Source organism: Triticum aestivum, chromosome 3B, assembly GCF_018294505.1.
Source record: "Triticum aestivum cultivar Chinese Spring chromosome 3B, IWGSC CS RefSeq v2.1, whole genome shotgun sequence".
Classification (NCBI taxonomy): Eukaryota; Viridiplantae; Streptophyta; class Magnoliopsida; order Poales; family Poaceae; genus Triticum; species Triticum aestivum.
The window spans coordinates 622,502,576-622,574,664 of NC_057801.1; the positions used below are offsets into that span (position 1 = coordinate 622,502,576).

General features: G+C 43.5%; 2 protein-coding genes across 2 annotated transcripts; both read right to left on the minus strand.

The window, feature by feature from the left end:
* Positions 1-14,549: 14,549 nt before the first annotated feature.
* Positions 14,550-35,251, minus strand: LOC123065885 (uncharacterized). Its single transcript, XM_044489087.1, has 3 exons — positions 34,902-35,251; positions 34,729-34,801; positions 14,550-15,070 (listed from the first exon to the last, which is right to left on the minus strand). Exons 1-3 carry the CDS (start codon positions 35,211-35,213, stop codon positions 14,553-14,555), a joined length of 903 nt encoding a protein of 300 aa, XP_044345022.1. The 5' UTR covers positions 35,214-35,251; the 3' UTR covers positions 14,550-14,552.
* An 800-nt stretch (positions 35,252-36,051) lies between these two features.
* Positions 36,052-36,618, minus strand: LOC123067636 (uncharacterized). The gene has a single exon (XM_044490355.1). The coding sequence runs from the start codon at positions 36,616-36,618 to the stop codon at positions 36,052-36,054; it is 567 nt and encodes a 188-aa protein (XP_044346290.1).
* Between the last annotated feature and the right edge of the window lie 35,471 nt (positions 36,619-72,089).

Consider the following 72,089-nt stretch of genomic DNA (forward strand, 5'->3'; position numbering starts at 1 on the left):
CGTCCACATTAAGTTTGATGAACTTTGGGTCTGGCTTCAACCATCTTTCCTCTTTTGTCACAACTATCTTCGCCATGGCTCGTTGGTAGTTGCTTGTAATTGCCAAGACCGACAAAGGCCATCTTACCATCGGCGGGCAACTCTCATTATGTGTTATAAGGCGGCGTGTCCACCAGAGGTACCAACATCCCACCACTACGACCTGCTTAATCTCCAATGTCGGCATTAGAGGTAGTGGCGTTTGATCAATAGACAAGATATACTCCATAATAACCGACCCAGATCTATCAACATGTGTTGCGGTGTTGATGAAATCTGTCAATCCAAGTCGGCTCCACATACCTCTTGAATGAATACACGTGAAGAATAGATGACGAATATCTTCAGAGCTCTTGTGGCAAATTGGGCACCCTCCAATTGCCCCAACGTGGCTATTAGCGAGTATACCTTTTAGGGGCAGAATTCCGTGTAGTAGACGCCAACAAAATATTGAAACTTTACGTGGAATTTGTAGCTTCCATAATGTACTCCATACCGCTGGAGTAGCAGAACCTCCCGGTCGACTGATTTCATTTGTATGCGCCCCAAATTTATGTAACCATTGGATTCTATAAGCTGTTCGAACGGAGAACATCCCTTTTTTATCGGGGTGCCATGCGATGAAATCGTCAAATGCATGAAGACTTAAGGAGATTTGTAGAATCCTTCGAGCATCGACGGGATTAAAAATCATATTAATGAGTTGCTCGTCCCAAATTCCTGTGTGAGGATCAATCAAGTCACTCACCACCGATATGACTGTTTGACCTCTGGGCGTGATGATCATTCTGTTGGGACTAGAAGGAATCCATGGATCTGACCATATGTTGATTTCATTCCCATTGCCCACTCTCCAAATATAGCCTTTTTTGAACACTTCAAGACCTTTCATAATGCTTTGCCAAGTGAACGAAGCTCCATTTTTTAGAGATGCTTGTAAGAGGCCTCCATTTGGAAAGTATTTTGCCTTAAGAACTCGTGCACAAAGTGACTCAGGTGAAGTAATAAGTCTCCAACATTGCTTAGCTAGCAATTTCAAATTAAACGAGTATAGATCTCTGAAGCCCATACCACCTTCACTCTTTGGATAACATAATTTCCACCAAGAATACCAATGCATTTTCTTATTTTCCTCATCATCTCCCCACCAGAAACTAGCAATAATATCTGTGATTTCCTTGCAAATACCTTTTGGTAGACAAAAGACAGACATAGCAAAAACAGGAATAGCTTGTGCCACAGCTTTAAGAAGAATTTCTTTACCTCCAACTGATAATTGTTTTTCCATCCATCCTTGGATTCTTTGTTTAATCCTTTCAATGAAGTGCTTGAAACAGTCACTACGATCAGCTCCTACCATAGCCGGAAGACCTAGGTACTTATCAGATAATGCCTCAGTATCAATATGTAATTGTTGGCAAACTTCAGATCTTGATACGATAGAAGAATTGGCTTCGTACAGAAAAGTCAAACATCAGATAGAATCATGGGAAAAGGGTAGCTGCACACATGCACACATGCCAGACTGCACACGCGCTCGACGATTGCCTGCACTTGCCTTGGGCTTTCCATGCTCGCCGGCCACACGGGCCACCGCGCCCGCCGCCTACGCTCGACGGTGACACGTGCCACCGCGCTCGTCTCGGCTGCCTCTGCTCGCCATGGCTTCAGCTCCAGTACAGGCAGGTTCCAGGCTTGTGTGATCACCCTACTTGCAACATCCCCGGCGTCCCCGTCTCCAGCTTGCCGCCAACTACTTGCACCGCCATGTCCAACAAAAAAATATAAAGAAACTAAAACCTCCGGTACTTATTCGCCAGAAAAAACCTCCGGTACTTGGTTGAAGCAAAAAGATTTGATGGTTCCAGCAAAACTTAATGGTGGTTCTAGCAAAAATCTAAAGCAACAAGAACTTGAGTACTTGGTTGAAGCAAAATGGCAGTTCCAGCAAATCTTAGTGGTGGTTCCAGCAAAAATCTAAAAGCAACAAAAACCTTTGGTAAAAAGGTTGAAGAAAAAACATTTACCGGTTCTAGCAAAAATGAACGATGGTTTCGGCATAAAATCTAAAGCAACAAAACTTTTGGTAATAGGTTGAAGCAAAAAGATTGTCGGTTCCAGCAAAAAAATCTAAAGGAACAAAAACTTTCGGTAATCGGTTGAAGCAAAAGGATTGCTGGTTCCAGCAAAACTTAATAATGGTTCTAGCAAAAATCTCAGTAAAAGCAGCAAAAATCTTAGTAGCAGCAACAACACACTACATCTTGTATTCCCCAAGACGCAACCGATAGTACCACGGGGGTCTTCGGTTCTAGCACGCGACGCAGCCGGTACCAGCATCGGATCTTGGTGGTTCCAGCATGCTGACGCAGCCTCGCCGCAGCTTTGGTCGACCTTGCGGCTGATACGACTCCAACATATCTACTTTTCCAAACACTTTTGCCCTTGTTTTGGACTCTAACTTGCATGATTTGAATGAAACTAACCTGGACTGACGCTGTTTTTAGCAGAACTACCATGATGTTGTTTTATGTGTAGAAAAGAAAAGTTCTCAGAATGACCTGCAAATCCATGGAGGGACTTTTCAGAATTAATAAGAATTTTTGGCGAAAGAATCAGGGCCAGGGGGCCCAGGGCCTCTCCACGAGACAGGGGGCGCGCCCCTCCCCCCTAGGGTGCGCCCCCTATCTCGTGGGCCCCCCGGACCTCCTCCGACCTCAACTCCAACTTCATATATACCGTCTCGCGGAGAAAAAAAATCAGAGAGAAAGTTTCATCGTGTTTTATGATACGGAGCCGCCGCCAAGCCGTAATCTCTCTCAGGAGGGCTGATATGGAGTCCATTCGGGGCTCCGGAGAGGGGGATTCGTCGCCGTCGTCATTATCAACCATCCTCCATCACCAATTCCATGATGCTCACCGCCGTGCGTGAGTAATTCCATCGTAGGCTTGCTGGACGGTGATGGGTTGGATGAGATTTACCATGTAATCAAGTTAGTTTTGTTAGGGTTTGATCCCTAGTATCCACTATGTTCTGAGATTGATGTTGCTATGACTTTGCTATGCTTAATGCTTGTCACTAGGGCCCGAATGCCATGATTTTCAGATCTGAACCTATTATGTTTTCATGAATATATGTGTGTTCTTGATCCTATCTTGCAAGTCTATAGTCACCTATTATGTGTTATGATCCGACAACCCCGAAGTGACAATAATCGGGATACTTCTCGGTGATGACCGTAGTTTGAGGAGTTCATGTATTCACCATGTGTTAATGCTTTGGTCCGGTTCTCTATTAAAAGGAGGCCTTAATATCCCTTAGTTTCCGCTAGGACCCCGCTGCCACGGGAGGGTAGGACAAAAGATGTCATGCAAGTTGTTTTCCATAAGCACGTATGACTATTTACGGAATACATGCCTATATTACATTGATGAACTGGAGCTAGTTCTATATCACCCTATGTTATAACTATTGCATGAGGAATCGCATCCAGCATAATTATCCATCACTAATCCATTGCCTATGAGCTTTTCATATATTGTTCTTCGCTTATTTACTTTTCCTTTGCTACTGTTACAACTATTACAAAAACCCAAAAACATTTATCTTTACTGTTGCTACTGTTACCAGTATTATCATACCACTTTTGCTACTAAATACTTTGCTACAGATACTAAGTTATCCAGGTGTGGTTGAATTGACAACTCAACTGCTAATACTCAAGAATATTCTTTGGCTCCCCTTCTGTCGAATCAATAAATTTGGGTTGAATACTCTACCCTCGAAAGCTGTTGCGATCCCCTATACTTGTGGGTTATCAAGACTAATTTCTTGCGCCGTTGCCGGGGAGCATAGCCGTATTCTCTGAGTCACTTGGGATTTATATCTGATGATCACTATGAAGAACTTGAAAGACGCTAAGACCAAGATTTTGCCCTCAACTATGAGGGGAGGTAAGGAACTGCCATCTAGCTCTGCACTAGATTCTCCTTCCGTTATTAGTAGGCTTGCGACACCTAAACCTGCTACTGCTATGAATTCTGATATGTCGCATGTTATTGATGATGCCACTTCTGCTATGCATGATGAAACTACTTCTGTGCATGATACTACTTTGCCATTAGGTGATTTTCTTGATGAACAACTTGCTAGAGTTAGGGGGAATGAACGTTCTCCCAATGATTATGTATTACCTGTTGTTCCTAAGGGTTATGTTATGAACAAAGAAGCTGCTGAAGCTATTCTTTCTTGCAATGATAGAAATGATCTTAAGAAATTATTAGCTAAATGGAAGCAGCAGTCTCTTAATACTAGAATGAAACCCGATCCTACTTTTGCTACTTCACCTATCTATGTTACTGATAAGGATTATGAATTCTCTGTTGATCCTGATATTATTACTTTAGTTGAATCTGATCTTTTTTATGGCCTTGAATCTGAAACTGTTGTGGCACATCTTACCAAGTTGAATGATATAGCCACCCTGTTTACTCATGATGAGAAGTCTCGCTATTTATACATCCTTAAGATATTTCCGTTCTCATTAAAGGGTGATGCTAATACTTGGTATAATTCTCTTGCTCCTGGTTGTGTGCGTAGTCCCCAGGATATGATTTATTACTTCTCTGCTAAATATTTCCCTGCCCATAAGAAACAAGTTGCCTTGCGGGAAATATATAATTTTGTGCAAATCAAAGAAGAGAGTCTCCCACAAGCTTGGGGGAGGCTTCTCCGGTTGCTTTATGCTTTGCCTGATCATCATCTTAAGAAAAATGAAATACTTGATATCTTTTATAATGGACTAACCGATGCTTCCAAGGACCACTTGGATAGTTGTGCTGGTTGTGTTTTCAGGGAAAGAATAGTCGATGAAGCTGAAATACTATTGAATAATATGTTGACTAATGAAAATAATTGGACTCTTCCCGAGCTAGTTCCCGAAGTAATTCCTGAACCAATTGAGCCAACTCCTGAACCTATTCCTAAACCCACTCCGAAGAAGAGAGGTGTTTTATTTCTCAGTCCTGAAGATATGCAAGAGGCAAAGAAATCAATGAAAGAAAAAGGTATTAAAGCTAAAGATGTTAAGAATTTACCACCTATTGAAGAAATACATGGTCTGAATATACCGCCTGAAGAACCACATTGTCTTGATAACCCAACACAGGTAGTAAAGTTAAATTCTCTCTATAGATATGATAAAGTTGAAATACCCTCTACTAAATTTCATAGCCCATGCTTGGATGAATTTGATGACTTTATAGCTAGATAAGAAAGTTTTAATGCTTATGTTGGTAGAGAGTTAAAGAATAATGCTTTCGAGATAGGACGCGTAGGTGATAATCTGTCTAGAGTTAAAGATGAACTTCACCGCATTAGCAAATATGCTTCTATGGTTGCTACTCAAGCTGAGCAAGTACTCAAAGCTCAAAATGATTTGCTTGATGAATTGAATAATAAAAATGACTTTGCCGTTAGAGTGGCTACTAGAACTGGTAGAATGACTCAAGAACCTTTGTATCCTGAAGGCCACCCTAAAAGAATTGAACAAGATTCTCAGAATAATAATCTAGATGTTCCAAGTTCTTCTAAGAAGAAGAAAAAGAAGAATGATAGGACTCTGCAAACTTCTAGTGAACCTAATGTTGAAACAATTGAGAATCCCAATGATACTTCTATCTCTGATGCTGAAACACAATCCAGAGATGAACATGAACCTGATGATAATGCTAATAATGATGTTCATGTAGATGCTCAACCTAGTAATAACAATGATGTAGAGATTGAACCTGCTGTTGATCTTGATAACCCACAATCAAAGAATCAACGTTATGATAAGAGAGATTTTGTTGCTAGGAAGCACGGTAAAGAAAGAGAACCATGGGTTCAGAAACCCATGCCCTTTCCCCCTAAACCATCCAAGTCAAAGGATGATGAGGATTTTGAGCGCTTTGCTGAAATGATTAGACCCATTTTCTTACGTATGCGCTTAACTGATATGCTTAAAGTAAATCCTTATGCTAAGTATATGAAGGATATCATTACAAATAAAAGAAAGATACCGGAAGCTGAAATTTCCACGATGCTTTCTAATTACACTTTTAAGGGTGGAATACCAAAGAAACTTGGAGATCCGGGTGTACCAACTATATCATGCTCCATTAAAAGAAATTATGTTAGAACTGCTTTATGTGATCTTGGAGCCGGTGTTAGTGTTATGCCTCTCTCTTTATATCGTAGACTTGAATTGAATAAGTTGACACCTACTGAAATATCTTTGCAAATGGCTGATAAATCAATTGCTATACCTGTCGGTATTTGTGAGGATGTGCCTGTTGTGGTTGCAAATGTCACTATCTTAACGGACTTTGTTATTCTTGATATTCCTGAGGATGATAGTATGTCTATTATCCTTGGTAGACCTTTTCTTAATACTACAGGGGCTGTTATTGATTGCAACAAAGGCAATGTCACTTTTCATGTTAATGGCAATGAGCATACGGTACACTTTCCGAGGAAACAATCTCAAGTTCATAACATCAATTCTATTGAAAAAGTTCCAACTATTATTTTTGGAGGTTTTGAATTTCCCCTACCTACTGTCAAGAAAAAGTATGATATTCTTATTGTTGGGGATTTTCATATCCCCGTTGAGGTAACTTAGTGTTATTCGAAATTTCTCCGGTTCCGTATTATTCGGAATGAGTTTGTTAACAAGACTTGATCAACCTTGTTAGTGGGTTCATTTTGATGATCATGAGATGGATGAAACTAGAAGGCACAACCTTCTGTACCCTCTTTTTACTTTATGTTTTTAGAATAAATAAAGAAAAAAATAGTATTATCCGTCCGTTTTCTGAATTATCTATGCATTAAAAAATAGTCCGAAAATAAAAGTGCTCCAAATGCCATGCAAATTTAGTATGATTTTTTCTGGAATATTAGAGGATTTTAGGCACTGAAAACACTCCAGGAGGACCAAGCACCAGGCCACGAGAGAGGAGGGCGCGCCCCCCTGTAGGGCGCCCCCCTGTCTCGTGGGCCCCTGGTAGCTCCCCTCCACTTATGCCAGCATCCACACACTTCATCTTCTACCCAAAAAATCCCCATCCAGCTGAAGCACGAGTTCTAGCTCGTTTTGCTGCGATTTTTGATCTCTTAGCTCAAAGCTCCATTCACAAAACTGCTTTGGGAGATTGTTGCTTGGTATGTGACTCCTACATTGGCCCAATTAGTTTTTGTTCTAGTGCTTTATTCTTTGCAAATCCTTGCTGTCTTGGTGACCCTGTTCTTGAGCTTGCATGTTAAATTTTTGAGGTCCCAAGCATTTCCAATGCATGATATGGGCTCTAGGCACTTGTAGGAGTAGTTGCTATTAATCTTGTTTAGTTTTATGCACTTTTATCTTGAAGTTACTAAAATTTCAGAAAATTTCAGAAAATGTTGAGGAAACTTTTGAGAGGCTCTTCAAGCCAAAGCTCCCAAGAAACCAAGCTAAAGAGAAGGAAAAGGCCAAGTATAATCTTCCTCGCTTAGCAAAAGTACGACCTTGTGAATGGCCATGTGATGATTTCTTGAGAGAGGCTGGAATTCATGAAGACTTTTATGCTTTAATCGAGACTGCAGGTCTCACCAGTTTCATCAGCGACCAAATCGGTCAGTATCTCTTACTCACCAATGCTTTCGTGCAAAACTTTTATTTTTATCCTAAGAAGTCACCGCCTGAAGTATCATTTTATTTATATGACGAGTTCAAGGAAATGTCTTTACGTCATTTTTGCGCGGTATGTAGGATACCTTATGAGGGAGAACTAGAGGAACCCCATCATGAAGACGTGGCTGGCTTTGTTAATATTATTGCTGTAGAAGAGCCAAAGAAGGGTTTCGAGGCAAAAGTCTCTAGCATACACTTTCCCGTTTTACGCTACTTTGCCATATTTGCTAGTAGATGCTTAATTGGTCGTGGGAATAGTGGAAACTTGAGTGTTCCTGATATTATCATTCTTCAACATGCTTTGCTTGGAGACAATAGTTTTAATATGGGTGACATCGTTGCTAAACGGCTAGCCCTTAATCGTACAAAAGGCCCCATATTTGGAGGTATCTATGCTGCACGTCTTGCTAGACATTTTCAGATACCCATTAGGCACCATGAGGAAAAGGAGTCAATATTGCCTCCTCACATTTTAGATTACAAGAGCATGGTAGCACATAAGTTTATTGTTGATAACGAAGATAGGATGCTCTTGTATAAACTTAGATTCAATAAGAAACACTTTGAGATTAGTATCTTGCCTGCGCCTCTGTTGTTTGATTTGCTTGCAGAAAAATTTCTTGTCACACCGGAGGCTGTGAACAATCATCGAGCTCAAGCTTTTACTCCTGAACCTGAACCTGAACCAGAACCTGAGATGGACCATTATTGTGCATCATCTGTCCAGTGGGATCCGGAGATGACCAACCAGTGGTATCCTGATTACACCTCCCAGTACACCGGGGAGAGTAGCGGCGGTCCTTGGTAATAAGCTAACTTAGGCCAAAAGCCTAAGCTTGGGGGAGTACGTATTTCTCACCGACTTTACATTCATATTCACACACTAGTCATTGGTGCTTATACTCTTTCATTGTATTATGCATGCTAGTTTAAATTCCTTTTTCTAGTTTTCTTCTTGTGTGATTGATAAACCTTGAGAAAAACCAAAAAAAAATAGTTAGTTTAATTTCCTTGCCTGTAGTAGGAATTAAAATGAAAACCCAAAAAGATTTCTCGTTCTTCTTTTACTTGTTGGGAGCTTTCCCGTGTAAATAGTTTTATTTTTCTTTCCTTCCTTTGGGGGTCGAGAAGACTATACTGAAAATGCTTAGTGGCTCTCATATGCATGATTGTTTATTAAATTTAGAGCCAATATTACTTGTTTTCTCTCTTGAGTTGAATGCTTGCATATTCCAGCTTAGTCCAATGCACGTACACTCTTATTATTATACACATCATTCGGTCGTGCGAGTGAAATGCAATACTGACGATATATGATTGACTTATTGGGATGAGAAAAGCTGGTATGAAGTCGACCTCTCTTGTTTTTGTAAATATGATGAGTTCATCGTTCCCGAGTCAGCTGTTATGAAGTAAACATATTTGCAATGACATTTAGAGATTATAGTTACTTGTGCCATGCTTGATTAGCTATGAGTTATAATGGTTTACCTTGAGTGCCAACATGCTATTAGAATGATTATGATGTGATATGATGGGATGGTATCCTCCTTTGAATGAATTGAGTGACTCGAGTTGGCACATGTTCACGCATGTAGTTGAATCAAATCAACATAGCCTTCACGATATTTATGTTCATGGTGGATTATATCCTACTCATGCTTGTACTCGGTGTGAATTAATTTTAATGCATGCTTACGACTGTTGTCGCTCTCTTAGTTGGTCGCTTACCAGTCTTTTGCTAGCCTTCACCTGTACTAAGGGAATACTGCTTGTGCATCCAAACTCCTTAAACCCCAAAGTGATTCCATATGAGTCCACTACACCTACCTATATGCGGTATTTACCTGCCGTTCCAAGTAAATTTGTATGTGCCAAACTCCAAACCTTCAAATAAAATTCTATTTTGTATGCTCGAGCAGCTCATGTAACAACTAGGGATTCCTATATCTTCCATGCTAGGTGGGTTATTGTTAGAGGAGTGGACTCCGCTCCTCATTCACGAGAAAGGGCCGGTAACCGGGATGCCCAGTCCCATGATCCAAAAAGATCAAAGAAAATCAAAATAATTAAACAAAACTCCCCCAGGGCTGTTGTATGTTGGAGGCACTCGTTGTTTCGAGCAAGCCATGGATTGATGCTTGTTGGTGGTTGGGGGAGTATAAACCTTTACCATTCTGTTTGGGAACTGCCTATAATGCATTTAGTGTGGAAGATACAACCATCTCATAAGTGTTGCATTGACAGAAAAAGTATGTCGCTCAAAATGTTATTCAATCTATATTTTAAAATCGAGCTCTGGCACCTCTACAAATCCCTGCTTCCCTCTGCGAAGGGCATATCTATTTACTTTTATGTTGAGTCATCACCCTTCTTATTAAAAGTACCCGCTGGAGAGCACACTGTCATTTTCATTCATTATTATTGATTTATATTGTGTATGACTTGACTGGATGTCTTTTATCATGAATTACAATGTTTAGTCAGTCCTTGATCTTTAAAGGTGCTCTGCATTTATGTTTTGCGGTCTTAGAAAGGGCTAGCGGGATACCATTTTGTTATATCATGTTATAATTATTTTGAGAAAGTGTTTTCATCCGAGTTTTATTATTATGGCTCGCTAGCTGATTATGCTATTGATGTGAGTAGCTGTGAGACCTATGTGTTATTGTGAGTATGGTTAGTTCGTAATATTTGCTGAAACTTGAATGCTGGCTTTTCATGTTTACAACAACAAGAGCAAACCGAGTTTGTAAAAGTTTTTCTTTATCACTTTCAGTTTATCAACTAAATTGCTTGAGGACAAGCAAAGGTTTAATCTTGGGGGAGTTGATACGTCTCCAACGTATCTACTTTTCCAAACACTTTTGCCCTTGTTTTGGACTCTAACTTGGATGATTTGAATGAAACTAACCCGGACTGATGCTGTTTTCAGCAAAACTACCATGATGTTGTTTTATGTGTAGAAAAGAAAAGTTCTCGGAATGACCTGCAAATCCACGGAGGGACTTTTCAGAATTAATAAGAATTTTTGGCAAAAGAATCAGGGCCAGGGGGCCCAGGGCCTGTCCACGAGACAGGGGGGCGCGCCCCCTATCTTGTGGCCCCCCCGGACCTCCTCCGACCTCAACTCCAACTTCATATATACCGTCTCGCAGAGAAAAAAATCAGAGAGAAAGTTTCATCGCGTTTTACGACACGGAGCCGCCGCCAAGCCCTAATCTCTCTCGGGAGGGCTGATCTGGAGTCCGTTCGGGGCTCCGGAGAGGGGGATTCATCGCCATCGTCATTATCAACCATCCTCCATCACCAATTCCATGATTCTCACCGCCGTGCGTGAGTAATTCCATCGTAGGCTTGCTGGACGGTGATGGGTTGGATGAGATTTACCATGTATCAAGTTAGTTTTGTTAGGGTTTGATCCATAGTATCCACTATGTTCTGAGATTGATGTTGCTATGACTTTGCTATGCTTAATGCTTGTCACTAGGGCCCGAGTGCCATGATTTCAGATCTGAACCTATTATGTTTTCATGAATATATGTGTGTTCTTGATCCTATCTTGCAAGTCTATAGTCACCTATTATGTGTTATGATCCGACAACCCCGAAGTGACAATAATCGGGATACTTCTCGGTGATGACCGTAGTTTGAGGAGTTCATGTATTCACCATGTGTTAATGCTTTGGTCCGGTTCTCTATCAAAAGGAGGCCTTAATATCCCTTAGTTTCCGCTAGGACCCCGCTGCCACGGGAGGGTAGGACAAAAGATGTCATGCAAGTTGTTTTCCATAAGCACGTATGACTATTTACGAAATACATGCCTATATTACATTGATGAACTGGAGCTAGTTCTATATCACCCTATGTTATAACTATTGCATGAGGAATCGCATCCAGCATAATTATCCATCACTGATCCATTGCCTACGAGCTTTTCATATATTGTTCTTCGCTTATTTACTTTTCCGTTGCTACTGTTACAACTATTACAAAAACCCAAAACATTTATCTTTACTGTTGCTACTGTTACCATTATTATCATACCACTTTTGCTACTAAATACTTTGCTGCAGATACTAAGTTATCCAGGTGTGGTTGAATGGACAACTCAACTACTAATACTCAAGAATATTCTTTGGCTCCCCTTGTGTCGAATCAATAAATTTGGGTTGAATACTCTACCCTCGAAAGCTGTTGCGATCCCCTATACTTGTGGGTTATCAGCGGCTCGTCGCAACACGACCGTTGAAGGTCCAGCAACTCCTGATGCACGTCACAGCACGGGCGCCCCAGCGCTCCCAACACCTCCAGCCGCCTTGAGGGGTCCGCGACACAATGGGAGAGGTCCGCAACGGTGCATCGCGCTCGCTAGGCGTCGCGGGGATGGCCGGAGTTGGAATAGGAGGCGTCTCCCTAACAACAACGGGGGAGGAGGTTGGCCTAGTGCAGCAAAAAAATCGATGGCGGCCATGGAGAATCAATGGCCTAGCTCGTGGGGAATTGACGAGAGAGAGAGAGAGAGAGAGAGAGAGAGAGAGAGAGAGAGAGAGAGAGAGAGAGAGAGAGAGAGAGGTGATTCTAGACGAGACGAAGAGATAAGGTGGGGAGAGAACCCGTGTGGGGGCCACATCGTGCGTGTGTGTTTTTTGGCTTCTGTCTGTAGGACGCGAGCATGTGCGCAGGTGGCGTCCGATGCAACGTTCCGCCGGCGCACTGGACATAAATTTTTACCTTACAAATTGCGATCAATTTCTCAAAAAACCACTGTTTGACTAACAATCTGCAAAAGATTACCAATTTTTGGTAAGTTAGTTCCAATAATGTTGCCACATGACCCACCAGCACACTCTCTCATGCACATTATGTCGAACACCTTATGTGTAGCTTCTCCAGCACACACATGTCGGTGTGGCTCGTCTCCGGCAGCTTGCCACTGGTCACCCCGCCTCGCCAGTGCCCTCCGCCTCGCACTCCTCATGCTCGCTTCCTCGCACCCGTGCACAACCCTCCCTCGAGGGGATGCAGCACATCCTACCATGTACCCCAAGCCGTCCATGCTCCCTCCGAGCTTGAGTCACTGGTTAGCTGAGGTGGGGACGAAGTCGCCAGTGCGGAGCTCAGCAACAAGTCGTACATGTCAGTGAATACGTGCTTGCATACTAGACCTGTTTCATTTTTGTGGTTTTTATGAATTTTGCTTTGGGTTTTCTGGTCTCCCAGCCAAGGCCACGCTTCAGAAATTGCAGATGTTCAATGGCTACTTGGAGGAGATTCGGGTGGCACCGTCCGAGTGGGTGATCACAGATGGTCAGCTGTGCGTGGAAAAAAATTATATGAGACCAGGTCTCATATAAAGCAGGTGAGACCCGTCCTAATTGATGACACGTGGCATTCACAAATCACAAAGCATCTAATCTCCCCCCTCCCTAAGGCCTTGTTTGGATGCCAGGTGAATACAACCCTGGGCACCAATCCCCCGGCATGGATTTTCCCCGTGCATCCCCGATCCCTCTCAGCATGGGAAAGATGTCCCCACTATCCCTGTCGCCCAAATCATAATGGCAGGGAAGGAAAACCCCCACACATGCTAATGCAAATATAACAAAGAATTTACATGAAATAGACACAGATCATAGGTAATTCCACAGAAAATTCCAAAAAAATTCTATGAAACACATCTAAACTAGAAGTTTGAAAAATATTACAACTGAAATTCATCACTTCAAAAAGGTTTAAATATTGATCGGTTCGCATTTCACGGTGACCACGTATTGACCAAAATCATTTCGGGTGCCGACACAAAAGCAATTATTACAGCCAGCACTGATGCATCATTGCTCAAGTTTGGTCGCTACAAACTATTCTAAATTATCAAGTTGTGGTGTACGAAGCAAAGACACTTTTGAATAACATGAGCTGCAAGGCGATAAAGCAAGGCGACAATCACTAGTTCTTATCAGGTCTTCTTCCCACTCGGCTTCGACATCAGGTAACACAGCTTCATGTTGGCTGAACTGTGAAAAAAGAAAGGAAGTTAGCATCATGTATCCAATTGACAAGTGTATGACTAGAGCTTTGATTTCTAGTAATGAACAACACGAATTGTTGATAAAAAGGATAAAAACACAAAACAAACTACTACTTACGATTACCGTGGCATAAATTTTAGTAATAATTATTTGGAAGAAAATTGCATAATTTTAAAACTAAGGACAAAACAAACATGGATTTATGAAAGTGAAGTCTTCTTATCTAAAAAAGAGGCAAGGAAGCCTAAGAACCAGTTCACAAACCAATACATTATGGCACTTTGTTTAGATGTCTAGGTGAAAACCAATACTAGGACTGTAGCTTGTATGACCAAAAAAAGAACAAGAAAAAAATTGTATAGAAGATGGCACCTCTAGTCATGTTTCTGACAACTAACCATTCCAATGTAATCATGCAGTGATAGTCGCTGCACTCAGGCACACCATTTTACAAAAAAAACTTCCCATTTCAAGAATTTCTTCTCTGAAGATGAAGATTTTAGAGAACATAATGAAGAGGCCTAGCTTGACACATGAAAATTACACGCTGATGCCTTGCCTAGCTCAACACAAGGGGAAAGTTCATAAGATCTGGTATATAATCCAGAACAGAAGATAAGAAACTATATGACAAAGATTGATATACTACAGAACAGAGGGAAACAAGCTTATAAAAAGCTCAAGTCAATAATGCCACAAAGTAAATAAATATAAAATGGATGTAGTGCAAAACAAGAAGGTGAACTACATACACACCTTATGCTATCTACATCTCAGAAATCTCCTCCTTCAACCAATAAAGCCGAAGATTTGAGTCCTTGGGATTGATGAATATTTCTCGATTCATTGGGCATTTGAAAAGCCGCAGTGCCTTTGCTTTTTCTGCAACTGATAAATCTTCCATTGGTTCTAGCGCAGCCACACAGTTTCCAATCGAGAAAATGTCATCTTGCTTTGATTCCTTCAACTCGTCAACCAGTTTTGCATATTGTTTCTTCCGAAAATCCATGTAATCCTCAAGTACAACAGCGATCTGACTTTGCTTCCTCTTTTTCACAGGCAGTGCTCCCTTTTGTTCAGAGTTGGTAGATGTTGTAGCTTCAGGTTCATCTGTTCTTGATGCCCCTTGCCTTTGTAGATCAGATGAGGACATACCATCATCAACATTGGTAGAGGAGATATGGTTCAAACCATTGGTAGAGGAATCCATAGGAGAAATGGCATCGCTTGTGAGATCCACTTGCGGAATTGATACAAAGTTCAAGTCTCCTGAAGCAATACTTCCCGCTCCAAAGAAAAAGAAACATATCAGCATGTTTGAGGGACTCCCGGATTAGGGGTCTCCGGATAGCCGGACTATAACCTTTGGCCGGACTCCTGGACTATGAAGATACAAGATTGAAGACTTCAACCCGTGTCCGGATGGGACTTTCCTTGGCGTGGAAGGCAAGCTTGGCGATACTGATATGTAGATCTCCTCCCATTGTAACTGACTCTGTGTAACCCTAGCCCTCTCCGGTGTCTATATAAACCGGAGGGTTTTAGTCCGTAGGACGAACAACAATCATACCATAGGTGTGACACCCCAAAAATTTTAACCTTGTTTATTAATTAAAATTTTGCCAGGAACTTAAACTTTTATTTTCTGGATTCCCTTTTGATTTCAGAACCATTCTTTTCTTGATTATTATGGAGTTTTTACCCCAAGTGAAAACTTTTCAATCATTATTGGACTTATTTGCCCTCTCAAATAAAAAAATTCTTTTACCAGTGGGATTATTTATATGATTATTTTCCCCTGAGCTTTGTTTCTCTAAAATGGGTTTTATAAGCTTTGGAGCCTCTTTTGCACTGCAACCCTTTGATAAATTTATTTAAAAATTCCACCAAATTTTGGGGATGACATGTCATGTCCCTAAATCATTTTTGTGCAAAAATATTCCTTAGTCATTTGGAGATTTTGAGTTCTACCACAAGTTTTTAAATCTGGTCCAGATTGTGGATTGCACTACAACTTATTTAAATATTTCTTTAAAACTTCCACCAAAATTATGGGATGTTAATAGGAGTATATTACTCAACTTTATGCAAAAATCCATTGATGTTCTTTGAAAAATTTGAGCAAAACATCCTCTTTTGCTCTCTGGTCCAGTCTGGCTTTTTCAACAGCAACTCATATTTTTGTTGCTCTAATGCCCATGACCTTTCTCCTGCTTATCAACCACCCTGCAAAACCCTTAAGTCCAAGAGAGTGGACCCATGGGAGGATTTTAAGTGCATGCAATCATGCCTTTTTCTTTCTGTCCAAATTGAAGATTTGCAAAACTTGCACTAGCAAGTTTCTGGTTTTGCCCACATGATCTTGCCACCCTCACCTACACCTAATGAGACATTGATCTGGATATTTTGGCCACTCCAAGAACTGCCTAGATGCCTCTAGCATTTTGTCAAACACCTTGTGTGCATGGCCAGTTTTGGCATGGTTTTTAGTTAGCATTGTACACTTGATCCTCTAACCTAACTAACTTGTCCACTAAGCCTCTAGACTACCCTAACCTAATCCTGTTAAGCCCCAGCCCCACCCAAGCCTCCTGGCACGCACTGGCATTTTGCCGAGAACCTAGTGGGCGTGCTCTGGGTGCGGCCAGAGTGCGTGTTTTGCACGTGCGTGCACCCGAGCCGATGCGTCCCGCTGCCGCCTACCAGCGCCCGTTTTGGCCCCTCCCGCTTCTAGCCGACGCACCTTCCCCCTCCCTCGCCGTAGAGCCGCCCTGGGGCCGCACAGCGCCGCCGTCAGGTCGGCCACGGCGGCTAGCGGCAGGCCATAGTGAGCTCCTGCCCCGGACGGCGCCACCCGAGCCACACCAGCGCGCCAGCTCACTCATGGAACAGCCCGAGCTCATCCACAAGCTTGTCCGCAAGCGCCTGTCGCCGCCACGATGCCCTGCAAGCTACAGAATGGAAGTCGCCGATGATCCTATCCACGGCCGCCACCGGACCGACCTAACCGCGCTATAAAAGGAGCCCCGAGCCTCTCCGAACCCTCAGGCAACCTCAAGCAAACCCTCTGGAGCTCCCCTAGCCCGCAATCGACCAAGGAAGGTCTTCTTCCCCATCTCCGACCAGTGCAGCCGCCTCCGCTCTCCGGTCCATTCAGTCGCAACCCGAGCCCCTCCCGTCCATCTGGCACCACCATCCCCTTCCCCTCGATCTCATGGAGCCATCCAATCCCTTAAAGTCGCCCGGGAATCGTCGTAGCACGAACCCCCCAAACTCACCCGAAGCTGCCGCCCGCCGCAAAGCTCACCGTCGGCGACTCCCTTCACCCCGCCACCCTAGCAACCACCGGGAGGACCGCCCCAGGCTGGCGGATCCATCCCTGCCCTCAGATGCCCACGAGGAGCCGTCGTTCACCGGCTAAGATCGCCGGAGCTCCGCCTCCGTTCGGCCAAGGGAGAGGGAAGGCGGGGGAGACCGGTCAAACCTGACCAATGGCCCCCCTGGACCCACTGTCAGTGACCACGGGCCGGTCCACGCTGGATAAGTGAAGACGTAAACCCAGAGAACGCCTTCGACGTGTACGTATTCGAAACGTTTTTCTTTTTTTCTGTATTATTTTTAAAAACAGGATTTGACCAAAACTTTGACTGACCATATCTTTTAAAATACAACTCCAAATGAGTTGATTCTTTTTCCTACCTCTCTCAAATATTGTCTAGTTTATTTTCAGATTTATTTGAAAAATTTTCAGACAACTTTTTTGTACTGTTTTGGAAACTATGTTTTAATTCAGTATTTTTAAAAATAGGGTTTTTGGAGAAGAGAAAAATTTCAAAAGTTTTGGATTACACCCTGCCTCTCCACAACTTGAAGGCAAGCATTCTGAACCCTGGCATAATATTGTGTGTGTTATTTGACACGTTTACAACACCACCTCGACACAGAGTATCCGTTATTTTATGTGATGATATGTCCCTACTCATGGGTGCATATTGATGATTTCATGCTATTGGAGCTTGATATGTTTGTGATAGTAGTCACTATCATATGCCTTTCATGCATGCCGGAAGGAATCCGGGAAAGCCTCTGTCTTGGGTAGACACGGGCTTGTCCCTAATCCTCCGTAGAGACGGTTGTGTCCGGTACGGCATGATGGGGTATGTTGAGTAGTGGCTCTGTCTGTTGGTTGAAGTATAATTTGTCATGCTAATCATGCAGGAAATACTTAAACCTCCTGAGTCGATCGTAGATCGAGTCTTGTTCCGGTAACCCCCATACTTGTTTCGTACTACCACTTGTCCCTGCTATAAGTAGGGTACGGTTCAGTAGGTTGTCAACGCCTTTCTAGCACGCACCAAACAGAGGGGCCGAAATGAGGGTTGCATGGCCCTGGATTAAAGCCAGTCATCCGGTCAGGGGGCATGGGTGTTTTGGTTGTAGCCGAGGGGGTAGCTCCCCCAGTTTGCGCGCGGTATAAATTTTGTGATCCCATGCTAATCGAGGTTGTAGCCTCCCCACTTAGAGTTTTGCTTAACTAGTGTCGTGGGTGATTCCAGACACCGGTAAGTCAGGCTGGTGTGTGCAGTCAGGTGTGTTTTCAATTAAAAGACCGTAGACGGAATTAGTCCCGATGGACTAAAGAAATCCGTTACTCGTGGGTAAAGAGTACACCCTCTACAGAGATTAAATCTATTCGAATAGCCGTGTCCATGGTTTAGGACTACAGTCTGGGTTGGGTCAAGTGTCGGTCTTCGGAGGAGAAACTACTAAACCAGAACATGGATCATGACGTGTGACTTATGATGATTATGATTATTATTATTATGGACTAACCTCTTTATATTATTTGAAGTATTGAGTATCCCTGGGATGGTTCTACCTCCTGGACATTTACTGTAATTATTTTTCTTATAAGCCCTTTATGTGGTGTCGCTGAGACGCCAGACCGTGGCCTTCTTGTTAATCATTTACTTTATAAGCCCTTTATGTGGTGTCGCTCAGACGCCCGACTGAGGCATGCTCGTTATTTACTATCCTTTCAAGGCGTCGCTTCAGACACCCGATCGGTGCATTTTATTACTACTCTGTTATTGCATATCCATGTTATATATAAATAACCTGCTTGCATGCATCAGGGATTTTATTTTATGACTGACGTTGTGATCATAGAATATTTCAGAGCATGATTATCGTTTGTTATATTATACCCGTGTTCATAATGTTTGCGAGTACATTCAAAGTACTCACTGGCGTGTCCCTGGCTATTGTCTTGGCCAGATTTCTTGCATGGAGAGGAGCGTTGCGATGACAGCCCCGGAACCTAAGCAACGGTGATAGCAGCCTCGCAAAGATAGGAGTTAACCTGGTCAGCTGTTCCTGTGGGAAATGGAGTCCCATAACACCGATGATCCACAAACCGCTTCCGCCACCAACCACTAGCAACCTTATGTTGTACTCATAGGCCAGAATGGTCTTGTACTACATATTATGTATTTTTGCTTGGAGTTTCTGTATCAAGTTGGTGCCTCATCAGCTAACAGTAATCCTGGGGCTGGTGAGCACAAAGGCCATTTTTTGGGAAATTAATACCCGGAAAACCGGTCGTGAGAAACTTGGTATCAGAGCCAGGCTGACCATTGGCTAATCCTATCTTAGCCAGGTCGAAAAACCTAGATTAACCAACCCACCAGACCTTAACCTAGCCCTGGCCAAGCTTCTCATGTAAGATAGCCACACAGTGACCCGACACTTTCTGGCAGTCGGTGCCCAACCTATCAGCCTAGCCTGTCGATCATGCGCCAGTGACCGACACCTAAATTGTCTCATTCACAAGCGTGCGAAGGAAGACTCCATCCCCTTTTTCTGTAAAAAGGGCACGCTAGCCTCAACCCAACACAGCCCAGCCTTTTCCCCCAAATCGAGCTAAAATGCCTGGCCCCGTCGTGCACAATGAGACCATAGCAACCAACCTTGGAAGTTTTGTGACCGTGCTCGCAAACCTCACCTGCCGTGCCTTTGCATTAGAAGAGCCCCCAGAATATGTAGTGTACCAAGGACCCATGGGCGGCGAAAGCCGTCAATTCTGGGCCACTGTGCACATTTATGGTAGGGGTCTATCGCCCGAACGCCCCTACAGGTTCACCGGAAGGACACCTTCCTTTGAGCCACAAGCCATCCAACTAGCGGCTCGAGAGGCTATAGTTCAACTCCGGCACTTGTCGCCCAGAGTTAACTGTCGCTCGTTCTACTACTACCCCAGCCGTGACGGGTATGGTAGGCCACCCCAGGTTGCCAACGGAGATCACGAGACGAATCCTGCATTGTTGCATCTGGTGCGCTATGTAAGTACACTAGAGGATCTATTCGATCAAATCACTCTTGATCTGATCGCAGCTCGTGGAGAACTGATACGCCGAGCCTTGGCAAGAGGAGAACATGAGCCCAACGTCGACAACCCAGTCGTGCTGTTCGGACAACCAATCGAGTCCCTAAGGTCTGCTCCAGTCATTGACCAAAACACCTTGATGACCCCAGAAGTGCTTCGTCGCCTTTTGGGAACACGCTCCAACGGGATTGTGGCCAACAATCCCCGGGATGGTCATCATCGCTACCCCGACCCAGCAGCTCGTCAACCCCCTCCAGCTAATCCCGACAGTGAAAACCGTGGAGAAGCCTCGACGCCCGCAAGGCACGCCCGCTTAGATATTAACGAGGTAGACTAAGTCAATCGAGTAGTACCGAGTCTTAGTATGTCCACGCCCTGTAACCCTGCGATCCTGTGTCGCCGTAATTAAATGAGGTTTGCTTGTATGCCCTATTTTAAATAGTGGCCATGCATGAGTATGTTGATGTGCGATTGCAATTTGTTTTATCCCGGGCATAGCTGCCAACTCCCGACGACACAAAATTTGTGCTATGAGTAAACTTTTTAGTTTCAACTAACATGAATGATATTTTTGAAAACAACACTTAACAAATCTCGAGGACGAGATTTTTTCTTAAGGGGGGTAGTGTTGTGACACCCCCAAAATTTTAACATTGTTTATTAATTAAAATTTTGCCAGGAAACTTAAACTTTTATTTTCTGGATTCCCTTTTGATTTCAGAACCATTCTTTTCTTGATCATTATGGAGTTTTTACCCCAAGTGAAAACTTTTCAATCATTATTGGACTTATTTGCCCTCTCAAATAAAACAATTCTTTTATTAGTGGGATTATTTATATGATTATTTTTCCCAGAGCTTTGTTTCTCTAAAATGGTTTTTATAAGCTTTAGAGCCTCTTTTGCACTGCAACCCTTTGATAAATTTATTTAAAAATTCCACCAAATTTTGGGGACGACATGTGATGTCGCTAAATCATTTTTGTGCAAAAATATTCCTTAGTGATTTGGAGATTTTGAGTTCTACCACAAGTTTTTAAATCTGGTCCAGATTGTGGATTGCACTACAACTTATTTAAATATTTCTTTAAAACTTCCACCAAAATTATGGGATGTTAATAGGAGTATATTACTCAACTTTATGCAAAAATCCACAGATGTTCTTTGAAAAATTTGAGCAAAACATCCTCTTTTGCTCTCTGGTCCAGTCTGGCTTTTTCTACAACAACTCATATTTTTATTGCTCTAATGCCCATGACCTTTCTCCTGCTTATCAGCCACCCTGCAAAACCCTTAAGTCCAAGAGAGTGGACCCATGGGAGGATTTTAAGTGCATGCAATCATGCCTTTTTCTTTCTGTCCAAATTGAAGATTTGCAAAACTTGCACTAGCAAGTTTCTGGTTTTGCCCACATGACCTTGCCACCCTCACCTACACCTAATGAGACACTGATCTGGATATTTTGGACACTCCAAGAACTGCCTAGATGCCTCTAGCATTTTGTCAAACACCTTGTGTGCATGGCCAGTTTTGGCATGGTTTTTAGTTAGCATTGTACACTTGATCCTCTAACCTAACTAACTTGTCCACTAAGACTCTAGACTACCCTAACCTAATCCTGTCAAGCCCCAGCCCCACCCAAGCCTCCTGGCACGCACTGGAATTTCGCCGAGCACCTGGTGGGCGTGCTCTGGTCGCGGCCAGGGCGCGCGTTTTGCACGTGCGTGCACCCGAGCCGCCGCGTCCCGCTGCCGCCTACCCGCGCCTGTTTTGGCCCCTCCCGCTTCCAGCCGACGCACCTGCCCCCTCCCTCGCCGCAGAGCCGCCCCTGGGGCCGCACAACGCCGCCGTCAGGTCGGCCACGGCGGCTAGCGGCAGGCCACAGTGAGCTCCTGCCCCGGACGGCGCCACCCAAGCCACACCAGCGCACCAGCTCGCTCATGGAACAGCCCGAGCTCATCCACAAGCTTGTCCGCAAGCGCCTGTCGCCGCCACGATGCCCTGCAAGCTACAGAACGGAAGACGCCGACGATCCTATCCACGGCCGCCGCCGGACCAACCTAACCAAGCTATAAAAGGAGCCCCGAGCCTCTCCGAACCCTCAGGAACCTCAAGCAAACCCTCTGGAGGTCCCCTAGCCCGCAATCGACCAGGGAAGGTCTTCTTCCCCATCTCCGGCCAGTGCAGCCGCCGCCACTCTCCGATCCATTCATTCGCAACCCGAGCCCCTCCCGTCCATCTAGCACCACCATCCCCTTCCCCTCGATCTCGCGGAGCCATCCAATCCCTCAAAGTCGCTCAGGAACCATTGTAGCATGAACCCCCCACACTCACCCGAAGCTGCCGCCCACCGCAAAGCTCACCGCCGGCAACTCCCTTCACCCCCACCACCCTAGCAACCACCGGGAGGACCGCCCCAGGCTGGTGGATCCATCCCTGCCCTCGGATGCCCTCGAGGTGCCGTCGTTCACCGGCGAAGATCGCCGGAGCTCCGCCTCCGTTCGGCCAAGGGAGAGGGAAGGCGGGGGAGACCGGTCAAACCTGACCAGTGGCCCCCCTAGACCCACTGTCAGTGACCACGGGCCGGTCCACGCTGGATAAGTGAAGACGTAAACCCAGAGTACGCCTTCGACGTGTACGTATTCGAAACGTTTTTCTTTTTTTCTATATTATTTTTAAAAACAGGATTTGACCAAAACTTTGACTGACCATATCTTTTAAAATACAACTCCAAATGAGTTGATTCTTTTTCCTACCTCTCTCAAATATTGTCTAGTTTATTTTCAGATTTATTTGAAAAATTTTCAGACAACCTTTTTGTACTGTTTTGGAAACTATGTTTTAATTCAATATTTTTAAAAATAGTGTTTTTGGAGAAGAGAAAAACTTTCAAAAGTTTTGGATTACACCCTGCCTCTCCACTACTTGAAGGCAAGCATTCTGATCCCCGGCATAATATTGTGTGTGTTATTTGACACGTTTACAACACCACCTCGACACGGAGTATCCATTATTTTATGTGATGATATGTCCCTACTCATGAGTGCATATTGATGATTTCATGCTATTGGAGCTTGATATGTTTGTGATAGTAGTCACCATCATATGCCTTTCATGCATGCCGGTAGGAATCCGGGAAAGCCTCTGTCTTGGGTAGACACGGGCTTGTCCCTAATCCTCCGTCGAGACTGTTGTGTCCGGTACGGCATGATGGGGTACATTGAGTAGTGGCTCTGTCCGTTGGTTGAAGTAGAATTTGTCATGCTAATCATGCAGGAAATACTTAAACCTCCTGAGTCGACCGTAGATCGAGTCTTGTTCCGGTAACCCCCATACTTGTTTCGTACTACCACTTGTCCCTGCTATAAGAAGGGTATGGTTCAGTAGGTTGTCAACCCCTTTCTAGCACACACCAAACAGAGGGGCCGGAATGAGGGTTCCATGGCCCTAGATTAAAGCCAGTCATCCGGTCAGGGGGCATGGGTGTTTCGGTTGTAGCCGAGGCGGTAGCTCCCCCAGTTTGCACGCGGTATAAATTTTGTGATCCCATGCTAATCGAGGTTGTAGCCTCCCCACTTAGAGTTTTGCTTAACTAGTGTCGTGGGTGATTCCAGACACGTGTAAGTCAGGCTGGTGTGTGTGCAGTCAGGTGTGTTTTCAATTAAAAGACCGTAGACGGAATTAGTCCCGATGGACTAAAGGAATCCGTTACTCGTGGGTAAAGAGTACACCCTCTTCAGAGATTAAATCTATTCGAATAACTGTGTCCAAGGTTAAGGACTACAGTCTGGGTTGGGTCAAGTGACGGTCTTCGGAGGAGAAACTACTAAACCAGAACATGGATCATGACGTGTGACTTATGATGATTATGATTATTATTATTATGGACTAACCTCTTTATATTATTTGAAGTATTGAGTATCCCTGGGACGGTTCTACCTCCTGGACATTTACTGTAATTGTTTTTCTTATAAGCCCTTTATGTGGTGTCGCTGAGACGCCCGACTGTGGCATGCGTGTTAATCATTTACTTTATAAGCCCTTTATGTGGCGTCGCTCAGACGCCCGACTGAGGCATGGTCGTTATTTACTATCCTTTCGAGGCGTCGCTTCAGACACCCGATCGGTGCATTTTATTACTACTCTGTTATTGCATATCCATGTTATATATAAATAACCTGCTTGCATGCATCAGGGATTCTATTTTATGACTGACGTTGTGATCATAGAATATTTCAGAGCATGATTATCGTTTGTTATATTATACCCGTGTTCATAATGTTTGCAAGTACATTCAAAGTACTCACTGGCTTGTCCCTGACTATCGTCTTGGCCAGATTTCTTGCATGGAGAGGAGCGTTGCGATGACAGCCCCGGAACCTAAGCAGCGGTGATAGCAGCCTCGCGAAGATAGGAGTTAACCTGGTCAGCTGTTCCTGTGGGAAATGGAGTCCCATAATGCCGATGATCCACAAACCGCTTCCACCACCAACCACTAGCAACCTTATGTTGTACTCATAGGCCAGAATGGTCTTGTACTACATATTATGTATTTTTACTTGGAGTTTTTGTATCAAGTTGGTGCCTCATCAGTTAACAGTAATCCTGCGGCTAGTGAGCACAAAGGCCATTTTCTGGGAAATTAATACCCGGAAAACCGGTCGTGACAATAGGCTAGCTTCTAGGGTTTAGCCTCTCTGATCTCGTGGTAGATCTACTCTTGTACTACCCATATCATCAATATTAATCAAGCAGGAGTAGGGTTTTACCTCCATCAAGAGGGCCTGAACCTGGGTAAAAACATCGTGTCCCTTGTCTCCTGTTACCATCCGCCTAGACGCACAGTTCGGGACCCCCTACCCAAGATCCGCCGGTTTTGACACCGACATTGGTGCTTTCATTGAGAGTTCCGATGTGCCGTCACCATCAGGAAGGATGCCTCATTCCGTCTTTATAGATGACACTGTTGCTAAAGGAGCTTTGTCTGTCGGCCAAACTCTCCGGCTAGGCGGTTTTCTTATGACCGCCTGTTCGGCTGCCGCACCGATGATGACTTCTTGGGTCATCGAAAGCAATCTCCACGTCAACTCGGAACTCGCCGAGCAGTTAGATCCGATGGAGCTCTCTTCTTTCAACGAGCTCTTGGATCGCATCGCCACCCTGGGAGTCGCTACAGACTACGATCAGATTGGGCTTAATCCCGATCCGAGAGAGATTAACTCTCCCCAGGTCATCCACCACGTCGCAGCGGTGGAGGAACAATGCGGCAAGCCTTCATCTATCTTAAGGACTAGTTATGTCCGGATTCCCGATCCCTCCAAGACGGATACCCGCGGAGGGGAGGACGTCACTCAATCCCTGAACCTAAAGTCAGGCAGTAGGCTAGATTCTTTGGACAACATCCAAGAGCCCAAGCTTCCGAGTTTGAAAACTCCTTGGCCCCTGAGTCTCAGATTGGGCGAGGTTCCGGATTTAATTCCACCCGCCCACCCAAATATAAGGGATCTATCCCAAATTCGGCAAGAGCCCGCAGAAACAGTACACCATTACTGGGCCAGATTCCTCCTGGTTATGAACAGGATAGAGGACTGCCGCGAGGAGGATGCAATCTCATTCTTCTGCAATAATTACACGGACAACGGAATCCTCAACGCCATAAGTCACCGTGAAATTACATGCTTCGCCGACTTGGCATCCATAGTACGAAAGTACTGTGCAATGGAAAGCGCCTGGAAAACTGAAATAAAATTTTGGGACAATCCGGCCCTGAATACAACCCCAATCCGAAATAAAAGGGTGCATTATCGCCAAGCACCAGGGTTAAACACCAAAAAGCAAAAACCCTCTATAGGGCATGGAACCGTACTGGAGGGATACCAGTACGGAGGGCCCTGTAAAATTCATAGTACAGAGGGCGCCACACCAACTCATAGCCTTAGAGCATGTTGGATACTCCGGCAGGTGGCCAGAAGTGGCGAGGAGCTTTTAACTCCAGAATTCATAGAGCACCAGCCCAGGGATACCAGTACGGTATTAACAGTCTTCGAGACTTTCGCATCAAATAATATGCGGAAACGAACACTCCGCAGCCTTACCGAAGTCTACCAAGTAGCAATAATAAACCCATGGAGTGACACGGCTATTACCTTTAATGCCAGTGATGAACCTAAATTCCGAACAGCCCGAGCACCAGCCACATTGGTCCTTAGTCCAATAGTGGATGGCTTTCGCCTTACCAAGGTACTCATGGATGGTGGCAGCGAATTGAACCTCATTTATGAGGAAACCCTTCAAAAAATGGAAATAGACTGGAGCCGCATTGAGCGAAGCAACACAACCTTTAGAGGAATAATCCCCAGTCGGGAAGCGTACTGTACAGGAAAAATCACACTAGATGTGGTGTTCGGCATGCCTGATAATTACAGGTCCGAGGAGGTCACGTTTCAAGTGGCCCCGTTCAGCAGCGGATACCACGCTCTATTAGGGCGAGAGGCATTCACAATTTTTCAAGCCATACCCCATTACGGGTACATGAAGCTCAAAATGCCCGGACCCAACATAATCATCACTCTTGCTAGTGACCCGGACATAGCACTCCGCGCCGAAAATAAGACAGCCACACTGGCTCTTGAGGAACTATCCGAAGCCCTAGCGGCCGAGGAACTGACTGCGCTGTGCTCTACGGTGAACAGGGACAACGTGATACTCGATAAAAGATCCAAGTCCACCTCCTTTAAACCGGCGGACGAAATAGTCAAATTCCAAGTCCATCCAACGGACCCTACAAAAACGGCCTCCATCGGGGTGCAATTAAACCCTGATGTAGACGCCGCACTGCAAGAATTCCTACGCGAAAATTGGGACATTTTTGCCTAGCACCCTTCAGACATGCCAGGAATCCCACGCAGGCTGGCCGAGCACAGCCTAAATATCCTAAAAGGATTCAAGCCTGTCAAGCAGGCTCTTCGGTGTTTCTCCGAACCTAAGAGACAAGCCATGGGAGAGGAGCTAGCCAAACTACTGGAAGCCGGATTCATTAGAGATATAAAACATCCGGACTGGCTAGCAAACCTGGTGATGGTACCAAAGAAGGACAAATCCTGGCGCCTATGCGTCGATTTCAAGGACCTCAACAAGGCTTGCCCAAAGGATCCCTTCCCCCTCCCCCGCATCGATCAAATTGTCGATGCTACCGCAGGACACGATACATTGTGTTTCCTCGACGCATACTCCGGCTACCATCAAATTAAGATGGCAGAGACAGACCAAGCCGCAACAGCATTCATCACCCCATACGGCCCATTCTGCTTCAACACAATGCCCTTCGGGCTCAAAAACGCCGACACAACATATCAGCGCATGATTCAGACATGTCTGGCAAACCAGATCGGCAAAACAGTGGAAGCATACATAGATGACGTGGTCGTCAAAACAAAGCATGTTGAAACTCTAGTAGACGACTTGAGGCTCACATTCGATAACCTCCGAGCATATGACATCAAGCTTAATCCGGAAAAATGCATTTTCGGCGTACCAGCCGGAAAGCTCTTGGGCTTCATTGTATCCGGTAGAGGAAATGAAGCAAACCCAGCCAAGATCCGAGCTCTGTCACAATTGGATATTCCAAAGGACCTCAAACAAATACAAAAATTGACTGGATGCGTGGCGGCTCTAAGCCGCTTTATCTCCCGCTTGGGAGAAAAGGCATTACCCCTTTATCGCCTCCTCCGGCGCACCGAACACTTCGAGTGGACGGATGTCGCCACGGCCGGACTCGAAGAAATAAAAGCCATATTGGCAACAAACCCGGTCCTAGCCACGCCTAACATCGGCGAACCAATGCTATTATACATTGTGGCAACTTATCAAGTTGTAAGCGCAGTGCTCGTCGTCGAACGAGAAATGGACGGACACAAATTCCCCCTTCAAAAACCAGTTTACTACATGTCCACTGTCCTCACTCCATGCAAGTCACGGTACCCGCATTATCAAAAGATACGCGGTGTTTATGGCATCCCGGAAGCTGCGACACTACTTTCAAGAGTGTTCAATAACAGTAGCCTCCGAAGTACCTCTTAACGATATTATCAACAACCGCGACGCGACGGGCCGGATTGCCAAATGGGCCATTGAGCTCCTCCCGTTCGACATAACCTATAAGCCACGGTGAGCTATTAAGTCGCAAGTTTTGGCCGACTTCGTCGCCGAATGGACTGAAGCCGAACTCCCTAAAGAGTACGGCACGTATTCCAACTGGATTATGCACTTCGATGGCTCCAAAATGTTAGCTGGTCTGGGGGCTGGCATCGTTCTGACGTCCCCAACAGGAGATACAATCCAGTACGTACTCCAGATAATGTATACGGACTCCAACAACGCAGACGAATACGAGGCCCTTCTACATGGTCTCCGGATGGCAGTCTCCATGGGCATCCAACGCCTAGAGGTGCGTGGGGATTCGAACCTCGCGATATCCCAAATAAATGGAGACTTTGATGCCAAGGATCCGAAAATGCCAGCTTATCGCAACGGCGTCCTAAAAATGTCAGCTCGGTTTGAGGGGCTTGAATTTCACCATATAGCCCGGGAAAACAATCAGGCGGCAGATGTCTTGGCACGCATCAGCGCAAAGCGCGATGCAGTCCCCCCAACATTTTCTTGGAGAGGCTATTCAAGCCATCCGTATTATGGGAAGGGGAATCCGGAAATAACAGCCCGGACCCAACCGCACCGCCCGACACCGAACATTCTGACACAACGGGAGGCTTTGCCAATGAAGTAACATCCTCAGCCCACGTAATGATGGCAGTCATTGCCCCGTGGACAAAACCATTCCTAGCCTACCTAACCAGGCAGGAACTTCCCGAGGACCAACACGAGGCACGCTGCATAGTGCGGCGATCTAAAGCCTATAAAGTCCACGAAGTAGAGCTTTATAAGAAAAGCACCACCGGAGTCCTTCAAAGGTGTATCTCCGAAGAGGAAGGGCAGAATCTTCTGGCTGAAATTCATGCCGGACTAGGTGGGCACCACGCCGCAGCCTGGGCCCTTGTAAGCAAGGCCTTCCTTACAGGATTTTATTGGCCGACAGCCCGGGCAGATGCTCAGGACTTAGTCCAACAATGCGTCAGTTGCCAGCTCTTTGCTAACCAAAGCCATATGCCACCCACCGCCCTCCAAACTATACCCATCACCTGGCCCTTCGCGGTCTGGGGGCTTGACATGGTTGGATCCCTTAAAGGAGGAACCCACAAGCAAAAATACCTACTGGTCATGGTGGATAAATTCACAAAATGGATAGAGGCCAAGCCTGTTAAGACGGCCGAATCCGGACCAGTGATAGACTTCATATCAGGGGTCGTACACTGTTATGGCGTCCCCCCACAGCATCATCACCGATAATGGCACGAACTTTACGGCCGACGAGGTCAAACTCTGGTGCAAAAACATGGGCATCAAGCTCGACTACGCTTCAGTCTATCACCGACAAACTAACGGTCAAGTCGAGCAAGCAAATGGTCTAATCATGAGCGACATCAAACCCAGATTAGTGCGGTCCCTCAAGGAATCTAACACGCACTGGGTAGAGGAGCTCGACTCCATACTCTGGGGGCTGCGGACCACGCAGAATCGCACAACCGGATTCACACCATTCTTTATGGTATATGGCGTAGAGGCAGTTCTGCCCTGCGACATAATTCATGACTCACCTCGCGTGTGCATGTACGAAGAAAGAGAAGACGAACTCGATCAGCAGGATAGTTTGGACGCTTTAGAGGAGGAGCGTGATGTGGAAAAAGCCCGTTCCGCATTCTATCAACAACAGGCTCGAAGATATCAAAGAAGAGAAGTACGGGCCAAAACTTATAATGTTGGCGAGTTAGTTCTACGGCTGCCGGACAAGAAAAAGGACAAACTCAAGCCCAAATGGGAAGGTCCCTTCATCATTGACCAAGTCCTGGCTGGTGGAGCGTACCGTCTGCGAGATGCATCAGATAACCGACTCAAGCCGAACCCATGGAACGCAGCCCGTCTCCGAAGATACTACACCTAGCGCCGGACTCTATGTTTGTCTCCTTCCTCTGTCTATTTTTTACACATTAGCTGTCATATATTCCTCTCCTTCTCCCTCCCTTTCTCTGACAGCCTTTAAGGGCTCGTTCGCGCCTTGCTCGCACACAATTGATGCGCTATCCGCACTCATTATACCCGGGGGCTTCTTTAACATAAGCTTGTTTATACGGGCCTCATGCCCAACACATGTGTCACACTTCCGCATGTACCTTTTATTCACCATTATATGCACCGACATGACTTAAGTTTTGGCCAAGCTGGGTTGCCTGGCTCCTGTGCTTACCCCTACGTCCCCGATTGTTCGGCTAGGTGGTAAAGGGAGCACCTCTGTGATTGTTACTGCTGGGTTAGCCAGATGTGTACCTTAGACTGGGTGAAGCCGAAAGCTAGCATTCTTAAGAGATATTCAGTTGGTGAACTAAAAGATGATTTCTCACTCGTTTATTCATCCGCCCCCAGATGCTTTTCTGCTTTTTTCGCAGTCCGGACATGCACTTTAGGGCATGCCTCCCAGGGAAAGGAACCCCTAACGGAACTATTCTCCCTGGAAGATGTTTCTTACTAACCATGTAATATAACATAACTAGTTGGGCACTTGTCTAATAAAGCACTAATGACCCCTACGCCTGGTCTCCACGCATGCCCCGGTTCTTACATAACCGAGAGGGTATTCGGACACACTCCGGACTATCGGGTCCCGAGGTTGAAGCAAAAAGGTCCGCCATGACAAACGATCTACAATCCGGCTAGAAGGCATTTTACATGTCATCTTAAATTACATAGTCAATTTGACTGGGTATATTCCTCTTCAATACCATCCAACAGGCTGTCTAGTTTACAGTCTTGTTGGGAATATTTGGCAGCCAACTCTACCTGGCCGTATACTAAACTCACAGGGATCTCCTTCCCATCGGGCTCCACAGGTCCGACCTCGGCCATGTGGTTTGGGTCAGCCTTCATGTACCGCGTCTTCACCATGGCCCAGGCCTCCCTGGTGCCTTGATGGCAGGCCGATATCTTCCATAATCGGAAGCGCCGCCTCGCTCCCTCCAGCTTTTCTGCAAGCTCTCCAAGGCCTTCAGGCACGGAGATGGATGGCCACAACGCCTGGGCGACGCCTTGCATTACCTGCCGAACTCGTTCGTGCAGTTGTGAGAGCTCGAGAAGAAGGTCACCCGTGGAACCAGACATTTCCTCTGCAGGCTGACCTGTCAGCATACCTACAAACATAACTTTGTCAATCGACTTCCTCGGCGAACTCTTTTTTGAAGTTCGTTCAAGCACTTACTGAAAATGCCGCGTCGAAGCCGCCGATTCTCCTTCACGGAGTCCGACAGCTGAGCACGAACATCCTTTAGTTCCTCGCCCAGCTGGGTGTTGGCATCTTGGAGATTATTCTTCTCTTGCCTCACCCTCGTAAGCACACTCTCACCAACCTTTAACCGATGCAAGAGTTGTTTCTTGTCCGGATCCACTCCGGCGCCATCTGCAATGTTATTGTCAGATTTCCACGCATGCCGCACTTCACAACATACTTATCTTTCGAAGCATATATTACCAGCGGGTGTCTCCTTGGTGTCCCCCGCCGCGGCTAGTGCAGCCTCTAGTTGGGCTTTGCACTCTTCCAGCTCCTGGGACAGTTGGGTGTTCTTTTCTGTAAGATCCTGCATAACAAATGATCCTTAAATCAGTTATTCTAACTGTTTCAAGTCTCGGGGGCTACTGACATATATAACCATCAAATTTTCTCACTCGTATGTCTTTTACATATTGCTCTATGGCTCTGGCTAGACCATTTTGAGCAGCACGGAGGTACGCATCTCCCGTATTGAAGGCATCCAATGCCTCTTGGGAGAAACAAGCGTCACAGAGAACTGTCCGGCGATGCCTGTGGTTCATGGCACTCTCCACCTCGGAATTGGTGGCAGACAGCCCGTCCGCATCCTCTGTCGGAGGAGCGCCCGGTGCGCACCTTGTGTTTGCCTCCGCTTCCGGACCCGGCCTTGGAGCCTGGCAAGTGGAGGCGCGTTCTACAACCTCTCCGGATATAGTCCGACGAGCGCTCTTTTTCCTGAAGAGAGCACGGGCGTTAGTATACCTTGAGGGAATAAAACTTGGGAATAAATTGGCACGCCATACCGTTGTGTCGGCGTCTCAGTCCGGACCGCTCTTCTTCAGCCTGCTGGGCCTTGATGCCCCTTGTTGGTTGGCCACCGCAGGCTCGGCCCTCCGCCTCAAGGACTTCCCCTGCAAAAACGCCATTGGTATACGGTGATAAAAAATAAGCACGGGTGGATCATCTCAAAAGTACTGGGATTTCGGTCTCGGTTACTCGTGAGGCTGGAAGTAGTCCGGGATAATCGGGCGTAATGGCTGCTAAGGCGTTGTCCTTGCTCAATTGATGAAACACCCCATCGATCAGCTCCACAGATAAGTCCGGGTCCTCTTGGGAGTCCGGGTTGAAGGACCGTTCCGGGTCCTCGGGTTGTGGAGGAGGGTTGTTTATCTCTTTTACAGCCTGGCGTAGCTCCTGCGTTGGAATTGCTAGGCTGAAAACTTAACTATGGGAATATGAAACGGATGGGCGAGTGAAAGTGTCCGCTTACCCAGCTTGGAGGATTGTACATAGAAAATCCGCCCCGTGGGTTGATGCGGAGGAATTCCTCCTCTTCTCCATTGTACAAAGTGGACAAGATCTTTATTAGAGCGGCAGCCGATTCCGGCCCCTTACGGCCGCACTGGGTGGCGTCGTCCTCCCCGTTGAAGTCCCATATGGGGTGGCCTCTATACTGAAGCGGCTACACCCCCCACATAATGCATGTGGCCATGACCTCGATCACGGTCAATCCGGAATGAGCTAACAACCTTATCCGGCTCATCAGGTAAAGGACGTCCTTGTCATTTTCCTTCTGAGGGCTCCATGGACGCCAGCTTAGGCGCTTCTTCAAAGGAGCATTATCAAACTCAGGGAGGACGATCCGAACAGGGTCCGGTAGGGGGACATCTTCTATATAAAACCATTCTGAAGGCCAGTCTTCGGACGCCTTCTTTGGGGTTTCGAATAGATATCCCATCCCGGCGATGCGCCATAGTTCGGCTCCGCCCACTTGATATATCGACCCCTCCTGAGAACGGGGCACAAGGCAGAACAACTTCTTCCACAGTGCGAAATGAGCCTCGATGCCCAAAAACAGTTCGCAAAGGGCTACGAAGCCCGCAATATGCAATATGGAGGCAGACGTAAGGTTGTGCAACTGGAGGCCGTAGAACTCTAGGAGCCCCCGGAGAAATGGATGAATTGGAAATTCGAGCCCTCTTATCAAATAAGGGACAAGGCATACCCGCTCTCCTTTGGAGGGATTAGGGACGCTCTCCGCTTGCTCTCCACCATTATAGGTGGCAAGCCCGGCTCGAACCGGGACCATGTAGGCTGGGGGAGAAACCCCTTGGTTTGGAGCGCCACTAGCTCGCTGTGAGGGACGGAGCATCTCTCCCAATCTCCAGGCTGAGGGCTGGGGGTGGGGGGGGGAGGCAAGAGTAGGAGCTGCGTCGACTGGCGATGATGGAATGGATCTCTGTCGAATGCGCTCCGATGAATGCTCGCAGAGGGAAGATGGTGTGATTCGGATCTAAATCCCCGTCTCTTTTATAGGTGGCTCATTTGCGCATCTATGGGGGTAAATGGAAAAACACCCTGGCTTTTCGCATTCATTTGACACATGGAAGATGGCCATTATTGGGCGTAGAAGCCGAGGAGCGCAACATTCACCAGAAGTCGGACACTATCCAACAGGTATATGGAATTTGGAGAAGAACCCGCCTTGCAATGCTGAAGACAAATCTGCACGACATACTCATCGTCATTGAAGCCTGGTTCGGGGGCTACTGAGGGAGTCCCGGATTAGGGGGTGTCCGGATAGCCCGACTATAACCTTTGGCCGGACTCCTGGACTATGAGGATACAAGATTGAAGACTTCGTCCCGTATCCGGATGGGACTTTCCTTGGCGTGGAAGGCAAGCTTGGCGATACAGATATGTAGATCTCCTCCCATTGTAACCGACTCTATGTAACCCTAGCCCTCTCCGGTGTCTATATAAACCGGAGGGTTTTAGTCCGTAGGACGGACAACAATCATACCATAGGCTAGCTTCTAGGGTTTAGCCTCTCTGATCTCATGGTAGATCTACTCTTGTACTACCCATATCATCAATATTAATCAAGCAGGAGTAGGGTTTTACCTCCATCGAGAGGGCCCGTACCTGGGTGAAAACATCGTGTCCCTTGTCTCCTGTTACCATCCGCCTAGACGCACAGTTCGGGATCCCCTACGCGAGATCCGCCGGGTTTGACATCGACAATGTTCTCTTAGAAACATGAAAAATACAAGTATCTCAACAACCTCACAAATACTATATAATTAAAGCAAGAATGAAAAGGATTTAATATGTAGGGTCGACGGAAATACATGATACAGGAAACACACCTTCATGTAGTGTAGCCAATGACTTGAAGAGCATGAATGGTTTTGAACGGAACTTCTTTACCCTTAGATTATCCTATTGAATGCAACAACATTGTATGGTTAGGATCAATAAAACAATGCCTTGAAGAGCATGAATGTCAGTGAACAAACAATATATCAAGAAAATAGCTAACCTTGATAAGTTTATCCCATATTATAGGTTCAGCGATGATAATGCAAAGTGTATCATCCCATCCCGTGCCACTTTGTTTCCGAGAGTCTCTCACTACCTTATAATTTCCTTTTAAATCCTTATCCTTCTCTTGGATTTGTTGCTTGGTGAAATGAGCTAGTGGAAATTTCTGATTGAGTGTATTTGTAATTCTAGTCCACCCTTCAGCAGTCCACCCATTTTGACCTCGATAAATGGGATTGTTGTGGTCAAGCATTATATCAACAAGACCTTTCTCATATGCATGGTCCCAAGATGCCCTAGGCGCTGCCATAGCTACATTATTGAACCAACAATGGGGTACTAGTTAAATTTCACTCTACCACTACTTTACCTAAGAAAAGGTGAGAATTTTTTTACAAAATAAACTCATGTCCGACTAGTTGTTATAATCAGCCCACATTTGCATCGTGATCTGATCTCTAAGAGTGTTTCCATCGTTTGCCTCATTGTGATGATGTTGGTTGACATCATCTCCCTATGGAACATCAACATATTTTTCTGGTGGAATTAACGGTGGTTGGTGATCCAACCATGCCTCATCACCACTTTGAGCTCTAATGATGTTATGGAATACAGCACATGCCGCCAGAATCTTGATTTGTGACTCTATTGGGTAGTGATTGCCCACTTTCAAGATAGGGAAACGTTTTTTCAGAACACCAATGATCCTTTCGATGTGGTTCCGGAGGATTGCATGGGTATGGTTGAACGGCTCCCTATGGTTGGCATAGCCCGTATTAGATGAGCGCCGCCTCCTAAATTCACTCAGGTGATACCGAACTCCTCGATATGGTGCAAGAAAAGAAGGCATGTTTGCATATCCACCATCTACGAGATAAAATTTTCCATCTAGCACAGGAAACCCCTTGCTAATAGCAGAACGAAGAACTCATGCATCTGATGCGGACCCTTCCCACCCACATGAAATAAATGTGAAATTCAGATCAAAATCACATGCAACCATCACATTCTGTGAGAGGGTTCCTTTCCTATTCCTAAATGGGGGGGGGGGGGGGCTTATCTTCAGCAATAGTGATGGGGATATGTGTTCCATCTATAACACCAATGCAGTTCTGCACATTGAAAAAGAAATAACAAAGTTGGTAGGTTTAGAAATCTATGTGGAGAAGTTCAAAAAATTCCATTGATATGGAGATGTGTCTGTAGTGGTTCACCTGGAAATAAGGCCAATAACGGTTGTTTGAAACAATCTTCGGGTGGGGCTGGAGTGAACTTGGAATCTTTATAAATCTTTGGGCTAGAGTTGGAATTAAGTCAAAAATCCTGTTTATCTTCCTATGAATTGTTTCTGCGCTGTGTTGGAAGTATTTTTGTAGATCTTGATTACTAGCATTGTGCGAAATCATGTACATGAACATTGCCAACTGCTCCTCGATAGCAACACGCGACGTGCCCTTCAATAGATTCTCTCTTCTAAGGTAATCCACGATAGAATTGAAAATCTCAGGTTCCATCCGAAACTCAACCCTAGACCAACTCTCGTTTCCTTCTAATATTTCCTTAACCTTTGTAGCCCCGGATAAAGATGATGCGTGAACTGGATGCTTTTCCTCATAAAGGGAAGCATATAAAGCGGGAACCAAAAGGAAAAATGGTTCATCTTCTTCTTGTTCTTGCGAGATAATCTTAATAATTTTATTTCTCCTAGAATCCATCACTATTATACCCAATGAAAACAAAATTAATACAATGATAATAATTATAAATAAAGCAATAATAATACCATCTCTATTATGGCTGCAAAGAACCAATAGCTAGGAGCCTAGGAAGCTCAGGAGTGAATACAAAGATAATACCATTTCTATTGTAACATCTACGTACATAATTAAGAGCATCAGTTTTCTCATATACTAAAATAAGACCACTTTCAATACTAGGCAGAGAAAAACAACATCACAAGAGCAGTAGTTTTGCATAATTTAAGCTTCCTTAGTGGCCATGTCAAAGGGATGACTGCGTCACATACCTTTCTTGCTCCGAGTGAAAACTTCTCAATGATCAACAAATCAAAAGGCACCAAGCAGTTGAACACAAAGTCTTCGGATAAAGCCAACTTCTAATGTCAGAGCACCTGCATTTGAAACACGATAAAATAATGAATAGATACATATAGATAAGTAAATAGAGTAGACCCACAAATCAATACCTACTAGAAAACAATGATCAGTGAGGAGGAATCAATCAAATTTTGGCAGTAGGTAGCACAGGTTGAAAAGAACGAACAAACAAAACTACAACAAGTATGTGACTGGACTCAGTAGTAACACCTCAAACAATACAAGGTAGTAACACCTCAAATCGATAGAGCGACAAATCGACTGTAGTCAGTCAGTCAAAGAGATGTGAACTCCGGCCAGCTAGCCATAATGACAAATCGATAAAACAAGTGTAGTATTCATCAACCAAAGAATGGCATCACATCATATCCATCAAGGAGCAGACAAACATTTTTGCCCGCAACAGCAGCAACTACAGACTAGGGACCAACAGGAGCAACAAAAGCAGTATCCATCGGACTTGCATATATAGTCTACACAAGCAACCTTCACTCAACTAGTACACAGTGGGTACCAAAAAAACAAACACGCTCAACTCAACTAGTTTTTCATCACCAAAAAAAATACTGAACTAGTTTCTTATTGCCATCAACAATCTTAACCTAGCAAGCAACATCTTCTTCCACCCGAACATGTTCAGCTACCCACGCCAAACCAAAACAGCAGCAGACCCATCCCACCTACAACCATAGTGACCACCGAGCTTTCTATGCTATAGTTCATCTCATGTGTCATTCAACTACCATTTTGCATCAATCCTACCTCCTTGAACGAACCCACCTACAAACAAATTTGCCCTCTTCACAATATACTAGAACATTGTGCATATAGATTAGCATCACAGGGAGGTAAAGGTGGCTGTGCTCACTTGTGAGGTCAGGATAGATATAGCACTTCAAAGCATTCGATGTTCTTCAGTACAGCTGCTCACTTGGGGTACAAACCTCAAACAGGAGAGATCTGTATAGGCGCTCGTCAGTGCGTGTAGCAGGAAAGAAATCACCATGGCAAAGAAAAATAGTGAGTGGAAGAGGAGGAGGAGGGGATAACCTTGATGAGAAAGAGGAGAATGATCTATGGCTGTCGTCTTCGCCGGAGGTGAGTGAAGCTTCAAGGCAGAGAGATCAGATAAGAGGGAGGATGATGACCCCGGTCGCCGTTGCCCCCGTCGGAGGAGAAGGTCGTGAAGGTGTAGGTGGTGGTGCGTCGCCTCTGGTTGCCGGGCGGAGCCTTGGACGGAGGAGGGCGAAGCCTTGGGCGGAGGAGGGCGGAGCTTGGTGGTGCGTCGCTCTCGGATCTTGCCGCCGCCGCTCGTTCGTGAGACCGAGAGAGCGAGGGTTTCGTCCCCGACCACTGGAGGCGTGGAAGGCTCTCCCAGGGAAAAGGCGTGGAAAGGGACGGGCTACCAATATCCCGTGGGCCGCCAAATGACCGAGTGGATTACCCAGGGCTAAGTTGGCTTGTGGGTTCCCAGCCCGGGGAATAGGCATGGATCCCGGGGGGAAAACCTGAAACCAAACGAGGCCTGATTTTAGGTGGGGGTGGGGTAAATGCTTTGTGATTTGTCAATGCCACGTGTCATTCATCAGGATTGGTCTCACCTGCTAATCCGTGAGACCTGGTTTCATAGATTTTTTTTCCGCTGCGCGCAGTGTTAAGGCAGGAATAGCAGATTCGGTGCTGCCGGCATATAAGGGCTTGATTGCGAAGCCGAGATCGTCTCCAGATGCTCCGCAGGATCTGTTCATCAAGCATACCCCAGAGGACGTTGAGGCATGCGTCCAAAATTTGTTTGAAGAAATTTGAAAAATGATTGGTTATTTTGTACTCTCTTCGTCTCAAAATAAGTGTCTCAACTTTAGTACAACTTAAAAAACTTATATTAAGACGTAGGGAGTAGCATCTTATTGGTCGTGCATGTGATTTTGGTATTATCACTAATATTATTGCAGGAATGCCTAGTAGTGACGGACGCAAAATGACCTGCAACTGCTATAACCTCATCAGTGGCAGGTGCCCGCCCGCCATTGGTATAGTGCTTGCAGTGGCAGCGTTTGTTCCTACCCACCACAACTCGCTGTTTTTGTCCGCCACAGATATCATTGTAGCAATGGCGGTACTCACGTAGTGCCGCCACTCGAGGGATAGGATAAACTACACAATTGTTAGCATTGCAAGTTGAAAATCAATACTACAAAAGGCTAGTCATACAATTCTCAATATAACTGAAGCAGATTTAATTCAGTTTGGGAACAAACAACGAAATAATTAAATAACACTTCAGATTTGTTCGAGTGAAGAAACAAACATCAATGTATCGATCACGTCCATCATAACATACTAATTAACTAATAGTTCATTGATTGATAAATTCATGACTTAAGAACATATTTCTAAACATGGTCAACGACAATCATCATCTAAGTCATTGCCGTTCCTTTATCTTATGCTGATTATCACAAGGGTGTCCACCCGTAGTTCACTCTTTCCTATCACGAAATCCCGCCAGCCAGACCTACAAAAGGATATGCGTTCGTCTATTTTCGTCTTGTACTAAATGCTGGTGACACGCCCTGTTGGTCCATGGCGTACTTCAGCGGTGCCGACGGTAGGAATGTCCACTCCGGAAAACATATTGATAGGTAACTTCTCCACTCCCCATCATTAAAAGAAAACAGAGAGCACACAGTGTTAGACATCTCACCATACTTGGTTATAGAAAAAAATGAAAAAAATACAAATAATCTCACCATGACTTTTTTCATGATGTTGGTTTTAGTTAAGCGGTGCACAAATGGCTTCCCCATGAAGGCTACACTTGATGATAACATCGCGGTAATATTCATGTTCTCATCTCGAGTAAGCTTCCCTATTTTTTCAGAGAAAATTGCGGAACTTAATGGACCATCGTCATCATCTTCCTCATCTTCCTCATCCTCGTGATCTTGGTTGTCCTCATCTTCACCGCTATCCTCGTCATCTTGGTTGTTTCCATCTCCTGCTCATCCCGGCTATCGTCATGATCCTGGTTGTCACCGTCATCGTGATCACTGCAGAAATACATTGTCCTTAACCTGCTGACATCTCCTTTCAAGGAAAAGTATATGTACTCTCCTCCAATGAAATTTATTCTATGAAATGTAATGCTTCCATGCATTGCCATATATGATGGTTATATCCTTTCGTTTATGCACATCCATTAAGAATTTGCGGCCCATATCATCCTCGAAGTACATAGCATTAGGGCATAACTTGTTGAAGTCAACCCTTATGTTGCATGGGATACACTATATATGTAGCAGTTAATCATTAACAACAGAGTCAGTACAATAATTGTATGAATGGTTAGAAAAGAATATTAATTGAAGTATAAGACTGTTACCACTAATTTTTAAAATCCTTTTCTCAAGAAGAGCCTGAAATCTACTGCAGTATCCACACTGTCCATACATGGACATTTGCAGATATGATAGATCTTACTACTCATGATCCCTAATAATCATTGTGAAGCACTTATCAAATATAAATGGTTAACATGAGTACTAGCTTATGAAAGTAAGTTTGAGAAGAGGAGCTGGTTGAGAAATTAAATAATATTGTTGTGGGAAATGAATTTGGGCATGAACTTTGCTTAAAAAGTTGACATATGGAGTGACATAAATTTTGAAAAACGAAAATGAATCAACATTTCGCAAAAACTTTGTCACTCTATTTCAAATCCCTATGAATAACATGAAGCCTATGCACTTGTCATATGTATGAAAATTCGAACGCCATTGCCACTTGTCATATTTTGCAATGTTCATGCTAAACCCGTGCTCTTGTCATATGTAAGCAAATTAAACAATATTGTTATAGGAGATGAAATTCGACATGATTTTTTCTTAAAAGTTGACATATGGAGTGACATAAATTTTGCAAAATGGAAATGAAACAATGTTTCGCAAAATTTTTGTCACTTTTTTTGAGATCCCTGTGAATAACGAAAAGCCCATGCACTTGTCATATGTACGAAAATTCAAACATCATTGCCACTTGTCATATTTCCAACGTTCATGCTAAACCTAGTGAATATCATGTACAACTACTACTATAGGTGAAGTTGAAACCCTAAAATGTAATTTAACCTACATATTAATAAGATACAAATTCTAAACCCTAGAGTGTAATTTAGTCACGGAGAGTATACTGTTGGCGGATTTCCGGCCGCAGACGTGATGGTGGAGGAAAGTACGGTGGGAAGATGGCGGCAGTCGAGGTAGAGGACGGCGGCAGCGGTCGAGGTGTGGGATGTGTCGGCAACGGTCGAGGCGGAGGATGGAGACGGGGCTGCACGCGGTGGAGGCAGATGACACGATGGCGAGCAGATCCGGCAGGGGTCGCGTAGAACGAGTCAGTGGCTCATCGAAGGGATGGCGGCGGCTGTCGAGGCGCAGGACGGGGAGGGAGGAGTCGCGGAATTGACTGAAAAGGAGACAGTGGAAAACAAAAGGGTGCATCGACGGTTGGGTCGAGTCGGGGACAAGCGCCCACCAGGTACAACAGTGGCGGGGGAGGACAAGCGCCCGTCACCGTATTCTTGTTGAAATTTCATTTTTTGGCGCGGCTTGCCTAAATTTAGTTGTGGCGAGCGGCGGTACTAGGCCTCCACTGTATACTTAATAAGCAGTGGCGGGCTTTATCTTTCGCCCGCCACCAAACTCTTATTCAAAATTTTAATTTTTTGGCATGGATTGCCTAAATGTACTTGTGGCGAGCGACGGGACTGGCCCGCCACTGTTTACCTAATAAGCAGTGGCAGGCTTCACCTTATGCCCGCCACTACTATATCCATCCCGGGGGAATATTTGGAAGAGCTACTGGTACAACGAGGTGCTATACAAACAAGTTTTAACCCCTTTCCGCGACGATGTTTTGAACCGCCACCATGTTAGTGTGTGCGATAGGGGGGGGGTCCTTCCCACACGACCTAGAAACCGTCAGGGATAGGCCCTCCGATCACACACGCTCGGCAAAATGAGGTCGTGTGCGACGAGCGAGCGATCAAATACGGTTATACACACCCAATCGGTTCCGGTCGTAAGTACACCCCACAAAGTCATATCCAAAGAAACGTTTCCGTTTGTTATGTACATTCCACACAGTCAATCCAAGGAATATGTTTCCGTTCTTACGTACATCCCATACAGTCAATCTAGGGAAAATGTTTCCGTTCATATGTACATCCCACACAGTCAATTCAGGGAAAACATTTCTGTTCGTATATACATCCCACACTGTTTTATGTATAGCCCCGTGTGTGATAGGTGTAACTATCACACATGATCTGCCTCGGTTAACCGTTTGTTTTCTTTCAACTACATCACACACAATTTGATGAAGAAAACTGTATGGCATTGGGCTATCCATCACAAGCGCTTTTACTGCTAGAACCGTTTGCAAAGTTCCATGACCCATTTAACAGGTTCATTAGTTTACAATTAATAATTCTAGTATTACGCAAATTCACATTTCATATCGAACAACTGTTTGCCAATTTCATATCAGGCACATAAATATATTTTAACATCACAATACAATAGCTACTTGAACTCCGCTTATGTTGTCTCAACATAGCCGGTCCCAAGCCCGGGTAAAGGAGGAGGGTTATGTTAGGCTTGGCGAGCCAACGTAAAAACTCAGCCATTCTTATGGAGATGAAACCCAATTTTTTTTCTTTGGGGCGTAACCCTCTCAGCGACGCACCACATCGGAACCCAGGTGTGGTGAAAAATTGTCAAGGGTCAGGCCGTCACCCCCCGGTGGCGCGTCGTATCTTGATCCGGATACGATGGAAAGTGAGCGAGGATCGGGTCATCGCATCTTAGTGGCGCGCTACATCGGTGCCCGGATGTAGTGGAAAATGAGCAAGGGACTTTGCATTTGACTCAATGAGTGTGAAGGTAAGGAAGCTAGCCGAGCCTTGGAGGATTCGCTTAGGTAGCTGGAACGTAGGGTGTCTGACAGGGAAGCTTCAGGAGCTAGTTAATGCAGTGGAGAGGAGATGTGTTGATATCCTCTACGTCCAAGAAACCAAATGGAGGGGACAAAAGGCGAAGGAGGTGGGGGATACGAGCTTCAAACTATGGTACATGGGGACGAATGCAAACAAAAATGGCGTAGGAATATTGATCAATAAGAGCCTCAAGTATGGAGTGGTAGACGTCAAGATACATGGAGACCGGATTATCCTGGTCAAGCTGGTAGTTGGGGACTTAGTTCTCAATGTTATCAGCGCGTATGCCCCGCAAGTAGGCCACAATGAGAACACCAAGGGGGAGTTCTGGGAAGGCATGTAAGACATGGTTAGGAGTGTACCGATTGGCAAGAAGCTCTTCATAGGAGGAGACCTCAATGGCCACGTAGGTACATCTAACACAGGTTTTGAAGGGGCGCACGGGGGCTTTGGCTATGGCATCAGGAATCAAGAAGGAGAAGATGTCTTAAGCTTTGCTCTATCCTACAACATGATTGTAGCTAACACCCTCTTTAGAAAGAGAGAATCACATCTGGTGACTTTTAGTAGTGGCAAACACTCTAGCTAGATTGATTTCATCCTCTCGAGAAGAGAAAATAGGCGCACGTGCCTAGACTGTAAGGTGATACCTGGAGAGAGTGTTGTACGTCAGCATAAGCTGGTGGTTGCTGACTTCCGCTTTCGTATTCGTGTCCAGCAGGATAAGCGTGCCAAAGTTGCTAGAACGAAGTGGTGGAAGCTCAAGGAGGAGGTAGCTCAAGCGTTCAAGGAGAGGGTCATTAAGGAGGGCCCTTGGTAGGAAGGAGGGGATGCATACAATGTGTGGATGAAGATGGCGACTTGCATTCGTAAGGTGGCCTCGGAGGAGTTTGGAGTGTCCAAGGGAAGGAGAAGCGAAGATAAGGATACCTGATGGTGGAATGATGATGCCCAGAAGGCGATTAAAGAGAAGAAATATTGCTTCAGATGCCTATACCTGGTTAGGAGTGCAGACAACATAGAGAAGTACAAGATGGTGAAGAAGGCCACAAAGCGAGGTGTCAATGAAGCCAGGGGTCGGGCATATGAGGACCTATACCAACGGTTAGGCACGAAGGAAGGCGAAAGGGACATCTATAAGATGGCCAAGATCCGAGAGAGGAAGACGAGGGATATTGGTCAAGTCGAATGCATCAAGGACAGAGCAGACCAACTCTTGGTGAAGGATGATGAGATTAAGCATAGATGGCGGGAGTACTTTGACAAGCTGTTCAATGGGGAGAATGAGAGTTCTACCATTGAACTGGACGACTCCTTTGATGAGACCAACATGCGTTTTGTGCAGAGAATCCAGGAGTCTGAGGTCAAGGAGTCTTTAAAAAGGATGAAAGGAGGCAAGCGACGGGCCCTGATTGTATCCCCGTTGAGGTATGGAAAGGCCTTGGGGACACATTGATAGTATGGCTAACCAAGCTTTTCAACCTCATTTTTCGGGGAAACAAGATGCCAGAAGAATGGAGATGGAGTATATTAGTACCAATCTTCGAGAACAAGGGGATGTCCAGAGTTGTACTAATTACCGTATAATTAAGCTGATGAGCCATATAATGAAGCTATGGGAGAGATTGATTGATCATCGCTTAAGAAGAATGACAAGCATGACCAAAAATCAGTTTGGTTTCATGCCTGGGAGGTCGACCATGGAAGCCATTTTCTTGGTACGACAACTTTTGTAGAGATACATGGAGCAAAAGAAGGACTTGCATATGGTGTTCATTGACTTGGAGAAGGCGTATGATAAGATACCGAGGAATGTCATGTCACTACAAAAAAAGACACATCCATGACATTTTGGGCCAAACGAATTTTTTTTGTCATGATTATGACACTGCTATGATGATAATTGTGACAAAACCTGGTATCATCATAGATGTGGTGGGCTCCTACTTCTATGACAAAAAATCATGACAGAAAATGGGCTTTTCATCCTGGGCGGGCCGGAGACGCACCTGCATGACATTCTTTGGGCCATCACTGGTGCGCGTCGGCCCTAAACAAACGGTTTTTTACCCCTTTCCGCGATGGCATTTGGAACCGTCGCCAAGTGAGTGTGTGCGATAGGGTGTCCTTCCCACACGACCCGAAAATCGTCAGGGATAGGCCCTCCTGGGACCCATGCTGGGGCCGTGTGCGATCGGGCGAGGCATCGAAACCCAATCATTTCCGTAGGTATGTACATCCCACACGGTAATCCGAGAAAATCATTTCCGTAGGTATGTACATCCCACACGGTAATCTGAGGAAATCAATTCCATAGGTATGTACATCCCACACGGTGAATCCCAGAAAAACATTTCCGTTCGTATGTATATCACACACAGTCAATCCAAGGAATACGTTTCCATTCTTATGTACATCTGACACAGTCAATCCAGGGAAAACGTTTCCGTTCGGACGTAAATCCCACACAGTTTTATGTGTAGGCTCGTGTGTGAAAGGTGTAACTATCACACATGGTCTTCCTTGGTTAACTGTTTGCTTTTATCAACTATATCACACACGATTTGATGAAGAAAACTGTGTGGCATTAGGCTATCCATCGCAAGCGCTTTTACTGCTAGAACCGTTTGCAAAGGTCCATGACACATTTAGCAGGTTTATTAGTTTACAATTAATAATTCCAGTATTACACAAATTCACATTTCATATCGAACAGTTGTTTGCCAATTTCATACCAGTCACACAAATATATTATAACATCATAGTACGGTAGCTACATGAAAACAACACAGTACAACATATAGCTAGTTCAACTTCATAAGAACAATATATTCATTTCCCTAATCGAGATCATCTAGGCTCGTCTTATCCACCTCTGCTTTCAGTTCAGTAAGAACCCGTTTTGCAAGGGCCAACTGGGAAAGTGCCTCCTCCTTCGCCAACACCATCTTAACAAAGTCTGATTTAAAAAATTTGAGCTCATTCTCCACCTTCAACTTTTTATCCCGCATCTTGAAATATGCTTCAGCGTTGACAAGACTTTCTCTAGGCCTACGTGTGTTCACTTCCTCATACATGCTCCAGAGCTTCGTTAGGCACATCTTCAAAGACTGTGGCCACCCTTGGTCAACCCACTCCAAGTAAGAACACTTCCTTTCATCCTATAATATTTAAAACTAGATCAGTAACAATTGTAGGGGAAATGGGTTTATAGCAACATAGAAAATCACCAATGCTTATTTTGAAAAACTGAAGAAACATGTTAATTATGACATATCTTCTCAAAAAGATCAATGTGCAAATGAAATAATTGGTACTGAGACAACAACCAAATTTTGGAACATCAGAAGCTATAATTAACTACAATGATGCTACAAGTTCTTACTCATGTACAATAAATAACAAATTAAACATTTTATGACGAAGGTAAATATAACTGCAACAGCATAGCGACAATGTTTTGATGACAGCAAATTGATACTAACAGGTGTGTACATGCACAAATTTAGTAACATAGAACTAATATCACTAAGGCCGTCCATTATGTATGCCAAAACTGGTGTAAAGACAACTGTTGCTACATCTCGCACCGGTGCCCTGAACTGGCGAGCCGATGCGGCGGGAAAAAAATCAGGGACCCGGACTCCGGACCACGTAGTTGCTCCGATGCCCAGTTCCTTCGTTCCATAAAGAATTAGTATTTTACTTCTTGGCTGCTCGGATGTGTGGACCAAAGTTGGCTGCACAAACTGCTGAAGTGGTGCCAAATATTTTTCTAATGGCACCGTTGATGAGATGGCAACAATTTAAGATAGTAGGCACAAACTCTGACACTGTCTTAGGATGCGTTTGGTTGAAGGTGCGATATGAATGGGTTGGGACCATGACAGTGTCTGAATCACATCTAACAAATGATTTGTAACAAGGGAAGAGGGTTTAACCTTCAGTGCACATGCCAGAAACTTCCTCCTAGTGTCCACAGAATCAAACGCAAGTAGCTTCACGCATGGAGATTGATGGTGACAACGAGCAGATAGATCTTCAGCCACCCCGCTCCATTCGTTGCCGCTGATGGTCTTAGGGATCTAGAAGAGGAAGAAACGACTCAAATTGACCTCCGGGTAAAAATTCTTCATTCCAAGTCATAGCCCGAGAGAGAAGAGAGGCATACCCGGGTGGTGAAGGAGTAGTCGCCGGAGGAGGAACCGCTGGAGATGTCTTTGAAGAAGACCATGGCGACCCCAGCGGTAGGATGCGAGACGGCGAGAGCGAGGAAGCGGCTATATCTTAGCAAGGAAGGAAGGAAGGAGGAAAGATGGGAAATGTGACTTGTGATCGGGGATAAAAGGGGATGGGGAGGGGGGAAGGGGGGCGGGGGTAGATATTTTGGTGGTAGGCCAAAATTTTGGAAATGTGGAGGGAATGCGTGCGGTGCCGCCGGACCATTCACTTTGAACGATTGTGTGCATCGCAAACGATTCTTCTGCTTTATGCGCATGGGATGAGTTCTATAATTCAAATTTTGGTCTCAAGGCATGGGCACATTCACTTTGAACACATGCGGTGCCGTCGGACCATTCACTTTGAACGATTGTCTGCATCGCAAATGTTTCTTCTGCTTTATGCGCATGAGATGAGTTTGATAATTCAAATTTTGGTGGAAATTTCCCGGGTACATCATTGCATAATTTAACATCGCTTGCTAATTTGGGCACACAAAAGAGCATACAGCAGACAGACCACACTTACTGAACCGAGCAATTTTAGTAATTACACAGAGCAAGTTGACCTAAACATTTCTCTAACAAAAGACCAGCATTAAATACAAAGCCTAAGTATGCATAATTAAAAATCCACCGCCGTGCTGGCCTATGCATCGCCGGTGTGAGATGAGATGTCGATGACTTGTCCTGGAGACATGCCGCCGTTGGTGGACTCCGCGTCCCCCTGCTGAAGTCGACCGCGTCCTCGTCCTCGTCCTCGTCCTTGTCCTCGGCTGAAAGTGCACCTATCCCTGGGTGGTTTTGGTAATGATTAACAACATATAGCTCATTGAACTAATGCCATTTCAAGATAAATATTTCAGGAAAGTTCAATGATTGGCATGGCATGGATTTTGATTGTGGACCCCTCAAAATGCTAAGGAGAAAAGATTGGCTCAAGCTCTAAAGTCCAAGACTCTACATTTTCCATTTTCAGTGATCCAAGATCACATTGAGTCTATAGGAAAGCCAATACTATTAAAAGGGGATGAGGTGTTGCTTAATGGCTTGCTTGCTTGAAATGCTTAGTGATATAATCCAAATCCCTCAACCACTTTCTCATATCCACATATGTCCAAAATCAAAAGTCAAACTCGGCCCCACCGATTTGATCCATCCAGTGCCACCGAGTTCAGTTGACATAGCCACTGCCAGAAACCCTAGTCACTTCGGTCTCACCGATAGGGATCTTGGTCTCACCGAGATGGGATTGCAAACTCCCTGTTTCCCTTCGTAAAGTTTCGGTCTAACCGAGATGAGCGATTGGTCCCATCGAGTCTGCAATGCAAACTCTCCATTTCCTTTTCGTAATTCTTCGGTCCCATCGAGACGAGCGAATCGGTCCCACTGAGTTTGCCTGACCAACTCTCTGGTTAGTTCATTACCAAAATCGGTCCAACCGAGTTTGTGTAATCGGTCCAACCAAGTTACATTATCCCCTAACCCTAATGATATCGGTTCCACCGAGTTGACATGTCAGTCCCACCGAAATTTCCTAACGGTCACAATATGCACTAAATAGGTCTGACCGAGTTTTCTGATTCGGTCCCACCGATTTTGCTATATTGTGTGTAACGGTTAGATTTTGTGTGGAGGCTATATATACCCCTCCACCCTCTCCTCATTCGAAGGGGAAACCATCAGAACATGCCTACACTTCCACTACTCATTTTCTGAGAGAGAGCCACCTACTCATGTGTTGAGACCAAGATATTCCAATCCAACCATATGAATCTTGATCTCTAGCCTTCCCCAAGTTGCTTTCCACTCAAATCAGCTTTCCACCAAATCCAATCCTATCAGAGTGAGTTGAGTGTTGGGGAGACTATCATTTCAAGCACAAGAGCAAGGAGTTCATCATCAACACACCATCTATTACCTTTTGGAGAGTGGTGTCTCCTAGATTGGTTTGGTGTCACTTGGGAGCCTTCGACAAGATTGTGGAGTTGAACCAAGGAGTTTGTAAGGGCAAGGAGATCGCCTACTTCGTGAAGATCTACCCTAGTGAGGCAAGTCCTTCATGGGCGATGGCCATCGTGGGATAGACAAGGTTGCTTCTTCGTGGACCCTTCGTGGGTGGAGCCCTCCGTGGACTCACGTAGCCATTACCCTTCGTGGGTTGAAGTCTCCATCAATGTGGATGTACGATAGCACCACCTATCGGAACCATGCCAAAAACATCTGTGTCTCCTATTGCGTTTGCACTCTCCAAACCCATCCCTTAACATTCTTGCAAGTTGCATGCTTTACTTTTCGCTGCTCATATACTCTTTGCATTCTTTCTTGAATTGTGTTAAGATTGCTTGACTTGTGCTAAGTTGTTAAAATCCGCCAAGAACTAAAATTGGGAAAAGGTTAAGTTTTATTTGGTCAAGTAGTCTAATCACCCCCTCTAGACATACTTTCGATCCCACAATTGGCATCAGAGCTTTGGTCTCCATCTGCCTTGATTTCCATAGCTTTTGGTGATCATAGCCTTGATTTCACAACCTAGGAGAGTATGGCGTCTAGCGAGGGAAATTACCACCATAGAGGTCCTTACTTTGATGATACTAATTTTGCTAGTTGGAAGCATAAGATGAAAATGCATAATCTTGGACATAACCCCGCCGTTTGGGCTATTGTGTGTATTGGCTTGCAAGGTGAATTCTTCGATGGGAGAGAACCGAACTTGAGGCTACCACGGAAGAGTTGAATATGCTGCAATACAACGCTCAAGCTTGTGATATCCTCTTCAACTGATTGTGCCCCAAAGAATTCAACAAAATCAGACGCCTTGAGAATGCAAAGGAAATTTGGGATACTTTGATTGATATGCACGAGGGTGCTATGTCTTGAGCTTGCGTTGGTTTTCCTTGAAGAGGAAAGGGTGATGCAACAATAGTAGCGTAAGTATTTCCCTCAGTTTTTGAGAACCAAGGTATCAATCCAGTAGGAGGCTCCTCAAAAGTCCCACGCACCTACACAAACAAACAAAGAACTCGCAACCAACGCAATAAAGGGGTTGTCAATCCCTTCACGGCCACTTGCGAAAGTGAGATCTGATAGAGATAGTATGATAAGATAAATATTTTTTGGTATTTTATAATATAGATGCAAAAAGTAAAGATGCAAATAAAAGTAGATTGGAAGCAAATATGATAAGAGATAGACCCGGGGCCATAGGTTTCACTAGTGGCTTTTCTCAAGATAGCATAAGTATTACGGTGGGTGAACAAATTACTGTCGAGCAATTGATAGAAAAGCGAATAATTATGAGATTATCTAGGCATGATCATGTATATAGGCATCACGCCCGCAACAAGTAGACCGACTCCTGCCTGCATCTACTACTATTACTCCACACATCGACCGACTCCTGCCTGCATCTAGAGTATTAAGTTCATAAGAACAGAGTAACACATTATGAAAGATGACATGATGTAGAGGGATAAACTCAAGCAATATGATATAAACCCCATCTTGTTATCCTCGATGGCAACAATACAATACATGCCTTGCAACCCTTTCTGTCACTGGGTAAGTACACCACAAGATTGAGCCCAAAGCTAAGCACTTCTCCCATGGCAAGAAAGATCAATCTAGTAGGCCAAACCAAACTGATAATTCGAAGAGACTTGCAAAGATAACTCAATTATACGTAAAAGAATTCAAAGAAGATTCAAATATTATTCATAGATAAACTTGATCATAAACCCACAATTCATCGGATCTCGACAAACACACCGCAAAAAGAGTTTACATCAAATAGATCTCCACAAGAGAGGGGGAGAACATTTGTATTGAGATCTAAAAAGAGAGAAAAAGCCATCTAGCTAATAACTATGGTCCCGTAGGTCTGTGGTAAACTACTCACAACTCATTGGAGGGGCTATGGTGTTGATGTAGAAGCCCTCCATGATCGATTCCCCCTCCGGCAGAGTGCCACCGAAGGCTCCAAGATGAGATCTCGTGGATACAGAAGGTTACGGCAGTGGAAATTGTGTTTCGTTGGCTCCCTGGATGTTTTCGGGGTACGTAGGCTTATTTAGGAGGAAGAAGTACGTCGGTGGACGCCCGAGGGGCCCACGAGACAAGGGGACGTGCCCTATAGGGGGGGGGGGGGGGGGTGGGCGCCCTCCTATCTCGTGGAAGCCTCGGCTGCTTCTTGACTTGCACTCCAAGTCCTCTGGATCACGTTCATTCCAAAAATCACACTCCCGAAGGTTTCATTCCGTTTGGACTCCATTTGATATTCCTTTTCTTCGAAATACTGAAATAGTCAAAAAACAGCAATACGGGCTGGGCCTCCGGTTAGTAGGTTAGTCCCAAAAATGATATAAATGTGTAAAATAAAGCCCATAAACATCCAAAAGGGGTAATATAATAGCATGGAACAATCAAAAATTATAGATACGTTGGAGACGTATCAAGCATCCCCAAGCTTAATTCCTGCTCGTCCTCGAGTAGGTAAATGATAAAAAAGAAATTTTTGATGTGGAATGCTACCTAGCATAATTCTCAATGTAATTTTCTTTATTGTGGCATGAATATTCAGATCCAAATGATTCAAAATAAAAGTTCATATTGATAAAAGAAATAGTAACACTTCAAGCATACTAATCAAAGTAATCATGTCTTCTCAAAATAACATGGCAAAAGAAAGTTCATCCCTACAAAATCATATAGTTAGGCTATGCTTCATTTTCGTCACACAAAGATGTTCCCAACTTCTATACCCCCGATGACAAGCCAAGCAATTGTTTCATACTTAAATAATCTCAAACTTTTTCAACCTTCACGCAATACATGAGCGTGAGCCATGGATATAGCACTATGGGTGGAATAGAATATGATGATGGGGATTGTGTGGAGAAGACAAAAAAGGAGAAAGTCTCACATTGACGAGGATAATCAACGGGCTATGGAGATGCCCATCAATTGATGTCAACATGAGGAGTAGGGATTGCCATGCAACGGATGCACTAGAGCTATAAATGAATGCTCAACAAAAGAAAACTAGTGGGTGTGCATCCAACTTGCTTGCTCACGAAGACCTAGGGCATTTGAGGAAGCCCATCGTAGGAATATACAAGCCAAGTTCTATAATGAAAAATTCCCACTAGTATGAAAAAGACAACTTATGAGACTCACTATATGAAAAACATGGTGCTACTTTGAAGCACAATATATGAGACTCACTACATGAAGAACAAGGTGCTACTTTGAAGCACAAGTGTGGAAAAAGAGATAGTAACATTGCCCTTTTATTTATTTCTTTATTTCTTTTTCTTTTTTCTTCTTTTTTTCTTTTTTCTTTTGGGCCTTTCTTTTTTTTTTTGGCCTTCTTCTTCTTTTTTCTTTTTTCTTTGGGCAATGCTCTAATAATGATGATCATCACACTTCTATTGATTACAACATATGAATTACAACTCGAAACTAGAACAAGATATGACTCTATATGAATGCCTCCGGTGGTGTACCGGGATGGTGCAATGAATCAAGAGTGACATGTATGAAAATAATGCATGGTGGCTTTGCCACAAATACGATGTCAACTACATGATCATGCAATGGCAATATGACAAAAGTAAAGTATGTCATGATGATGATAAACGGAACGGTGGAAAATTGCATGGCAATATATCTCAGAATGGCTATGGAAATGCCATAATAGGTAGGTATGGTGGCTGTTTTGAGGAAGATATAAGGAGGTTTATGTGTGATAGAGCGTATCATATCACGGGGTTTGGATGCACCGGCGAAGTTTGCACCAACTCTCAAGGTGAGAAAGGGCAATGCACGGTACCGAAGAGGCTAGCAATGGTGGAAAGGTAAAAGTGCGTATAATCCATGGACTCAACATTAGTCAAAAGAACTCATATACTTATTGCAAAAATTTAGAAGTCATCAAAAATCAAGTACTACGCGCATGCTCCTAGGGGGATAGATTGGTAGGAAAAGACCATCGCTCGTCCCGACCGCCACTCATAAGGATGCACAAGCCAGGTACACTTCATGTTTCAAATTTGTTACACAACTTTAACCATACGTGCATGCTACGGGACTTGCTAACTTCAACACAAGCATTCTTTAAATTCATAATCACCCAACTAGCATGACTTTAATATCACTACCTCCATATCTCAAAACAATTATCAAGTATCAAATTGATCATAGCATCCAATTCACTTCCTATGATAGTTTTTATTATACCCAACTTGGATGCCTACCATTCTAGGACCAATTTTATAACCATAGCAAATACCATGCTGTTCTAAAAGACTCTCAAAAAGATATAAGTGAAGCATGAGAGACTAGCAATTTCTACAAAAATAAGTCACCACCGTGCTCTAAAATATATAAGTGAAGCACTAGAGCAAAAACTATCAAGCTCAAAAGATATAAGTGAAGCACATAGAGTATTCTAGCAAATTCTAATCAAGTAGGCTTCTCCCAAAAGGTGTGTACAGCAAGGATGATTGTGGTAAACTAAAAAGCAAAGACTAATATAATACACGACGCACCAAGCAAAACACATATCATGTGGCGAATAAAAATATAGCTCCAAGTAAAGTTACCAATGAACAAAGACGAAAGAGGGGATGCCTTCCCGGGGCATCCCAAAGCTTAGGCTTTTGGATATTCTTGAATATATTGGGGTGCCTTGGGCATCCCCAAGCTTAGGCGCTTGCCACTCCTTATTCCATAGTCCATAAAAGCTTTACCCAAAACTTGAAAACTTCACAACACAAAACTCAACAGGAAATCTTATAAGCTCCGTTAGTGAAAGAAAACAAAACCACCACATAAGGTACTGTAATGAACTCATTCTTTATTTATTTTGGTGTTAAACCTACTGTATTCCAACTTCTCTACGGTTTATAAACTAATTTACTAGCCATAGATGCATCGAAATAAGCAAACAATACATGAAAAACAGAATCTGTCAAAAACAGAACAGTCTGTAGCAATCTGTAACTAACGCAAACTTCTGGAACTCTAAACATCCTACCAAAATAGGAAGTCCTGGACAATTTGTTTGTTGATCATAAGAAAAAAGAATCAACACAAAAGCACGTTCCTGTGATTTAACAAAACTAAATTCATGCGCGCAAAGTTTCTATTTTTCAGGAGAATCAAATCAACTACCATCATAGGTTATCCTATAGGTTCTACTTGACACAAACACTAATTAAAAGATAAAAACACATCTAAACAGAAGGTAGATGCAAGATTTATTACTAAACAGGAGCAAAAACAAAAAACACAAAGAAAATTGGGTTGCCTCCCAACTAGCGCTATCGTTTAACGCCCCTAGCTAGGCATAAAAGCGAAGATAGATCTAATGAGTGCCATATTTGGCACTAAATTCATAAGTAGCCCACATGATAGATTCATAAGGTAATTTGACTTTATTTCTTGGAAAGTGTTCCATGCCTTTCTTTAATGGAAATTGGAATCTAATATTCCCTTCCTTCATATCAATAATCGCACCAATCGTTCTAAGGAAAGGTCTACCAAGAATAATAGGGCAAGAAAGATTGCAATCTATATCAAGAACGATAAAATCTCCGGGCACCAAATTTCTATTTGCAACAATGAGAACATCATTTATCCTTCCCATTGGCTTTTTAATGGTGGAATCGGCAAGGTGCAAATTTAAAGAGCAATCATCAAGATCATGGAAACCTAGAATATCACATAAAGTTTTCGGAATCGTGGAAACACTAGCACCCAAATCACACAAAGCAAAACACTCATGATCTTTAATTCTAATCTTTATAGTAGGTTCCCACTCATCATTAAGTTTTCTAGGTATAGAAACTTCCAAATTAAGTTTTTCATCATAAGATTGCATCAAGGCATCAACAATATGTTTGGTAAAAGCTTTATTTTGACTATAAGCATGAGGAGAATTAACAGCGGATTGCAACAAGGAAATACAACCTTCTAAAGAACAATTATCATAATCAAATTCCTTGAAATCCGAGATAGTGGGTTCAATGCTATTTAAAGTTGTGACCTCTCCAATCCCACTTTTACCAAATTTAGCATCAAGATCTAAAAACTCCGAATTCTTGGGACGCCTTCTAGGTAAAGTTGACTCATCATCAGTCCCATAATTATCAAGATTCATATTGCAAAACATAGATCTAATAGGAGACGCATCAATAACTTTAAGATCCTCATCATTATTTTCATGGAAACTAGAAGAACACGCCTTTACAAAGCAATCTTTCTTAGCACGCAATCTAGCGGTTCTTTCCTTGCACTCATCAATGGAAATTCTCATGGCTTTGAGAGACTCATTGATATCATGCTTAGGAGGAGAAGATCTAAGTTTAAGAGAATCAACATCAAGCGAAAGTCTATCAACGTTCCTAGCCAAATCATCAACTTTGAGCAATTTTTCTTCAAGCAAAGCATTAAAATTCTTTTGAGGAATCATAAATTCTTTCACACTATTCTCAAAATCAGAGGGCATTTTATTAAAATTACCATAAGCATTATTGTAGGAGTTTCCATAATTATTAGAGGAATTACTAGGGAACGGTCTAGAATTAAAGTTTCTTCTATAAGCATTGTTTCCAAAACTACTCCTTCCAACAAAATTCACATCCATAGATTCATTATTATTCTCAATCAAAGAAGACAAAGGCATATCATTGGGATCAAGAGGAGTATTTTTAGTAGCAAACAACTTCATAAGTTCATCCATCTTTCCACTTAAAACATTGATTTCTTCTATATCATGCACTTTTTTACCAGAAGATCTTTCGGTGTGCCATTGAGAATAATTAGCAATAATATTATCAAGAACTTTTGTAGCATCTCCTAACGTGATTTCCATAAACGTGCCGCCCGTGGCTGAATCTAAGAGATTTCTAGAAGCAAAGTTCAAACCAGCATAATTTTTTTGTATGATCATCCATAAATTCAAACCATGAGTAGGGCAATTGCGAAGCATCAATTTCATTCTTTCCCAAGATTGGGCAACATGCTCATGATCAAGTTTTTTAAAATTCATGATATCGTTCCTAAGAGTGATGATCTTAGCGGGAGGAAAATACTTAGAGATAAAAGCATCTTCGCACTTGTTCCAAGAATCAATACTATTTTTAGGCAAAGACGAAAACCAAACTTTAGCACGATCTCTAAGTGAAAACGGAAATAACTTCAATTTAACAATATCATTATCCGTATCTTTATTCTTTTGCATATCACACAAATCAACAAACTTGTTTAGATGAGTAGCGGCATCTTCACTAGGAAGGCCGGCGAATTGATCTTTCATAACAAGATTCAGCAAAGCAGTATTGATTTCACAAGACTCAACATCATTAAGAGGAGCAATTGGAGTACTAAGGAAATCATTATTATTGGTATTCTAGAAATCACACAATTTAGTATTATCTTGGGCCATGGCCACAAGTAATCAAACACACAAGCAAACAGAAAAAGGCAAGCGAAAAGAGAGGAGGAGATTGGGAAAGAGAGGGTGAATAAAACAGCAAGGGTGAAGTGGGGGAGAGGAAAATGAGAGGCAAATGGCAAATAATGTAAATGCGTGGGAGATGGGTTTGTGATGGGTACTTGGTATGTCTTGACTTGTGCGAAGACCTCCCCGGCAACGGTGCCAGAAATCCTTCTTGCTACGTCTTGAGCTTGCGTTGGTTTTCCTTGAAGAGGAAAGGGTGATGCAGCAATAGTAGCGTAAGTATTTCCCTCAGTTTTTGAGAACCAAGGTATCAATCCAGTAGGAGGCTCCTCAAAAGTCCCACACACCTACACAAACAAACAACCAACGCAATAAAGGGGTTGCCAATCCCTTGACGGCCACTTGCGAAAGTGAGATCTAAGAGAGATAGTATGATAAGATAAATATATTTTTGGTATTTTATAATATAGATGCAAAAAAGTAAAGATGCAAATAAAAGTAGATTGGAAGCAAATATGATACGAGATAGACCCGGGGGCCATAGGTTTCACTAGTGGCTTTTCACAAGATATCATAAGTATTACGGTGGGTGAACAAATTACTGTCGAGCAATTGATAGAAAAGCGAATAATTATGAGATTATCTAGGCATGATCATGTATATAGGCATCACGTCCGCAACAAGTAGACCGACTCCTGCCTGCATCTACTACTATTACTCCACACATCGACCGACTCCTTCCTGCATCTAGAGTATTAAGTTCATAAGAACAGAGTAACGCATTAAGCAAGATGAATGATGTAGAGGGATAAACTCAAGCAATATGATATAAACCCCATCTTGTTATCCTCGATGGCAACAATACAATACGTGCCTTGCAACCCTTTCTGTCACTGGGTAAGGACACCGCCAGATTGAACCCAAAGCTAAGCACTTCTCCCATGGCAAGAAAGATCAATCTAGTAGGCCAAACCAAACTGATAATTCGAAGAGACTTGCAAAGATAACTCAATCATACATAAAAGAATTCAGAGAAGATTCAAATATTATTCATAGATAAACTTGATCATAAACCCACAATTCATCGGATCTCGACAAACACACCGCAAAAAGAGTTTACATTGAATAGATCTCCACAAGATAGGGGGAGAACATTGTATTGAGATCCAAAAAGAGAGAAGAAGCCATCTAGCTAATAACTATGGACCCGCAGGTCTGTGGTAAACTACTCACAACTCATTGGAGGGGCTATGGTGTTGATGTAGAAGCCCTCCATGATCGATTCCCCCTCCGGCAGAGTGCCGACGAAGGCTCCAAGATGAGATCTTGCGGATACAGAAGGTTACGGCGGTGGAAATTGTGTTTCGTTGGCTCCCCGGATGTTTTCGGGGTATGTAGGCTTATTTAGGAGGAAGAAGTACGTCGGTGGATGCCCGAGGGGCCCACGAGACAAGGGGGCGTGCCCTATAGGGGGGGGGTGGGCGCCCTCCTATCTTGTGGAAGCCTCGACTGCTTCTTAACTTGCATTGCAAGTCCTCTGGATCATGTTCGTTCCAAAAATCACGCTCCCGAAGGTTTCATTCCGTTTGGACTCCGTTTGTTATTCCTTTTCTTCGAAATACTGAAATAGGCAAAAAAAATAGCAATATGAGCTGGGCCTCCGGTTAGTAGGTTAGTCCCAGAAATGATATAAATGTGTAAAATAAAGCCCATAAACATCCAAAAGGGGTAATATAATAGCATGGAACAATAAAAAATTATAGATACGTTGGAGACGTATCAGAGTGTACCGACTCCGTCAAGGAATCCAAATTGGATGTGCTTCAAAGTCAACTTGACAAGTTCAAAATGAAGGATGGTGAAGGTGTCGCTGAAATGTACTCTAGGCTTGCTCTCATCACAAATGAGATTGCCGGCTTAGGAAGTGAAGAGATGACCAATAAATTTATCATCAAGAAGATCCTAAGAGCATTGGATGGAAAATATGATACCTTGTGCACATTGATCCAAATGATTCCAAATTACAAAGTTCTCAAGCCAACGGAAGTCATTGGAATAATTGTTGCTCATGGGATGTCACTCAAGGATAAGGAAGAGCTTCACAACAAGTCAAGTGGAGCTTACAAAGCCTGATGTGATGCTCCTACATCATAGTGTGAGAAACAACCCTTCAATGAGGAATTGAGCTAAATGGTGAAAAACTTCATCAAGTTCTACAAGAGTAGAAGCAAGGAAAGAAGCTCCAAGTCAAGGTCCTACAATGACAAAAGATCTTCGAGTCGTGAACGTAATTGCTAGAATTGTGGAATACCCGTACACTACTCCAATGAGTGTACGGCTCCTTACAAAAGGAGAGAAGAGTTACCTAAAAGAAGAAGTAGAAGAGAAGAATCACCACCAAGAGAGGGAAGGAGTAGAGATGATCGTTATGAACGAAGAACCTCCCGGAGAAGCAAGGATTCGGGAAGGAAGGACAAATCATCAAAGAGCTACACAAAGCAAAGACATCAAGCTCATGTTGGTGAATGGGTATCCGGCTCCGACTCCGACCATCACTCCAAGAGAAGCTATCACTCTGACTCGGAATATACTCAAGATGAAGGTGTTGCCGTTCTAGCAATTGTGTCAACCAACTCCTATGACTTATTTGACTCACCAAATGAAGGAATTGGAAGATGCTTCATGGCTAAAGGCCCAAAGGTATCACATCTCGAGTATGTTTATTGCAATAGTGATGAATATGACTTGTTAGGTGATGATGATTTACTTGTTGACAAATCTAGTGATGAATACTATGATGAAACGTCAATTAATCATGCTAATCAAGATAAAACGAATGATGATGATAAGGAGAAGATTGAGCGTCTAACTAAAGAACTAAACACTCTTAAGTTAGCTCATGAAACTACCTTGGAAGATCATCTAGAACTTTTAAAGACTCATGAGAAGTTACGCTTTGAAAAGCTCAACCTTGAGAAAGAACATGAGTTTTTAAAGGCAATCAATGATGATCTTTGCAAGAAAAGTTCTTCTTACATTGCCAAGCGTTTACTCTTATCTACTTACATGCCACAAGTAAAATCTAGCAATAAGAATAAGAAAGATTCTTCTTCTAGTAGTAACAATAATCGTGCTAAATCCAATGTTGTTGCTTCTAGTAGTTCTCTTCATTCCACTAATGATTTCTTAGCCAAGTTACACTTGAGCAAGAGAATAGCTTGTTGAATGGAATTATAGAGAAATGTGTCTACAAGAGCCTTGCTGGAAGTAAGCAATTTGAGGAAATTGTATGCAAGCAAGGAAGGCACCGGAAGAATCAAGGTGTTGGTTTTGAACGGAAGTTCAATGGCAATGGAGTTGAGTGGGAAGAAGATCAATACCCCAAGACAAAGTTTGTTCCCCAACAAGAGAAGTATGATCCTACTTCTTTCCAAGGGACACAAGTTCAAGATGATCTTCCACCACAAGACCACAAGCAAGAAGGCAAGGACAAGCTACAAGAGGAGATTTATGCATTTTAAGAAGCTCCCGAGGCCTTGGTCAAGTGGGTTCCCAAGACTACATCAAGTTCTACTTCATCAAGTTCCACTACAACCCCAAGGATTCCCATAAAAATGTTGTGGATCCCAAAGTAGAAGGACTAGAGAGTTCTTGAGGGTGATTCCGCCAATATTCTTCACTCATATAATTTTGGCAAGGACAAGTGCAATCTACTTCCACATCTTGCACTAGTTCAAGGAGTCACAAACCCTCTTGTTGGTAAGACAAGGGACAAGGTAAACTAATACTTTCTTGGACATCATCTTGTGTATGCATCACTCTATGTCTATGGATATCCTTGTTTGTTCCTTGTGGGACTAACCCGTGTAGGTATTGAAAGTGCAAATCACTCCAATGGATTGCTCCAAATGATCTACAACAACATTGAGCATCCACATCTTCAACACCTACATGAAGTCATCATCGACAAAACCCAAGGTTAGTTCATCCCTCTTAGGGGGGATCTCACATCTAGGGGGAGCTTTACTGTAAAGAATTGAGCTAAAGCAACTCTAATGGTGTGAACACAACAATGCTTTATGTAAAAGTGGTAACCCCACTTGTGCTTAAACGATGAGTATGACCTATGATCAAATGTTCTCATTTGACTCCTAAGTCAATATACTCATATATAGATGACCTAGTCATCACCAATTGTTCGATAGATGCTAGAATTGGTTGTGCATGCTTTGTCACATGTTTCATTTGGCATTTTATTGTGTGAGCATGTCGTTTGCATATTTTACTCATTCGAGGACATTCACTTGTTGTTTTGTTTGTTTGGTTTCTTTTTCTTTTGACAAGTGGATGGACAAGAATGCCTAAGAACCTTCTCTAGCTATCTATGCTTTTCTCGTCTCAAACTCTATTCATGCTACATTGATGTCTACTACACAACCTTCTTCTTGTAGACGTTGTTGGGCCTGCAAGTGCACAGGTTTGTAGGACAGTAGCAAATTTCCCTCAAGTGATTGACCTATGGTTTATCAATCCATGGGAGTCATAGGATGAGATGGTCTCTCTCAAACAACCCTGCAACCAAATAACAAAGAGTCTCTTGTGTCCCCAACACACCCAATACAATGGTAAATTGTATAGGTGCACTAGTTCGGCGAAGAGATGGTGATACAAGTGCAATATGGATAGTAGATAAAGGTTTTTGTAATCTGAAATTATAAAAACAGAAAGGTAACTAATGATAAAAGTGCACACAAACGGTATTGCAATGATAGGAAACAAGGCCTAAGGTTCATACTTTCACTAGTGCAAGTTCTCTCAACAATAATAACATAGATAGATCATATAACAATCCCTCAACATGCAACAAAGAGTCACTCCAAAGACACTAATAGCAGAGAACAAATGAAGAGATTATGGTAGGGTACGAAACCACCTCAAAGTTATCCTTTCTGTTCTATCTATTCAAGAGTTTGTAATAAAATAACATGAAGCTATTCTTTCTGCTCAATCTATCATAGAGTTCATACTAGAATAACACATTAAGACACAAATCAACCAAAACCCTAACGTCACCTAGATACTCCATTGTCACCTCAAGTATCCGTGGGCATGATTATACGATAAGCATCACACAATCTCAGATTCATCTATTCAACCAACACAAAGTACTTCAAAGAGTGCCCTAAAGTTTCTACCGGAGAGTCAAGACAAAAACGTGTGCCAACCCCTATGCATAGGTTCATGGGCGGAACGCGCAAGTTTGTCACCAAAACATACATCAAGTGGCACATGATATCCCATTGTCACCACACATAAGCACGGCAAGACATACATCAAGTGTTCTCAAATCATTAAAGACTCAATCCGATAAGATAACTTTAAAGGGAAAACTCAATCCATTACAAGAGAGTAGAGGGGGAGAAACATCATAAGATCCAGCTATAATAGCAAAGCTCGCGATAAATCAAGATCGTGCCATAGAGGGAACACGAGAGAGAACATGAGAGAGAGAGATCAAACACATAGCTACTGGTACATACCCTCAGCCCCAAGGGTGAACTACTCCCTCCTCGTCATGGAGAGCGCCGGGATGATGAAGATGGCTACCGGTGATGGGTTCCCCTCCGGCAGGGTGCCGGAATGGGCTCCCGAGAGGTTTTTGGTGGCTACAGAGGCTTGCAGCGGTGGAACTCCTGATCTATCTTCTTCGTGGATGTTTTTAGGTTACATGGGACTATATAGGCGAAAGAAGTTAGTCGAGAGGTGCTCGAGGGGCCCATGAGACAGGGGGCGCGCCAAGTGGGGGGGGGCACCCCCTCACCCTCGTGGCCTCCTCGAGGATCTTCTGACGTGAACTCGAAGTCTCCCGGATCATATTCTTCCAAAAAATCACGCTGCCAAAGGTTTCATTCCGTTTGGACTCCCTTTGATATTCCTTTTCTTCGAAATACTGAAACAGGCAATAAAACAGCAATATGGGCTGGGCCTCCGGTTAGTAGGTTAGTCCCAAAAATGATATAAAAGTGTAAAGTAAAGCCCATAAACATCCAAAATAGGTAATATAATAGCATGGAACAATCAAAAATTATAGATACATTGGAGACGTATCAAGCATCCCCAAGCTTAATTCCTGTTCGTCCTCGAGTAGGTAAATGATAAAAACAAATTTTTTGATGTGGAATGCTACCTAGTATAATTCTTAATGTAATTTTCTTTATTGTGGCATGAAAGTTCAGATCCAAATGATTCAAGATAAAAGCTTATAAAACATAAAAATAATAATACTTTGAAGCATACTAACAAATAATCATGTCCTATCAAAATAGCATAGCCAAAGAAAACTTATCCCTACAAAATCATATAGTTAGGCCATGCTTCATTTTCATTACACAAAATACTCCCATCATGTACAACCCCGATGACGAGCCGAGCAATTGGTTCATATTTTTTAACGCGCTTCAGCTTTTTCAACTCTTACGCAATACATGTGCGCAAGCCATGGACATAGCACTATGGTGGTATATGGTGGTGGTTGTGAGGACAGAAAGGGAGAAGATAGTCTCACATCAACTAGGCGTATCAACGGGCTATGGAGATGCCCATTAATAGATATCAATGTGAGTGAGTAGGGATTGCCATGCAACGGATGCACTAGAGCTATAAATGTGTGAAAGCTCAACAAAGGAAACTAATTGGGTGTGCATCCAACTTGCTTGCTCACGAAGACCTAGGGCATTTTTAGGAAGCCCATCATTGGAATCTACAAGACAAGTTCTATAATGAAAAATTCCCACTAGTATATGAAAGTGACAACATAGGAGACTCTCTATCGTGAAGATCATGGTGCTATTTTGAAGCACAAGTGTGGAAAAGAGATAGTAGCAATTGTCCCTTCTCTCTTTTTCTCTCATTTAATTTTTTATTTTTCTTCTTTTTTCTTTTCTTTTTGGTGGGCTTCTTTGGCCTCTTTTATTTTTATAAAGTCCGAAGTCTCATCCCGACTTGTGGGGGAATCATAGTCTTCATCATCCTTTCCTCACTGGGACAATGCTCTAATTATGAAGATCATCACACTTTTATTGATTTACAACTTAGGAATTACAACTCAAAGCTAGAACAATATATGACTCTATATGAATGCCTCCGGCGGTGTACCGGGATATGCAATGAATCAAGAGCGACATGTATGAAAATTATGAATGTGGCTTTTCCATAAATACAATGTCAACTACATGATCATGCAAAGAGCAATATGACAATGATGGAGCGTGTCATAATAAGCGGAACGGTGGAAAGTTGCATGGCAATATATCTTGGAATGGCTATGGAAATGCCATAATAGGCAGGTATGGTGGCTGTTTTGAGGAAGGTAAATAATGGGTGCATGCTACCGGCGAAAATTGCGCAGTAATAATAGAGGCTAGCAAAGTGGAAGGATGAGTGTGCGTATATCCATGGACTCACATTAGTCATAAAGAACTCATATATTTATTGAAAAAGTCTACTTAGCTCTCGAAGCAAAGTACTACTACACATGGCCCTAGAGGGATAGATTGGTAGGAAAATACCATCGCTCATCCCCAACTGCCACTCATAAGGAAGACAATCAAAAGAGCACCTCATGCAACAAATTTGTCACACAACTTTTACCATACGTGCATGCTACGGGACTTGCCATCTTCAACACAAGTATTTCTCAATTTCATAATTACCCACTAGCATGACTCTAACATTACTATCTTTATATTTCAAAACAATTGTCAAGCATCAAATTGATCCTAGTGTTTAATGCACTTTCTATGATAGTTTTTATTATACCCAACTTGGATGGTCATCATTCTAGGACCAAATTCATAACCATAGCAAATACCATGATGTTTTAAGAGACTCTCAAAATAATATAAGTGAAGAATGAGATACTAACAATTTCTTCAAAATTAATCCACCACCGTGCTCTAGAAGATATAAGTGAAGCACTAGAGCAAACGACAAACTACTCCGAAAGATATAAGTGAAGATCAATGTGTAGCTAAATAATTATGCAACTATGCGAAGACTCTCTAACATTTAAGAATTTCAGATCTTGGTATTTTATTCAAACAGCAAGCAAAGCAAAATAAAATGACATTGCAAGGATATCACAACTCATGTGAAGAAGCAAAAAGTAGGCTCAACCGATACTAACCGATAGTTGTTGAAGAAGAAAGGTGGGATGCCTACCTGGGCATCCCCAAGCTTAGATGCTTGAGACTTCTTGAAATATTATATTGGGGTGCCTTGGTAATCCCCAAGATTGAGCTTTTGTGTCTCCTTAATTCCTCTCATATCATGGTTTCTCTTCTTTTTATCAAAAGCTTCATCCACAACAAACTCAAAAAGAACTCGTGAGATAGGTTAGTATAAACCAATGCAAAACCTTATAATTTTCTACTGTAACAAATCACTAAAATTATTATTCAACATTGAATATTAAATGTCTCTGCATATTTAATACTCCTATCATCAAATAGAATCATTAAACAAGCAAACATATGCAAACAATGCACACATAACAGCAATCTGCCAAAACAGTATAGTCTGTAAAGAATGCAAGATTCATCATACTTCCGTAACTCGAAAAATTATTAGAAAAATACTAAACTGTAAAAGATTTATCATATCTCATCGTGCAAAAAGATTCAACATTATATCACTTTCTGACTTTTCTAGGGAATTTTTGCAACAGCGGTAAACTTTCTGTTTTCAAACAGCAACCTGTATACTTGCAAAATAAGCATGGTAAAGGCTATCCTTGACATTTTTATTGAAACTAGAGATGCAAAACATTATTCTAAATAACAGCAAGCAAATACTAACAAAAGAAAATGACACTCCAAGCAAAACACATATCATGTGGCGAATAAAAATATAGCTCCAAGTAAAGTTACCGATGAACGAAGATGAAAGAGGGGATGCCATCCGGGACATCCCCAAGCTTAGGCTCTTGGTTGTCCTTGAATATTACCTTGGGGTGCCTTGGGAATCCCCAAGCTTAGGCTCTTTCCACTCCTTATTCCATAGTCCATCGAATCTTTACCCAAAACTTGAAAACTTCAACCACACAAAACTCAAAACAAAACTCGTAAGCTCCGTTAGCAAAAAGAAAACAAACCGCCACTTTAAGGTACTGTAATGAACTCATTCTAAATTCATATTGGTGTAATATATACTGTATTACTAGTTCTCTATGGTTCATACCCTTACATACTAGCCATAGATTCGTCAAAATAAGCAAACAACACAATGAAAACAGAATCTGTCAAAAGCAGAACAGTCTGTAGTAATCTGTATCAAATGTATACTTCTAGGACCCCAAAAATTGTGAAATAAATTGATGTACCTGAGGAATTTGTCTATTAATCATCTGCAAAAAGAATCAACCTAAAATCACTCTCCAGTAAAAATGGCAGCTAATCTCGTGAGCACTAAAGTTTCTGTTTTTACAGCATGATCATAAAGACTTCACCCAAGTCTTCCCAAAGGCTCTACTTGGCACTAACACTAATTAAAACATGAAACCACATATAACCAGAGGCTATATGAATTATTTAATACTAAACAGGAACAAAAAGTAAGGAACAAAAATAAATTTGGGTTGCCTCCCAACAAGCGCTATCGTTTAAAGCCCCTAGCTAGGCATGATGAAATGGTGCTCACATAAAAGATAAGAATTGAAACATAAAGAGAGCATCATGAAGAATATGACTAGCACATTTAAGTCTAACCCACTTCCTATGCATAGAGATTTTGTGAGCAAACAACTTATGGGAACAATAATCAACTAGCATAGGAAGGCAAAACAAGCATAGCTTCAAGATTTTCAACACATAGAGAGGAAACTTAATATTATTGCAATTCCTACAAGCATATGTTCCTCCCTCATAATAATTTTCAGTAGCATCATGAATGAATTCAACAATATAACCAGCAACTAAAGCATTCTTTTCATGATCTACAAGCATAGAAAATTTTCTACTCTCCACATAAGCAAATTTCTTCTCATGAATAGTAGTGGGAGCAAACTCAACAAAATAATTATCATGTGAGGCATAATCCAATTGAAAACTAAAATAATGATGACAAGTTTCATGGTTATAATTATTCCTAATAGCATACAAGTCATCACAATAATCATCATAGATAGCAACTTTGTTCTCATAATCAATTGGAACCTCTTCCGAAATAGTGGAATCATCACTAAATAAAGTTGACACTCTTCCAAATCCACTTTCATGTTCATCACAATAAGATTCAACATCCTCAAAAATAGTGGGATCACTACTTCCTAAAGTTGACACTCTTCCAAACTCACTTTCATCAATATAATCATCATAAATAGGAGGCACGCTTTCATCATAATAAATTTGCTCATCAAAACTTGGGGGACAAAAAATATCATCTTCATCAAACATAACATCCCCAAGCTTGTGGCTTTGCATATCATTAGCATCATGGATATTCAAAGAGTTCATACTAACAACATTGCAATCATGCTCATCATTCACATATTTAGTGCAAAACATTCTAATGCATTCTTCTTCTAGCAATTGAGCACAATTATCGGAATCCTTATTTTCACGAAAGACATTAAAAAGATGAAGCATATGATGCACCCTCAATTCCATTTTTTGTAGTTTTATTTTATAGACTAAACTAGTGATAAAACAAGAAACAAAAGGATTCGATTGCAAGATCTAAAGATATACCTTCAAGCACTCATATCCCTGGCAACGGCGCCAGAAAAGAGCTTGATGTCTACTACACAACCTTCTTCTTGTAGAAATTGTTGGGCCTGCAAGTGCACAGGTTTGTAGGACAGTAGCAAATTTCCCTCAACTGGATGACCTAAGGTTTATCAATCCGCGGGAGGCGTAGGATGAAGATGGTCTCTCTCAAACAACCCTGCAACCAAATAACAAAGGAGTCTCTTGTGTCCCCAACACACCCAATACAATGGTAAATTTTATAGGTGCACTAGTTCGGCGAAGAGATGGTGATACAAGTGCAATATGGATAGTAGATAAAGGTTTTTGTAATCTGAAATTATAAAAACAGCAAGGTAACTAATGATAAAAGTATCACACAATCTCAGATTCATCTATTCAACCAACACAAAGTACTTCAAAGAGTGCCCCAAAGTTTCTACCGGAGAGTCAAGACGAAAATGTGTGCCAACCCCTATGCATAAGTTCATGGGCGGAACCCGCAAGTTGGTCACCAAAACATACATCAAGTGGCACATGATATCCCATTGTCACCACAGATAAGCACGGCAAGACATACATCAAGTGTTCTCAAATCATTAAAGACTCAATGCGATAAGATAACTTTAAAGGGAAAACGCAATCCATTACAAGAGAGTAGAGGGGGAGAAACATCATACGATCCAACTATAATAGCAAAGCTCGCGATACATCAAGATCATGCCATAAAGGGAACACGAGAGAGAACACGAGAGAGAGAGAGAGAGATCAAACACATAGCTACTGGTACATACCCTCAGCCCCGAGGGTGAACTACTCCCTCCTCGTCATGGAGAGCGTCGGGATGATGAAGATGGCCACCGGTGATGGGTTCCCCCTCCGGCAGGGTGCCGGAACGGGCTCCCGAGAGGTTTTTGGTGGCTACAGAGGCTTCCAGTGGCGGAACTCCCGATCTATCTTCTCCGTGGATGTTTGTAGGGTACATGGGACTATATAGGCGAAAGAAGTCGGGAGGGAGGTGCTTGAGGGGCCCAGGAGATAGGGGGGCACGCCCAGTAGGGGGGGGCCCACCCTCGTGGCCTCCTCAATATTCTTCCAAAAAATCACGCTGCCGAAGGTTTCATTCCATTTGGACTCCGTTTGATATTCCTTTTCTTCAAAATACTGAAACAGGCAATAAAACAACAATATGGGCTGGGCCTCCGGTTAGTAGGTTAGTCCCAAAAATGATATAAAAGTGTAAAGTAAAGCCCATAAACATCCAAAATAGGCAATATAGTATCATGGAACAATAAAAAATTATAGATACGTTGGAGACGTATCATACATCACAAAGTTTGATCAAGTCAGATTCGAACCACTCTGTGCGAGGAGCACTCGGAGTCCCCGATTCGTCATAGACTTAAACTTCCAAAACCTCTTTGTTCATTTCGGTCTGACCGAGACATCCATTTCGGTCACACCGAGTTCACTAAGTTGATCTAGGTTTTCATCTTGGTGCAACCGATTTGAACACTTCGGTCACACCAAGTTGCAGCAACCGCTTGCGATTCTGCAATCTCGGTGCCACCAAGTTGTTCCATTCGGTCACACCGACAGGGTCGGCATATAAATACTCACGGGTGAGATTTGGAAATTACTTCAAATCCTCTTAGCACGTGTGTATCCTGCTCTGCCTCCTCAGGTCTCCGGTTCGTCTTCTCGCCGCCAACGACCTCCCGCTGTTGGATTCTGCCGCCGTCGACGGATTCTGCTCCGCCGTCGCTACTATAGCAAACACTCGCCGTTCTAGGGTATGTGTTCGACCCCTTGTGCGGTCATTTTAACTCTGATTCCTATCACAAGGACAATGCCATGTTTCTTTCCACGAATGAGATTGATCTATCCAGCTAAACTTCCTTAGGCCTAGATTGATTCAAAAAAAGTTCGGGTTAGCTCTCCGCAGAACTCATCTCAGACCAAATCGGTCTCACTATTTTGGCTTAGGCCTTTGCGCATGCGCTTTTAGGTCTAACCGAAAATTGCAAATCGGTGTGACCGAGTTCAAGATTCTGTGAAACCCTAGCAATCTCGGTGCCACCAAACTGTGACTCGATCTGACCGAGTTCACTAGTTTAGGTTCCAAGTGTTGCTTCGGTATCACCGAGTTTGTAAATTCGGTAGCTCCGAGGTCACTTCTGTAGAGAACTAAAACTAAGTTTTTGACTCAATTTATTTTGCAAAACCTTTGTACTTTGTGATGCTCATCTACTCTACCTCATCTATAACCTATTCACGAGGTCTGCTGACAGTTTGCCTGCAAGATGTCTGACCAGAGTGATAGCCAGAACATGTTTGAATAGCAAGAGCAGATGAGTGGGGGCACTAGTCCCTCCAGCAGCTATGATGAGGGCAGCAAGAGCACACCTAGTAACTTGCCCAAGGCAGCTACTAGAGCAAGAAAGAAGAGAACTTCAGATTCAAAGGATGAAGATTATGTTACAGCTGAGGATGTGGCCACTTCAAAGAAGAAAGTGGTGAAGAAGGAGTTTGGCACTACTGCATCTACTAAGCCAGGCATGAATAGAAAGGCACCAGCAAGGAGAGTGCCTACATCCAAGCCAAGGAAAGTTGCCACAGGAGAAACCATGAAGTTCACAATTGAATCTGATGATGAGTCAGCTGGTGAGGACAAGAAGAAGAAGAGGGCAAGAACCACAACAGCTAAAGTACTTGGAAAGTCTACTATGGTGAGATCTGATGATGAAGAGGAAGAGGATGCTGCTCCAGCACCTAAGGTACAAAAGCTAATGGGAGATGCAATTAAGTCAGGGGCTACTGCTAAGCCCAAACCTGCTCCCAAAGCTGCTGCTCCAGCCACCAAGACTGCACCAAAGATGAGTACAAGAAATATTCCTGCTGAGGAGAAGAACAAGGCCCCAGTGCCTGAATTTGAAGAAGAAGAAGCTGAAGCCCAAGCGCTAAGGAAGCTCAAGACAAAGATCCCAGACCACAATGATACACATCCAGTGGCAGAGGACATGAGGATCAGGAAGGATGCAAGTATGAGACTTTGGAGGAAGAATGACCTATATGCTATAAGGAGGAGAACTGCTGTGGATTACAGGTTCCACACTAAGGAACAACAATATTTTTATAAGACTATTCTGGTTGATAAGAAGCCCGTAGTATGTGACATGAGATGGGTTGACTGGACATACATTAGAGAAAATGAAGATCATTTCCCAGGTGTCTATGACAGCTTCAAGGCTTGTGAAGTGGACAAATTTGTTGGCCAGAAGCTCACAAAGTGGAATGATGAGCTGATCATGCAATTTTACTCCACTGCTCACTTTTACCCTGATGGCAGAATTGTATGGATGTCAGAAGGTCCTAGGTACCAATCCACTGTTGATGAATGGGCCAGATTGATAAATGCCCTAGAAGCTCATGAAGATGACTTGGATGTGTATGCCAAGAAGAAGGAAGACCATAACTCAATGGCAAGTATGTACAAGAAGATTCCTAATGCAGACCTGGAGACTCACAAGTTTGGCTCAGTGAAGCACTTACTGTCAGGCCTGCCTACAATCAACAACATCCTGAGGAATACTCTTTTGCCCAAGTCTGGAGATCACAGAATGATAAGAGGACACTCCATCGACTTGCTGCACATATTTTATGTCCCTCAAAAGTTCAAAGTGATGAGTTTGATTGTGGAAACAGTCAAGAGGACAACTGCGGATCAGAAGAGGTCTTGTGGGTATGCTCCACAAATTCAGATGTTCATCAACTCCAAGATGCGCATAGACACTTACTTGTTGGACAAGGAGCATTTACCTCTGAAGCCAGATTTTGAGGATAACATTGTTGTCATGGATGAGGAAGATCCTTCCTCAGTGCAAGCACATGAGAAGAGAGAGAAGGCAAGGGCAGAGAAAGCTGCAAAGATGCCAAGTGCTGAAGAGGCATCTCAGGTGTTCTTAAAAACTAAGCAAGATCAACTTGGATATCTAATCCAATCCACCTTGAGGATTGAGAAGAGCTTGGCCGCCCTGACTCAAAATCAGGAGAGTTTGGAGAGGATCATTGAGCAGAAATTCTATGATCTTGACGTCAACATAAGTGAGATTCAGTCAATAGTTGAGCAACTCCAAGAGGAAGTGGAGGAGAAGAAAGGCAAGTCTACTACAAATGCTTTAACAAGAGTGCCAAGAAGTCAGAGGTCTGCTGCAGTGCCTATTCCAGATACTAGAGCCACTACATCTGCAGCAGCAGCCATAGTTTCAGTGCCACCAGCTCCAGCAGCCATTCCACCAGCTCCAGCTACTTCAACAGAAGCTTTCGTCCTTGGAGTCATCTCTACACCACCTCATGAAGACCAAGCCTGAGAGACACATAGCACTATGCATATTTTCAACCTTTTGGTAACTTGTTGCCAAAGGGGGAGAAATATGTATAGATCATAGTCTGAGAGAGAGAGTTGTTTTGTCTCTCTTTGCACTTTATTTGCTTGATACTTTAGTGTGTGTTTGCTTGATACATTATGTCTTTTGTGAGATACTTGTATGATCATGTGTTTGATCATATGCTACCTTAATGTGTGCTTAAATGATATTATCTCCTATATCAATTTATGATCATTCACTTTGCTTGGTCATGAGTGCATG

Bases quoted from the DNA above. Each gene is read 5' to 3' on its own strand.
- LOC123067636 (XM_044490355.1), bottom strand. From the start codon at position 36,618: ATGGATTCTAGGAGAAATAAAATTATTAAGATTATCTCGCAAGAACAA.
- LOC123065885 (XM_044489087.1), bottom strand. From the start codon at position 35,213: ATGGCAGCGCCTAGGGCATCTTGGGACCATGCATATGAGAAAGGTCTT. The intron at 34,802-34,901 runs GTTAGCTATTTT...TGCATTCAATAG, and splicing joins TATGGGATAAACTTATCAAG to GATAATCTAAGGGTAAAGAA. The intron at 15,071-34,728 runs GTGTGTTTCCTG...TCTTTGGAGCGG, and splicing joins ATTGGCTACACTACATGAAG to GAAGTATTGCTTCAGGAGAC.